The sequence below is a fragment of the Capsicum annuum genome, chromosome 1 (assembly GCF_002878395.1).
Source record: "Capsicum annuum cultivar UCD-10X-F1 chromosome 1, UCD10Xv1.1, whole genome shotgun sequence".
Lineage (NCBI taxonomy): Eukaryota > Viridiplantae > Streptophyta > Magnoliopsida > Solanales > Solanaceae > Capsicum > Capsicum annuum.
Window position 1 is genome coordinate 41,714,495 of NC_061111.1, and position 67,433 is coordinate 41,781,927.

A 67,433-nucleotide genomic window follows, 5' to 3' on the forward strand; every position below is an offset into this window, starting at 1 on the left:
GGAATGTGGAGAATGTTCTGCTGAAACGGTAAGTCACCTGAAGTATCTAATACAATTTAAGACCTAATCTATGTTGGTTCAAGCTAAAAACCACATTAAGCAAATAAGCATCAACAAGAATGGGCAAAAAACTTGTGCTGAATGATAAGCATTTAAACTGTTAAGAGTAGGTTGGGTGCAAACTTTGGACTGTTTCATTACCATTTGTAAATCAGCGCCTAATTAATTCTCCCCATATTGTCTTAGACAACGACAAATGTAATAAGACAAGGGCACCAAAAGAACCCCACTTCAATTAAAGATAAGATTTTCAATCTTATGCCTATCATAAGTTTCTAAAATACATTACGGACAGCTCCTTTTTTTCCTCTTTGAATAGCATTACATAGTCAAAATTATTAACTACTTCCAAAAAGGCATGTCTTTCCTGTTTCAAATTCTACTTTAACTAGTAAAGATCTGACCCGTGGTGACCGAGAAACTGTTGAGAAAATGATAATCTCTCTCTTTGTTTTTTTGTTGGGGGGGGAGGGGGGATGATAATCTTTACAAAGTTGAGTTTCTCAATCCCAAACATAGGCCAAGCAAAAATATTTGCTTTGGGTCAGCCAGGATAAACTATACCAGCAGTAACATCACAATTAACTTCAGCGCAGAAACCACGTATACATATTCAAGTTCCTTCAACTACTAAACCCCCAGAAATATGCCTCACATGTTTGCAAGTTTAACATTCCATAGCAGCTTGTTAACAATCCATGATTGTAACATTTCTCAAGCTGAATTAGAAAAGATTTCCAAGAGAATCTGAATGGAGATCTAAAACCAACTCTCCCATTACCGCCCACTAACTGTATCAAAACTTCGATAACAAAACAACTATGATCTGAGGGTCTATCAAAAACAATCTCTCTACCTCTACGATAGGGGTAATGTCTGCATACGCTCCAACCTCCAGCCCTCTTTGTGGGACTATACTAAGTATGATGTTGTTATTAAGAATATTCAAGTATGCCTCAACCCCAAACTAGTTGAGGTCCGCTATATATATCCTCTAAATCCATTCCCTTCAATCCAAGCCATGTTCATTCCAATAATAAACAATTGTGCATTAATAATCATCATATATTATGAACTAGCTATTCACTAGCCATACACCATCAGTTCCAATCTAGAAACTATCATCCCAGACTAAAGCAGAATCAAGAATAGCTCACTCACACACACACAAAATTGCCACTAACAAAACTATTACCAACATAACTCCATCAAAAACCAAGATACAATTTTTTTTTCCAATAACCATGGTGTCTGGGCCAGCTTCGCCCACCTCGACTAATTACACGGGATACCTGCCACCTCCCACCAACAACTGCTACCTTAACTGTATCAAAAACCAAGATACTTAAAAACAATAAATGTCAAAAAAAAGACTTTAAGAAGAAGAAGCATACACTGGCTAGAGAACTCAGTTGCCGAACATAGTCACGATTCCTTCGAACCCATGTCTTGTAAGCCTCCATAGAAGCAGAAAGTTTGAATCTTTACTCAAAAAACAGTGTCTTTTTTGTATCTTCCTTTTTTTTTTTTTGTAGGAGCACTTAATAGGCACAAAAAAGGAGCTAAAGGTGAATTCAGATCTAACCCATATGAATAAAAAGGTGATGGAATTGCCCCCTTCTGTTGAAATTGATTGCAAGTTGGCAGTATACAAAGGAAACCGTCTCGAACGGATGAACAAAAACTGGGCACAACACAGCGAAGTTGTGATGCTTGTCGTTTTGTTATGACTTTTCTTTTCCTCTTTCATTGAGTATTTTTTTCTAGTTAGATGTATTTTTTTTATTTTTTTCAATCTAAAATTGGGAGGAAATTACAACATTGGAATGAAATTTTCACCAACAAGATTATAGTTTAATAGAGTAATTAATTAATTAAAATTTCTGTAGTTAGTTAAATGCATTGCCGGCTCAAACCATAATATAATTACTAATTAGTATTATATGCGTTTGATATTAGTCTGTCATCTTTCTCCGGCCTATTTTATATATCATCATTTTTTTTAGTCTGTTTACAAAGAATTTTATTTCTTTAACTATGTGCCCAATCAAACCATACCACATAAAATAAAATGGAAGAACTATTTATCAATCTTACTAAATTAAGAAAATATTAATTAACATTTTTTCATATTACCCTTGAAATTAATTTGTTTTGAAAGTGTTTACACTTATTTATAAAGTTTATAAGAAGTATTCTAAGGAGTGAATTAGTAAAAACGTAAAGGACATCCATTGGTCATTTTGAAAATAGATGACCAGCAGTTGATCAATTTGCCACATTATGATCAGCCGATCAAATTAATACCATTTAATAGTTTAGTCATTGGACTATTTTTGCCCTTTCCTGTATATACAGTTTTTATATTAAATTAATACAACACGTATTTCATATTGATACACTTTTTCAAAAGACGAAACCTATACATGCATATACAATTTCTGTACTAAATTAATACAACACTTATACTATATTAATATACTTTTTCAAAAAGAGATAATACATCGAAACATCTCTAAACTTGTAGCCAAAACTTACTTTAGACCCTAAACTTGTATGCCAATTATTTACCCCCCGTAACAACTTTCAAGTGAATTAATTTCCACCCAAATTGCTAACGTGGCAAATTTTTAAAAAAACACCGAGTGAATAGCCAAAAAAAAAATGAAAAAAATGCGGGACCCACATTTTAAATTTTACAATTTCTTTATATATATATATATATATATATAAATAAAACAAATTCATCTTCTTCATCTTCTTCACTTTTTCAACTTCTTCAACCCCTCTCCCCTCGTTTCCTTCACCCCACCCCACCCCCCAACCCCCAACACATTGTTGGTTCATTATTTGTAAATTGTCATCACAAGAAACAAGATAAAGTTGAAAGATCTTGGCTTCTTCTCATCCAATTGCCAAATATGATTGAGACTTGCTAAAAATTTAATAAAATTCTTTAATGTGACATTGGAAGATCGGATACTCCATTTTTTTCTTTTTTCACTCCACAAATCACTATGCACACACAAAGTGAGATCGAGAGTGAACGGAGGAGGCACACACATCACCGAAAAACACCCACCTCACCAAAAAACACCACGATCGAGACTCCATTTTTTTTCTCTTCATAATAGACACACGCATCATAATATATATAATTTTTGTGAATATAAAAAATTGAAATAATTGAAATTGAAGGGAGTCTCATTTATCTTTGTGGATATGAAAAATTGAAATGAAATTGAAATTGAAAAGCATCTATGAATTTGAAGATGAATTTGAAACTTGGGGGTTATTTGGAGTTTGAAAACTTCCTTTCCAGATGAGGAGGAAGGAGACGGAAGAGAAGGGAGGTGGAGGCGGCAGAGGTTGCAGGGGGACGAAGAAGAAATCTCACAAGAGAGGGGGTGCGGAGGTGGATGGATCCCTAACTTTGAGATTAACTGTCGTTTACTCTCATTCGCGAGCTCTTCACTGTACACCATTGTAGTGTTTTCTTGTTGTGAATAAGAGAAAATAGGTTATGAAGAAGAAGAGAAATTGAGGAGGGGGTTCGCATTTTATTTTTTAATATATATAGTACATATATGTGTGGGATTATTTTTTAAAAAAAAATTATAATTTATTACGTGGCAATGACATGGCACTGATTTGGCAATGACATGGCGCGTGTGTAGTGCACTCTCCGTTGTGAGAGTGGGCTTGTAATTTTGAGGTTGAAATTAATTCACTTAAAAGTTGTTAAGGGGGTAAATAATTGTCATACAAGTTTAGGGTCTAAAGTAAGTTTTGGCTATAAGTTTAGGGGTGTTTCGATGTATTATCTCTTTCAAAAAAGAGAAAACCTATGCATTAATGTATAGTACCTATACCAAACAGATACAATACTCATAGAACTTTGATGCATTTTTATTTTTCAAAAGTTGTAATAGTGAGATAAAAGAAATTAGAAAAGTTGAATTATTTTTTCTTAGGAAAAATGGACAACATTTTTATAAAAATGGAATAATAAAAACTTTAAAAAAAATTAATAAAGAAAGAGACAAAGCCTACATCGAAATAGCTAAAAGTAGGAATCAATTTAGTGGCTAATTGCAGGTAATTAGTTTTGAGTGGCTATTACAGTAAAATTATTTTAGGATGAACTGTTATTTTTATTCTTTTTCCGTAGTAAAATTACTTGTTATTTGTGATTTTTTAATATACATATATAAAAAGAAAAATGATCAATTAATATAAAATATGAAATATTTATTTTATATATATATATATGTGGAATTGGCACACTTTTTAATTGACTTGGCATACCTTTGTGATAAGGATAATAATTTACTATGTTATTCATTTAATACTTCCTCTGTCTATTTTTAATTATCTATTTTGTTAATTTACTTAATTTTATTAGAGCAACATGGCTCTTATGCTAATAAGAATAATGTAAAATATGGTGTATTAGTGATACTTGTATTAGTTATGCCTGTGTTAGCTATACTTGCATTAATTATGCTTGCATTTTTCTTATGTTGTATTTGGTTTGATGTATTAAAAATAAAATGAATTAAATAATTTCTATTTTTTTCTTTTTACAAAAATATCCTCCAAATATATGTTGGAAAGAATGCGAAATTTTTTTGAGGGATAATAGTGCTTTTAATTATGTTAATGCATACATTGGATCCATTACATTGCTAATACCATGGATTTTGAGGTAGTAGTAATACACACCTCAATACACAATAGAGTGTATAACTAATGCAAGTATTAATTATATATAATGTGAAAAAATATACCAAACAAGGTATTAATAATACACATTAAACTAATGCATACATTAACTTTTCAATACACTCTACCAAATGATGTATTCCAAGTACTTATCTTTCCTACTAAAAAAAAAGAGGTCGAGTCACATTTAAATTAATGTGAGTTTTTTTTATATAAAAATGATCTTTTATGATCACTTATAAATTAAGTAGAATGGGATGATTTTTTAAATTTTCTTATATGTTAAGTTTATAAAGAGCTATAAATCAAATTTATATTTTGCATTTTTAAAAAATTTAAAATTGCCTTTTTATTTGTCCATTTATACTTAATTAATGGTAACTAAAGTAATTATCACTTATCCTTAAAAGAACTTATGTATCATAATAAATTAAAATTTAATGTCTATTTTATAACTAATTTATTGTGATCGCGAGGGAAAAAATGAAATTTGAATAGAAGAAAATAATTTATTCTGTATAAAAATGAAAAACTTTCAAAAAAATCGCAAATTTTTTGTTTTAAAAAAATCAAGCTAGCGTTAGCCATTAGATTTCAAATATGCTTCGTAAGTTATTTTTTAGGTGAAATTTCTTCATGTGTTTGACAATAATATTTAAGAAATATATTTTACTTTTAAAAATTTATAAAAATAAAATTTAATCCAAACACTAGTATTTTTTTAGTATTTGAAGATTTAAATTATTTATTAAAAATATTATACGGCCAAATATGATTTGCCAAATTTTTTCTTAAGAACTAGAGCTGTCAATATGGGCTTGGCCCGTGAGGTTGGCGCAACTCAACCCAACTCTTTAATTAAGTGGGGTTGGATTAAGTTTTTTCAACCCATTTAAAAATGAGGCTTATAAGCCCAGACTCACTTGGCCCGTCGGCCTTAGAGGCCTGACCCGTCAGCCTCAAATGCCAGTCTACGGGTTGGGATATTAAAATTAATTATTAAATATTTTTAAGTTGGTCATTTATTTATTAGGAATTAAAATTTTGTCAATTTTTTCTATCTAGCTACTTATTTTTTTTTAATCTAATCTTTGGTTGATACTATTAATTTTTTGAAACTTCTTAGTGTGTGTTTAAAATGACTGGTAAACTGTTTTCAGTTGTGAATTTCAAAAAGTTACTTTTACTCGTGATGGTTTAGTAGTTGTTGCCTTTGCTTAATGCAATATCCTGTACTTTAAATTTAGGCTCTCTTCTGTTATAATCTTACTTTTTTTATGTAGATACTCTGTGTATATCTCTATTTATTATCTTAACCATATTAGAAATTTTTCTATAAAATTTGTAGTTAATCATCATTACTTTATTTATCATAGTAAATACCATGAGTTAATTACAACTAAGGGATCATTTCATGTGAGGTATAAAGAATAAATAGTGTGAGATAAAATCAAGGATTATTTTATTTAACGCTTGGTGTGAGGTATTGATTAGTACCGACATTATTTATCGCACCATTTACACCATAGTGATGAGATAAATTATCCATATACATAATGTAATAACTAATTTCAAGATTAATTATCCCAGGATAACTCTTTCTCAACCTAACGATCCTTAAAGGTATTAGTAAAATGCTTATAACATGCTAAAAGTTAGTAGGAGACATATTAAAGTGAAATCATAAAAGTTGGTGATAGTCTTTACTTACAATATTTTTATTTATCATATTTCAAATTACTTTTATTTTTTTTAAGGGCCAATCCGTTCCAACTCGCAACCCACTTGGGGGTTTGGGCTACAGGTGACAAAAGAGTTTTAAAATGAGGTGTAGGTGACGCAAGTCTTAATTATTAGGTGGAGGTGACAATTACTTTATTATGGATTAAGAAAGTTGGGAAAGTTTGAAAATAACCCACAAGTTTTTAAATTTACACTTTGATTCAAATGTTAGTTAATATATAACGGGTAACGAAGAAAAAAAAGGCGTCTTTTTCTCTCTCCTCATCTATTGTTATTTTCTTTCTCTTCGCGATATTTGTTGTTCATTGTTGTTGTTGCTTTATTCATCATTTTCTAATTCATTATCATCATCTTATACTTCATTATCATCTTCATATTCTTCTTGTTGACCATTGTTGTTGTTGTTGTTACCCCAACTGCTGCTCTTTGATCAAATTCTTATGTCAAATTTTGTTTCGTAAATCACTTTCAACTTTAGAATTTACTTGAGATGAGACTTTGGTAAGTCAGATTATGCTTTTTAGTTGAATCTGGGTAACTGCTAGTGTGTTGTTTTTTCAACAATAGCTTGCACGCGAACATGAATGCAATATAAGAGCAATCTGTTTAAATAGATCCATTATCTGCGGCAACAGATAAATGTTCTGTTGTAACAGTAGACTCATGTTGGATGGATTCATGTTTAAGGGTTTTAGATGCCCGTAATATGAATCAAATAGATGGGTATTTTGTTGCACCAGATTAGTAATCTGTTTCAACAGATAAATAATCTGTTTCATCAGATTACTAATATGTTTCGAACAACAAAATTCAGATATAGCTCCTGTCACACACAAAAACTAAACTAACAGATAACCCATATGTTCTTGCTATTGATACTGGATTCAAATTATTTCTTAATTGTAGACATGTCATTCGTTAAGAAATAGAAATAGGCAGCATGAAAATTAAATAAGAAATAAAAGTCGTGCATCAAACATAATTTTATATAAAACAAAAAAAAAATACATAGATAACAAAAAAAAAAAAAGCTTAATTATTATTATCATCATTATTAACATCATTATTATTTGTATGGCTAGCCGGTCAATCTTCAAAGGGCAGCAACAGCGCCCTCCAGAGCATGCGGATCTCCCACAGCATCCTTACTCTGACGGCGGTCAACTCCCAATTTAGGTCATGAACCTCCTTCTGCAGTTTTCTCATGGCGTCTCATAAAATAGCGACATCCCACATAGGATCAGCCATATCTAAAAAACGCATAAGTTGACAAAACACACACGTAAACACAAAAGTAAAGAAAATAAAGAATTTGAATGTAATGTAATATAACGTATATTTACACAAAAATCAAGAAAAAACCTTACCAGAGACAGAGAAAAGCTATCAAGTCCTTGAAGAAAAAGTAGTGAAGGTGTAACAAGGGCGAGGAATAAATAGTGTGTAGTAGAACGAAAGATTGAGTAAGGAGGGACCTATTTATAGAGGATTGAACTTGAATGAGTTAGGCAAAAAATCATAACTGTTCACCTCCATTTATTAATGACATTCTTGATTACTGTAAAATGTTATGACTTAATTAAATTAATCAATATTATGATAAGTCATGATTTTTCAGCTTTATTATTATTAATAATAATTAGTTCTTTTCAAGAACCATTTTTTTACACTGTTTTGGACAACAGATAATATATCCGTTGCATCAGATAAATCATCTGTTACAACAGATATATTATAATTTGCAACAAATAGATAACCTGTTGCATCAGATAATATATCTGTTGCAACATATAATATATATATATATATATATATATATATATATTTAAAAAAACTATCTTCATGACATTCAAATTTTCTGACTTTTTAGTTATATAAATTAATAAAGCAGATTTAAAGGCCCAACTGTCACCTCCATTTATTAATGACATTCTTGATTACTGTGAAAAGTTATGACTTAATTAAATTAATCAATATTATGATAAGTCATGACTTTCCAGCTATTATTAATAATTAGTTCTTTCCATGAATCATTTTTTTTACACTGAGTTGCACAACAGATATATTATCTGTTGCATCAGATAAGTCATCTGTTACAATAGATATATCATGATTTGCAACAAATAGATAACCTATTGCATAAGATAATATATCTGTTGCAACATATAATATATATATATTTTTTAAAAATATATTATCTTCATGACATCCAAATTTTCTGACTTTTTAGTTATATAAATTAATAAAGCAGATTTAAAGGCACAATTGTTCACCTCCATTTATTAATGACATTCTTGATTACTGTAAAAAGTTATGACTTAATTAAATTAATTAATATTATGATAAGTCATGACTTTCCAGGAACCATTTTTTTTTACACTGAGTTGGACAACAGATAATATATCTGTTGCATCAGATAAATCATCTGTTACAACAGATATGTCATGATTTACAACAAATAGATAACTTATTGCATAAGATAATATATCTGTTGCAACATATAATATATATATATATATTAAAAAATATATTATCTTCATGACATTCAAATTTTTTAACTTTTTAATTATATAAATTAATAAAGCAGATTTAAATGCACAACTGGTCACCTTCATTTATTAATGACATTCTTGATTACTGTAAAAAGTCATGACTTAATTAAATTAATCAATATTATGATAAGTCATGACTTTTCAGCTTTATTATTATTAATAATTAGTTCTTTTCAAGAATCATTTTCTTACACTGTTTTGGACAACAGATAATATATCCGTTGCATCAGATAAATCATCTGTTACAACAGATATATTATGATTTGAAATAAATAGATAACCTGTTGCATCAGATAATATATCTGTTGCAACATATAATATATATATATATATATATATATATATATGTATTTAAAAAAAAAACTATCTTCATGACATTCAAATTTTCTAACTTTTTAATTATATAAATTAATAAAGTAGATTTAAAGGCCCAACTGTTCACCTCCATAATTAAATTTGGATGTCATGAAGATAATTTATTTTTTAAAATATATATATATATATATATATATATATATATATATATATATATATGTCTTAATTAAATTAATCCAATGTTGTGACTTTTTTAAAATCAAATAATCTTTCTTTTACGATTATAATATCATTTAGTTCCTTATTATTTATTAACGAACCATTTTTAGGAGAATTTCTCATCATGACCGTATCCCTAACTCCAACCGCCGACATGTTTTGAATAGGGAATAAATAGAATAATAATTAAATATTGAATAAGAATTAAAAATTCAAAATCGACCAAACCAAACCAAACCAAATCAAATCAAACATATACATGAATTTTTTTGAAACCCTTATAGGTAGATCGGATATAAAAAAGGGAAATACATACACTAAAAGAAAGGAAAAACATAACCTAATTATTATTATTATTATTATTATTACTATTATTATTGTCAACCTGACAATTTTCATCTGACAACTGCAGGGCCCTCCTCAGCCTTGCTCGGAAGTCGGCCAAATCCCTCTGGAGTTCATCAAATTGCCTTTGAAGTTCTTGCAAGACTCGATATGAACTTTTTTGTACGAATCTGGATCTGACATATTAGTATTGCAAGTATAGTAGAATGAACGAGAGTGAGTGAGAGTGAGTAAGGAGGCCGGAGGGACCTATTTATAAAATGATTGAGAATTGAAAGGGACTGGACTTAGTCAAACATAAATCCACGACTATTCATATCCCTTAAAAGGAAAAATTACACAAATCCCATATTTAAGACACTATATTACACAATATCCCTTAATATTTTAAAAAATTACATAAAATCTCGGATTCATATTTACTAGTGATACATATGCTATATGTATCACTACTCTATACATATGTATATACTAGTGATACATATACATATGTATCACTAGTCCATATATGTATCACTGCTTAACATATGTATCACAATTAAAAATTCCTGGATAAGATGTAATTAGCAAATTATCCGGGATTTAATGTAATATTGTTGAAACTATCCGAGATTTATGTATTGTGTATGTTAGTGTTACTTAAATAATACTGATGACTTTATTAATAAGTAAATTAAAAAAAAGGGGGATCTAAATACAACATTTTATCTTTTTGTTGTATTTTTGAAAGAGAAAGATTGGTAATCTGTTGCAAAATATATTCCACCTGTCAGATAACTTACAATATATGGACAATCTGTTGCAACAGATGGATATATCAGTTTGCTTTTCCATCAGTTGTGGCGTCTGTTGCAACTTGCTAGTCATCTGTTTATTCAATTTCATTGAGAGCAATCGATTTTTCTAAACACTTCTTGGCCAAATTCAATTTTTGCTCTTGGATTGCTTTTCTTTTTTTCTTTGCATCCTTCAACCAAACTAAATTTTTGCTATTGGATTGAGGGTAAAAATTGAATTTGGAGGCTAGCTTGAAGGATGCAAAGAAAAAAAGAGAAGCAATCCAAGAGCAAAAATTGAGTTTGGCTAAGAAGTGTTTAGAAAAATCTATTGCTCTCGATGAAATTGAATAAATAGATGACTAGCAAGTTCCAACAGACGCCACAGCTGATGGAAAAACAAATTGATATATCCATTTATTGCAACAGATTATCCATATGTTGTAAGTTATCTGACAGGTGAAATATATTTTGCAACAGATTACCAATCTGTCTCTTTCGGAAATACAACAAAAAGATAAAATATTGTATTTAGATTCTTTTTTTAATTTACATATTAATAAAGTCACCAGTTTTATTTAAGTAACATTAACACACACAAAACATAAATCTCGGATAATTTGCGTCAAATGAGGAGTCTGTTGCGTCAGATATGGAGTCTGATGCAATAGATATGAGGTCCGTCAGTTGTTCCATCAGTTGTTCCGTCTGTTGCAACATCAGCATAAACTACAAACAACAAATAAAAAACATCAACAATAAAGAAAACAACAACATTTGTTCCAACAACATCATCAACAATAAAGAAGCATACATCCTATGTTCCAACACCATCAACAACAAGGGACGGACCCACATGGAGTCCTCCGGGTGTGCGAGCACAGACTGAACTCATATCGAACTTTATATATGTATGTGGAAATAAAGAAAAAAACATATATAATCTAATCAGTGAGCACCCATAGTAAGAGTTGTTTGGTTAAGCCAGTTGTTATTTATGGGTGCTTAAGGCTATTTATTCTTTTGGTCTTAAGTTCAATTCCCACTCAGCACATATTTTTTTAATTTTGGTAACCAACTCTTCTCTTCTTATTCACTTTAAACTTTTTATTTTTTTCTCTCTTAATCCTTGTGTTGATTGTTCGAACTTCACTATTTTTAAGCTAATAAGCACCCACTGTCTAAACCACACCACACCATAAGTTCCAATAATGTCAACCCCACCAACAACACCACACCACAAGTTCCAACAATGCCAAACCCACAACAACATCAATAACAACATCAACAACACAGAAACAAATAAAATACATAAAAAAAATGATACTGGCAACAATGCTTTTAAACTTTTCCCAATAGATGACTTTTTTTCGCATCTTATAATAAAAGTTCTCGGTATGTTTATTCAACAATTAAAAGTTCCTTCAAAATTTTTAAATAAATATGATATGGGAAAATGGTAATTAAATAAACAAAAAGATATAAATAAAGTTGCAAGAAGAAAACGAGAATGAAAGAGCAATAGTGAATCATATCATACCTTAATGTCAAAAGGGGGTCAAAACAACAATTTCAGTCGAGGAATCTAATATATGGATATCGATCGGTTTAGATCCAAATTTTTTTTTAGAAAGATGAGAGAAAAAAGGGCTGTGATAACCCAAAAGAGGATAGAAAGAAAAAAGATGAGAGATTTAGGGCTGAAGGAGAGGAGAGGAGAGGAGAGATAAGATAATTCTAATTTCTAGATGTACTACCCTTAATATTAAATGACTAAACAAAGTGTATTTATTCAAATTTATATTTTCAAAGCATAATTAATAAGGCTAATTTGGTAGTAAAATAAATCCCTAATTAATATTTTCTTGATGAGAGTGCCAAGTCAATATGAAACAGAAAAGGTATTAGGGGTTTCAATATTCATTAATTAATATTCACTAATAATTTGAGGGGCACGAGGAAGAAAACGGGTGACATTGAAAAGACAGGATAAGACTACTCAATGAGATTTTTGAGTTATCCAAGAAATATTTTTTACCGCCTTTAGTAGTACTACTACTTTATCTACTCGGACAGTAGCTTGCTTTAAAATTAAAAGAAAACAAAAAGATTTTCAAACAGATATGTCGTCTGTTGCAATAAATTTAGATATCTGTTTGAGAAATCCCAACAGATCAGTTATCTGTGACAACAGATGGAAATTTCATTTGATAACTAAATCAGAAACGTCATCTGTTACAACAGATATCAATATCTGTTTGAAATTTCCAACACCTTAGTCATCCGTGGTAACAGATGCAAATGTCTATTTGATAATTAAATAAGAAATGTCATCTATTACAACAGATATTGTTATCTGTTTGAAATTCTCCAACAACTCAGTTGTTTGTTGCAACAGATTTCATTAAAATTGATTTAGGATGAACTAGGGATGAAAGAATGAGCTCCTCATTAACTTAATGTTAAGATTAATAATAGTACCTACATCGATCTAGGTGGAACGAAGGATGAATGAATGAGCTCACAGAGTCAACTACAAATCCAATTGAGTCGTTGCATTTGCATGGTGTTAGCATTGCGTTCATCCCAACCCGAGTCGTCAACCGATCACTCTGAGTTGAAATGTGTTCTCATTAACTTAATGTTAAGATTAATAATAGTACTTATATTAATCTAGGTGGAATTAGGGATGGATGAATGAGCACAAATGGTCAACTATAACTTCAATTAAGTTTTTCGGCAATTGCATGATGAGACGGTACTGCATTCCTCCCGACAAGAGTCATCGATCGATCACTCTGAGACGAACCAATTCTTACTACCTAGTATGTTCAACTAATACCTTAATTGAATAATCTAGGACTAGAGGTGAGTTCTCATAGGGTCAACTACAACTTCAATTGAGTCTTTTGGCAAATGCATGATGAGACGGGACTGTGTTCCTCCCGACAAGAGTCGTCGATCGATCACTCTGAGCCGAACCAATTCTTACTACCTCATATGTTCAACTAATACCTTAATTGATTAATTTAGGACTAGGGGTGGGTATTCATAATGTCAACTACAATAGATGACAACGCCTATTTGATAATTTACAATAGATGGGTAATCTGTCGCAATAGATAACTTAATCTGTTTGATAGTTTACAATAGATTTATGATCTATCGCAACAAATGACTTAATCTGTTTGATAGTTTACAACAGATGGATACTATATTGCAATAAATTACATAATCTGTTTGATTTGATCCAACAAAAAAGATATCTGTTGCAACAGGTTGAACATTTGTTTATATATAATTCAGTTAAGTTCATATGTTAGACTAATACCTTAATTGAATGTGAGTTCTCATAGGATCAACTACAACTTCAATTTAGTCTTTTGGCAATTGCATGATGAGATGGTACTGCATTTCTCCCGACCAGAGTTGGTAATCGATCACTCTGAGCCTAACCGATTCTTACTACCTCATATGTTAGACTAATACCTTAATTGATTAATATAGGACTAGGGTACTAATACCTTAATTGAATAATCTGGGGACTAGGGGTGAGTTCTCATAGGATCAACTACAACTTTAATTGAGTCTTTTGGCAATTGCATAATGAGACAGTACTGCGTTCCTCCTGACAAAGTCGTCGATTGATCACTTTGAGCCGAACCGATTCTTACTACCTCATATGTTAGACTAATACCTTAATTGATTAATCTAGGACTAGGGTACTAATACCTTAATTGAATAGTCTGGGACTAGGGGTGAGTTCTCAGAGGGTCAACTACAACTTTAATTGAGTCTTTTGTCAATTACATAATGAGACGATACTGCATTTCTCTCGAAAGAGTCGTCGATCTATCACTCTGAGCCGAATCAATTCTTACTACCTCATATGTTAGACTAATACCTTAATTGATTAATTTAGGACTAGGGTACTAATACCTTAATTGAATAGTCTGGGACTAGAGGTGAGTTCTCATAAGGTCAACTACAACTTCAATTGAGTTTTTTGTCAATTACATAATGAGACGGTACTGAGTTTCTCTCGATAGAGTTGTCGATCGATCACTTTGAGCTGAACCGATTCTTACTACCTCATATGTTAGACTAATACCATAATTGATTAATCTAAGACTAGGATACTAATACCTTAATTGAATAATCTAGGACTAGGGGTGAGTTCTCATAGGGTAAACTATCGATTAATCTAGGACTAGGGGTGAGTTCTCATAGGGTCAGCCACAACAGATGGCAGGACTTATTTGATAATTTACAACATATCGGAAATCTGTTGCAACATATGACAATCCATTTGATAATTTACAACAGATGGGTAATCTGTAGCAACAGATGACTTAATCTTTTTGATAATTTACATCAGATTTGTAATCTGTTGTTACCTAATCTGATTGATAATTTACAACAGATAAGAAATCTGACGCAACATGTTGAACATTTGTTTTTTACAATTTCAATTGAGTTCATATGTTAGACTAATAGTACCTAAATTGATTAATCTAGGACTAGGGGTGAGTTTTCTCAGGGTCACCTCCTAGAGTACTCGGTTAACTACAACTTCAATTGTTTTTATACAATTTCAATTGAATTACCCTTTCGGTAATTGCATGATGAGAAGGTTAAAAATTACACATATATTTTATGATTTTAAAAGTAATTAAGATTATTTCGGATCAAATTAACAGTTTCAAAACTACTTGTCATTCTTTTTCAAAATACAAATCAACCCATACAAAATGTTTCATGATTTCAAATCTCGAGGTCTGGCTCTTTCTCTCTCATTCTCACTCAACAATACAGTACAAACAATAACTACTCAATAAATTTGCTCAGCCCTCCACAACAGATCATTTTTCTTCTCATTTCCGACCACATAGGTGTTATTTTCGACTTCATTCTTGCTTGTATCAGTCGTTTTCTTTGTCTTCATAGGCAACAGAGTTTGATAAGAGCTCTATATTTGTTTTTTTTCTAAAAAATAAGGGTTTTTAAGTTAATGATGAAAAATAAAACTTTTAGTTGTATTATCTTCGAGAATGGGTTTATAATTTTGAGTTTTGATGGTAAAATCGTAGGAAGAACTCGAGAAATCCCTAGTTTCCATCGCAGTGTTCCGTTGACTGTCATGGTATAGTTGGATGGTGTTGGTGATGGTGTTTGTGGTCGTCGTGGTGGCACCGATGGTGGCATTGGTTGATGGTGTTTGTGGTAGTGTCGGTATTCGTAGTGTTTGTTTGTTTGTTGGTATTGGTTGGTGGTGTTTATGGTGGTGGCTGTTGGTGTGTCGGTATTCGTGGCCTTTGTAATGTATTTTTCAAAATCTATGCATACATCAACTATAATATAATTTTTGTTTTCTTTGTCTGTAGGTAAAATATGTCTCCCAAAAAAAAGAAAGTGAAAGTGGGTCAACGTCTGACCACTAAAAAAAAAAGGCTACAGTACAGAGGGATTCGGAGGAGCTTTTTGAACAATCTCAGTTAGGGAAAAGTGAAGTTGAGGAGAGATATGAAAACAACGTTGAGGGAGGTAGACAAGGGTCCGTAGATAATGATAAAGAAAATAAAAATAAGAAAGCGGAGGAATTAGAGAGTCAGAAAGAGAAAGAGGATGATCATCAACATGATGATAATGGATCACCAACGGGGCGTGAGTTAATATCGACATCCCAACATGATCCTGTCAAAACTTTTAGTATTGACAGGTTTCAAGTTGTGATGCCGATAAATGACCCAGAAGAAAAACAACTAAATGGTCAAATTGTACTTAAATGTCAGATGGGGAAAATTTTTTAACATTTTATGAAAATTATGAAGAACGAAAACATAGACAGACTTTTTAAGAAGAGCTGCTTTGGACACTTTCTTGAGCTTCCTGAGGACCACTTTGCCCGTATTAATTTCCCTATGATGATGGTATATGGTCTTCTCAAGTGCAGGATCAAGTACGCAGGGATGATAAAGATCCGGAAGAGGGGACAAAAAGAAGATGGATGAAATCTGGATCAACTACTGTGGCATGCTTGTTTGTTTTAGCTTGCAAGAGTTTGCCATAGTGATGGTCCTGAGATGCCATCGTCCAGAAGAACCACCACCCCGCAAAAAATCCAAGGCAAGAAAATGCAAGGAAAAAATAGATGGGTTATTTGACATTGCTCGACGTGGCTACAAAGCATCGAATTTGTTGACAAATCTCGAGGATAAAACCATACCAGAGCAGTACAGGCAGCAATTGTGCTTAGTTTGGTTTGCCTATTCGGTTATATTGGCAAGAGACGTCAACAATGCCATAGAAAATGATTTGTTGGCGCGTGCTGAGAATTTTGATAAATTCAACAATTATCCCTGGGGATATGACAGCTTCTACTTGACTGTCCAATATTTACTGACAAAGCTATCCTCAAGGACGACCACATTATACGGCTTTCCTTGGGCTTTCATGTTAAAATTAATCACTAATTTTACTCATCGATTAATTTATATTGAATATAGTTATTATGATTATTTTTTTTTGCTTGCTTCCTGTTTACATTTTTTAGGCTTAGGCATTTGAAGTCATTCCTTCCCTCCAAAAGCAGTTAATGGATTATCCGGATGAGGTTTCTCATCCAAGGATGTTTAAGTGGTTGGCTACAAAGAGCAATACCAATATTAAGGAGGCTGATCTCTTTAACCCTCCGGATGATGCAGTACGTCTTCTTCAAGTAAAATAATTCTACTCAAAGATAAGAAAGATATTGAACAGATGTTATATCTGGTGCAACAAATATTATATCTGATGTACCAGATGGGACATCTTGTCGACGGGGCATATCTTGCATCAGATTACCCATCTGTTGCTTTGGTTCACTGAACCCGACTCCTAAAAGATTAACCATCTACTGTAAATTATGCAACAGATGTTTAATCTGATAACATATTGTTCATCTGTTGTAATGTACAGATTATTTGTTGCATAATAGATTACCCATCTTGTGCAGCTATTGCAACAGATGATTGATATTTTGCATCAGATTATCCGTGTGTTGCTCTATTTCTCTGAAGCATACTCAAATGGATTTTAACCATATACTACAAACTATGCAACAGATGGGTTTTTTTTTTCAAATGTATCCCAACTGTGAAAATTATTATATTATATGATTTAAATGCATCTGTCTTTTTTTTTCTTTTTTTATAGGTTGTGCATCCATGGATCGTGCCTACTGAGGAAGAGTCGATGATGACTTCTTATATTACTCTAGGTCATGTTGATACTATTGAAGACCCAACGGTGGATTTAATATAGAAGGAATTGGCTGGAGCAACAACCATAAGAAGAGCAGTTAGGCAAGGTCAGCCTAATGTTGACACTCTTCATGACCAACCTTTTACTAAGGCAGATCCGGGTGCTTCTTCTGGTGGAGTTGTTGGTGTTGGTGGCAGGCATGCTGATGCTGCTACCTCTCGTGATGGTGAGCATGTTGATGCTCAAGAAAGAATAAATATGTTTGAATACACGCTTTTTCGCCCTTACACAGGTCCCTCTCACCCCTCTTCACCCTCGTGTTCTCGTTGCAAATGCGATGAGTGCAAGGACAGACAGGATAAGCTCTTTAAAAAAGTAGAGGCTATCTCTAAAGCTATTAAGGAATTCAAATCCAAGAGGTGTGTCATACCATCCAAGAAGGTGAGGGAGTCACACACTCCTACAGCGTTGGTTAGGAGAAAGAAAAGAGCAATTAGAGATGTACTCTCCGCTCGAAAATCAAAAGAAATTGCAATTCCTCCCTCTCCAAAAGCTGTTGAAGTTCAGGGGACAGTCAAGAAGGTGGACATATACACGGAACTTAGCGACGAAGAGAAGAGGGATCTGCGACAGGCTAAGAATGCCAAGTCAGGCACACCAGATTACCCCAGGCCTCCCTTTTCCCCCCAAGACTTCTAGACTGACTAATATGCATATGTCGTACGAGGACAAGGTAAGTTTACTTTTCCTAACCTAGCCCTTCTAATCTACCCCATGAAGAAGAAGCTACGCAATAGATTTCACATCTGTTGTAATAGCTGGGTATACTGGTGCAACTAGTTGTGGTTCTATTGCAACTTATTATCCATCTGTTGCATAAGTTGCGTTGGATTATTGATTCAGAGAACCCTATGCAATAGATGGACCATCTATTGCATCTTTACAATTACTTACCTATTTAAAAATTGACTTCTTATCTCACAGCATGTTGACATAATTCTCTGCCTCATGAAGAAAAGGCAATTAACGTACCGGGAAGCTTATAACGCTGCCGATAAGATAATAGACCTCGACTTCTGCAAGAAGCTCAAGGATAGGTACGGTTAACTCAATGAAGAGGCATCATCCCTTGGCGTGGGACTTGATTTCCTAGTTCCTACGTTGATCTTGGATGAAGAAGAAATGTTAAAAAATGTTAAAGGGGACAGGCCAAATCCACACGGCAAGAGCTGGACCAAGGCAAAAAGGATTCTTGCAGTCATTGCTGTGAACGACATGCATTATCGGGCTATTGAGATACTACTCGAGGAGGAAAAGATCAATTTTTATGACTCCAACATACCTCTCATCAACGATTTCGATCTTTTTCTCCTTGTGGAGCCATTGATGGTGCTGTTGCCCATATTGTTGAGGAAGAGTAAACTGATGAATCATTTACCAAAAGGAAGTGTTAGTGAAAAAATCATGGGATTTTGAAGGTCGAAATAGGGGAATGATCCTTCCAAAAGATGATACCGCTAAAGCCGCACGCTCTTGCACACATCGAATGTTTGCTGTCTGACACAGAAATGGCCGAGCCAATGAATTTTCTGTGCGATAACGCTGTGGCAAACCTACAAGAGGTCTGGGCTTATGGGGTACTAACTGGAGCTTGAAGCCTGTGTATATAGAAGAGCTTGTGTATATAGAAGAGCCTGTGAAATAGAAATTTTTAATTTCAAGTCACCCTTCACTTTATTACATGTACATGTAGTGACAATAATTTTTTTTTATGAAAGTTGAGTTTTTTATAATGCAATAGATTAGATTGTCAATCTGTTGTAAGATATCTTTAATCCGTTAGTTTATCTGTTGCAATAGGTTGGTCATCTATTGCATTACTCCGATGTTATTTCTATGAATAATCTAATAATCTAAGTCTAATCTGTTGCAACAGCGGGAAGGCCTGTTTGATAATTTCCAACAGATGACCTAAATTTTACAACATATGCCTAAATCTTTTTGATATTTTTCAATAGTTACGCTTGAATATCCATGTGCTCGTCGACAACAAACTAGTTGCAAATACACACACCACCATGAAAATTTCAGCAATTAGGCTTCAATATCCATGTGCCCAACAACACCAAACCAGTAGCAATAACGACAACAATGTATATCTTCTTGATCGATTTTATTTCTCTTCAAAAGCCTTGAGTTTGTTCAACAAACCCCAGATTACACGATTTGCCTGTGAAGGGTGTTGTTCTTCATACCAATCAAAGTAATCTCATCCACCTAATTTCTATAAAAAAAGAGAACACAATTATAAAATAATTACAAGTCAATAATTAATCAACTAATTAAATAAAAAAATATTACCTTTGAAATCTTACAAGTAAAAAACCTACGACTCAGATTTTGTTGAGTCCAAGAAGTCTTTAACAGAGCTTCATGACCGCACTTACAATATCAAAAATCTTTATTACAAAAAATAGTGAAAGCTCGGCAATGTCAAGGTCAGTTGGAAAAAATGAAAGTAATAATTTTAAGTATTTGGATAGATAAAATAAGATGACGATGAAGAAGAAAATTTTGGAATTTAGGGTTAAATTTTAGCAGAAAGATGAATATATAAGACAATGGAGGGAAAAAAATGACCGTTGGGGGCCAAGTGACGGAAAGTCAGCAAAATGTGCCAGACTGACACTGACACATTTGATGCCTATTTTATTTTACGTGTTTAAAATGAACATGTCTACTTGATGCCTATTTTATTTTAGGTGTTTGAACTGAACACCGTCGATGAGTTGCGCCTTTTTTATTTCAATTCAATTCACTTTGACCTTTTTACACGTAGTGGCAATTTTTTATGTCTAACGAAAGTTGAATTTTTATAATGCAACAGATTCTCCGTCCGTTGTAACAATTATCCTGCCTGTTTTTCCCAATAGATGTGTCATCTGTTGCATTATCTTGATGTTTTTATCTAAAGTCTATCTGTTGCAACCGTGGGAAGACCTGTTTGATAAATTCTAAGAGATTACCTACCTGTTGCAACATATGTCTAAATTCGTTCGATTTTTCCAATAGATGTGTCGTCTGTTGCAACAGATACATTATCTGTTGCAATATTTGAATCTAGTATTCCTTTTCAATTAATAAGTTTAAATCTAAGGAATAAATAAAATTTATAGACAAAATAAAATAAATCGAAGCCTTCATAAATTAGTTGAAATAAGTCAACGAATAAATGAAATGTAAAAAAATTATTATGGGTACAAATCTCAACAAATACATCAACAACAATTTAAGTATACTGCCAAGGATTGCTTTGACAGGCTCAAGCTATAAAGATCTACTCAGTATGGACAAGTTGTTCTTCATCCGGTGCTATGGAATTCAGATTTGCTCATCGTGGATCTTTATTGTCGCTTGCGTACGGTTTCTGTGCTTTCTGTTCTCCGTATTTCTATAAAAAAAGTAGCATATTGTCAATGTTGTTCAACAGTAGATTCTTCTACATCCACCTGAAAAGCCAGAATTGGTCAATACTAATCACGAAAATAAACAGAATGGAAAAGGATAACTCATCTCTTCTAGCAAATCAAACAGGTCTCCCTCTCCTTTTAAATTGTTCCAAACATATTATATTTCTATTGCAATAATGAATCAACTGTTAGGATAAATTTCTACACGAGGAAGACCCTGTGTGATAATTTTCAATGGATGAACCACCCGTTGTAACATATGAATTATCTGTTGCAGCAGATAGGTCGTCTGTTGGCACAAATAAAAGCGGTACAAAGAGCTTTTTGATTTGCTAAAACAGACGAGACATATGTTGCACCAGATAAAGTGTCTGGTTCAACAGGTTAGTCAACTGTTGCAACAGATGTATATATTTGTTTGATAATTTTCAGCAGATGTGTCATCTGTTGAAACAGATATGTGTCTATTTATTTTATCAGTTGGAAGACATATAATATATTCACCTTCTTCAGCTCTTGCTGTTCTCCTTTGGATATTGTACGTTGCTCAGTGCAGCACACAGACAGAGGAGTTGTAATTTTGCTTTTTTGGATGCCTGATAATGCCCTGAAAATTACTCTCCTTCTCCTCTTTTCCCTAATCTCTAATGGAGAGGATGGAAATAAAATCCTCTTTGATGGAATGAGACCCCTCTTAGATGTCAATTCCTTACAGAAGCAGTTAATGGATTAATAGCATTAATCACTACATTATGTTTTGCCCTGCAGTTTTGACATTTGCATGCAGAACATTCGCTGGGAGAGGCAAAATCTGTATAACCAGTATGATCATACTCATAATGGTTTGCTTTAAATACTGTAAAAGGAGCATCATTAGCACCAACAGCAGCATCACTACCACCATCAACAACTCCATCAATAACAATAAGCCCACCCTTCAAAATTATTTTTCTTGTAATAACTGTTGCTCCAAATAATTTCATTTTTATTCTGTCGATGACCTTAGGGTCCGATAAAGTTTGCAGAGACTGTAAGCTAATAAAAAATGACATCTTCAACTCTCGATTGGTCGGAACTAGCGACGGATGCATATTCTAACATAAATAATTACATATATTAGAATGATGATTAGCTTATTAAAAAAAATATTAATTAAAAAAAATTAATTATAATTATACTTACTTCATCCTTCGGGGGGTTAAAGAGATAAGAAATTTTACATTTTTATCAGTTTTGGCCGACAACCATCTCAAGATTCTTGAACAGAAAACTCCTTCCTGGTAGTTCACTTGTTGTCTCAAATAAGGAATGACTTCAAACGCCCAAGCCTATAAAATAATGCCAATAAATCAAAATCATTATTGAGCAAAAAAAATAAATGATATCATAATAGAAGAAATAAACATTTACCATGAAAGCCCATGAGAAGCCATATAAGTTGACTGTCTTTGGCGCTAACGGAGTCAACAAATATTTGACAGTCATTTTGAAGCTTTCCTACCTCCATGGATAGCGGTTAAATGCCTTAAGATCCTCGGAGAGCTTTATTAAACCGAGGCTTATGTTGTTGTTAAAGTCTCTCGCCCAAAGAATATTATGTACAAACCAAACCAAGCACAATGACTGCTTGTGCTTCTTTGAAAGTCATTTACCTTTCAACGCTTCTATCAAATTTTTATTTTTGAAGCTTGGACCAACAATGGACACCAGATCATCACGATCACACGACTTGCCTTTGCCTTTTTTGGGTGTGCGGGGTATTTTTTTTTAGTTAGAATAGGTATAACTTGAAAAGGAGGATAACATTTTAGTCCAGTAAGTATGACAAACTCCTTCCAACCAAAAACAAACGGGCATGCCACAGTAATTTATCCACACCTCATCCATCTTATCTTTGTTTTCATACATAAACCTACGCTTGAGAAGTTCATATACTATTTTCATTTGGAAACGAGCATTGTTGTCCTCCGAAAAATCAAGATATTTTCCAAAGCAGATGTCCCTGAAATAAGCATCCAATTTTTGTTCTCGAAGTATTTTTCTGAATGCATCGAAAGATTTTCCCATGGCTGACTTAACTACGAAATCACCCGTTAAATCTGCGGCACCATCGCACTGCATTCTTACAGGATAACGATGAAGGCTTTGACCAGCTTTTCGATGGAAGGGCTATTAGCATCTGCATCTTCTCTTTTGAAACATTTCTCCTCCCCGTGTTCATCATATTCTGCTCCCGATTGAGATAACGCTTGTAAAGCAAGCTCATAGAGTGGTGGATGTAGCCTAGCTGCTTCACTTGTTCCTTTACTTGGACTTGATTCGGTTTCTGTTCTTTTGGAAACCATATTATCTAAAATAAACATGAACATAAAATAATATATTATTGTTGATTAATGCATCGTTAAAAAAGGATAACAGTAAATCAAATAAGTAAAATAGTAAAATAACAGTTGCAATAGATCACCGATCTGTTGCACCAGGTAGTATATCTGTTGCAGCATATAACCAAACTATTGCAGCAGATGAGTAATCTGTTGCAATAATACAAAACATATCACTCATCTTTTAAAACAGATGAATGGTCTGTTCAACAGATCACACAACTGTTGTTACATCATCTGTTGCAACATATGAGTGATCTATTAGAATAGTTAAATAATTCGTAGCAACGACTGAGTAATCTGTTGCGATAATACAAAACATATCACTCATCTATTGAGAAAGATCAATGGTCTGTGCAACACGTCACACATCTATTGCAACACATGAGTGATCTGTTGGAACAGTTATCGACGGTTAATATTGATTAGATTTCTTCCAACATAGGACCGTCTATCGCGACAGATGAATGATCAGTTGGAAAAATCAAGTCTTGGACTTTTCCTGTAGGAAAAGTTGGTAGGATTTTATCCAACAAAAGGTTCATCTATTGCATCAGATCATTAATCTGATGGTTCTTCCATTGCACCAGATGGTTAATTAGTTGCATTAGATTTTTTATCCGATGCTTAATCTGTTGCAACATATGGTAAAACTGTTGCATCAGAATTATAATCTGATGGTTCCTCTGGTGCATCAGATGGTTGATCTGTTGCATCATATGATAAATCTGTTGCATCAGATGGTTAATATGCTGCACCAGATAGGTAATCTGTCGGAGGAAACAGTAGCACGATTTTGTTAAACAAAAAACAACAATTTCACCATTTTTACCAAGAACAAGAACAGAACAAATCAAACCAAATTGTCCTTTTATTTTTATAAACACAAACAATAAAAATCAGACTTAAAAAAATTACAACAAACAACAAAATATCATAATTCACTTCGAAAAGAGAAGAGAAAAAATACCAGAAATTAGGGTTTTATTCAGACCGTATTTCAAATTAGTGCAATAAATATTAAAATTGTTAACCAATACTATAAGAGAAGTTGGCTCAAGTTCCTCGTTTTCTTCAAAACTAAAAAGGCCATAAATTTTTACCTGTGAAAGAAGAAAATGACCGATGAAGAATTCGAAACTGTTATGGCCGGAGAGCAAGGATGTCACGTCGATTGAAGCAGAAAAGGAACTCGAAGCCCAACTATTTGTAGTCGGATGTTGAAGTCGCTGAGGATTGAAATGAGAAATTTGCAGAACAGTTGGTTGGGAGAGAGTTGAGAGAAGTTGTCGGGAGAGGGATGAGAGACAGGTTGATTGAATTGAAGAGGGGAACTCGAAGCCTAACTATTTGTCATCGGAGGTAGAAGTCGTCGGGGGTTGAAGGGAAAAATTTTACAAAATTATTGGTTGGGAGAGAGTTGAGAGAAACTGTCTCGAGAGAAAGGAAAGAGTGATTGATTTGAATTGAAGAGGGTATGGGTTGGATTGATTAAAATTTTAAAAATATTAATCAAGTCCACAATTAACTTGATCAAGTTTTCTAATAATGTTTGACCTATCTGTTGATCAATGTCACTAATCATTCATTTCAGATTTAAAAATATCTTTTCTTCAATTTTCTCAACCCACTTAGGGATGAGTTGGATCACTATTGTAAAGGCCTTTGATTAAAAGGATTAATCCATCCTGACCCATTTAGTTCTCTAGCGTTTGTTCAGCCCATTTGGACAACTCAAACTACTCTATTCATGGTCGAGGAGAATATTTTGATAAATTTTGAAGGAAAAAAATGAGGAAAGAAGTGAAAAAGATTTCAGGGGAATAAACAGCTCTAAAAGGCTGCCTGTTTCAACCTCCAACCCTACGCATAAACCCTACAAAATCAATAATCCATTCATCCCTCTAGGGTTTTCTGTTTTTTCATAAACGAGGATGCAATTGACAATCGAGTTCGGGTAATTTTTGTATATTTTCTTTTTCATATTTTATAGCCAATTTCAACTAATCATCATGATGTATTCGATTAGATTTGATCCAATTTTAGGATGTTTTCTCTGAAAGATTGGATTTTTAGCTGTTCAGATTTTTTAATTTTTTTAGCTGAAAGGGAAGTTGTGTAAATGGAATTTTGATGAGTGGTTTATGAATTTTAGAAGCTTAAAGTTGGAAGATTTACATTTGGGACCAAATAAATTCTTGAAGGATTTAATCTTGATTGCAATACGATGCTTCTTTTTTCTATTTCCTGCCACTATCTCTCTCTTTTCTGTCTATGCTTGTATTTACTACTCACTCCGTTTCACTTTGATTGCCTGGTTTTACTTGGCGTGGAATTTTAAGTAAAGAAGAATTTTGAATCTTGTGGTCATGTATAATGTACCGAAATGCTCTTTAATCTTGTGGTCGTAAATATGTCATGTGAAAAGTTGAAATTAAAAAGTTGCTAGAAAAGATATTCTTTATGAAACGGACTAAAAGAGGAAGTTAGATAAACAAATTGAAACGGAGGGAGTACTTTGTTTTCGCCATGCTACTGACAAAGTGGCTCTTTCTCTTTAAGGCTTATTCTGAGGCCATATCAGATTTTGAATGCTAACAAAATCTCCAAGCAAGAGCACTTAGATGTTCATCTTCACTGCTCTAGAAGTTGATCCAATATGATCCTTTTTTTTTTCTTCATGTTGAGTGTCATTGGCAGTCTATTGATTGAGAAAAATTGGAGATACTTATATAGTCGATCTTTGCTCCTGCTGTAGTATCACCCTGTGTTTGTTTGTGCAACACTAAAGAGGACTGTGTTTGAGTATCAGCATAATGTTTGCAAAAGGTCATTTGTTTAAAGATAGTAGGCTCAGCTGTTCATGCATATAATGTGATATTTGAGTCTAATATTTTGCATCCAAGTCTCCACACAGAGATTTTTGTTTTATATTAGAAAGTTATCTCTTTTATGTTATGAAGCTTTAAGGTTATAGGATTTTCTAAATATTATGCTAAATGATAAATCCATTTAGCTTGTCATTTTACTAGATGGATATTACAAACTAGAACACCGGCATTGTCTGACTCCAAAGGTTGTTAACCGCCTGTGACTTTTAAAAAAGCAACTATTGCTTCCCGTGAAAATTGCTAGTAGTGGGTATCGTTTTTCGGATGCCCTATTTCTTATCTCTTATTGCACATTGCACTTGGTTACCTTATCTCATACTGCTTTGATTTATATTTATGTCTTAATCCTTTTTATGTGATGCCATCCATCTTGCTTCATGTTTCATTACGCTTTTGTTTATTATTCCTTATCTTGAGCCCGGGGTCTATCGGAAACAACCTCTCTACTTCTTTAGAGGTAGCGGTATGGACTGCGTACACTTTACCCTCCCTACACTGGGTTTGTTGTTGTTGTTGTTGTTGTTGCTTCCCGTGAAAATTGCTGTTACCTCTTTAGTGTTCTAAAGGTAACTTATTCCTTGCCCCCGAGGGCAAATCAGGATCTTACAATCGAAGTCATTACTCCGTGAAAATCATGAAGAGCGTTAGTAGTGGCATGTGACATGTAAGAGAAGTTTTTCTAACATGTGGCACGTTAGAGAAGTTTTTCTAATAAATAGCCTTTCAAGGTCTTAGACTTCACATTTGAGATATAGCAAGATGCTTTTTGCAGCGTAATGATTTTGTACAACACCTAGGAATGTTTGAGTTTTGACTCCAAACCTGAAAGACATCATTATTTCTAGAATAGGGGCATTTACTATCTTTTGCAAATGCTTGTTATATATGATGTGATGGTGCAATGACTATTGCCTGTGATTCTACCTGATTACTCGTTTGGTGACCTGGCACTGTATCAAGGATAGCGTCTGCTAGCTGCAAATGTGGATTGGATTGTGAAACTCATATATCTAGTGACATTGGTTGTTGATAAAACAGTTTAGTTTTCAAACATCTAGCACCAAACTATCTGGTCTATGGTTCCTCCTACAAATTTGTGGTGCTTATGGATGGAAAGGATCCAAACTTAAAGCCAGACGTTTAGTTCTTCTCTTTAGTTGGGTTTCTCATACACCTGTTTATAACCCTAATCTGTATTTGGAATTTGTCAGTTCCCTTGTCTTATGATAGGTTCTCTTTTTGCCTTTTCCAGGAGCGGACTTTTCCTACTTTTGTAATCTTTGCATGTTCTGGATGCTTTGTTATTTATACAATCACTTATTAAAAAACTGTTATGGTGGCACAGAAGCTCGTGATCTTATATGAAGTACATTATAGTCAGAAATTGTCATTTCTTGTCAGTATTACTTTCATTGATTAGCTTTTGTACATTCCTTATGTGTTGGTCTTTCTTCTTTCCTTTAAAATGATTTGCTGTATTCATCTGATCTCTATTGACATCTATCAATTATGTTTATACTTTCAAAACACAGGGGAGGACTGGAACTTCTTTGTGATTCTGTGAAGATCCACAACATTAATGTTGACCCTCAGGATGGAGAGAAGCAGGTGCAACTTCCTCTCTAGTGATTGTGTTCATACATAGAATGTATAATTTTGTTTCAAGGGGAGTATTGATATTATTTCATCTTTCTTCAACCAGTTGACGTTGAAAAACTTGCTCTCTTGGGTACGCACCAATGTGATCAAGGAGAGGCCTGAAATGTTTATGAAAGGAGACTCCGTGTAAGTTGGAATATCTTTTGTACCACCTTGGCAACACTACAATGCGCATGTTCTTTATGCTGTTGTCATGACAACCTCATACCCTGTTAAAGTCCTCCCTCTCCCTCCTCCACTATGCGCATACCTTACCTTATGATATAGCAGAACAAGTTTAAATAAAATGGTGCCACCATCAATTATAGTGCCAATCATGTTGAGACCTCCTTATCCTCATCTTTGTTGAACAGTGCATACTTGCACAAGCCAAGATGTGACTGAAGAGAGCTTCTTTATAACTTGTATTTGTTGCAGGAGGCCTGGGGTTCTTGTCCTTGTCAATGATGCTGATTGGGAACTAAGCGGACAGCTTGACACAGTGCTGGAAGAGAAGGATAATGTAGTTTTCATCTCAACACTGCATGGCGGTTGACATTGCTATTATGCTTCCCGAGCTGCTGAAAACTCGACTCTAGTAGAACTTTGTTCATTAATTATGTCATGTACTAGTCAAGAATGAAGTGTGTTGAATGTATGATGCCAATATAAGTGCACTTTGATTACTAATCCTCTGTCCTGGCAGAAGGAAAATGATATAAATGCTTTACGTTCGATTCATTAGGAAGAAACATTTTATTTGAGAAAAATGCCCACCCCACCCCAACCAACCAAAAAGAAGGTTTCTAAATGTTGAGAGTGGGATTTGAACCCACGCCCTTTCGGACCAGAACCTTAATCTGGCGCCTTAGACCAACTCGGCCATCTCAACATTTGGTTGTTATGTATAACATACATTTATTTGTCGCAATAAAGTAAAATCCTACAAACAAACAACGGACGAATCTTATTTTCAAGGATTTAGAGCCCGTTTGGATATGATTAAAAAAATAGCTTTTTAGTTTAAGTGATTAAAAGCTTAAAATAAGTGCTTATAGATTGAACAGATAAGTGTTTGGATAGAAGTGCTGAAACTGAAAATAAGTTGTTGATGCGTTTGGTAAACAAGTGATGGTGAACACTTTTTTGGTGTTAAAATGACTTAAATGTCCTTAAAGTTGTTAACACCATAAATAAGGTGAATTATTTATAATTTTTAATTTTAAAATAAATTTTTTTGATCAATCCTCCGATTAACGATGGATTCGATGAAAATAAAGAAAAAAAATGAAGAGGAAATTGAAGGAAAGAGATGAAGCGAAGCGGCAAAGAAAAAAAGAAAAAAAAAACTTTAGGATATTGTTGAAATTGGAGGAAAATTTAAGGGATAAAAAAGTAAATATTTTGATCAAAGCTAAAAAAAAAAATTAATCTAAAAAACAAAAAGCTGAGGATACCCAGCTTCTCACTTTTTGATTCTTTTAATCATTTTTTAAGCACTTTTTAGTTTTACCAAACCCCTTAAAAAGCTAAAAAAGAGATTAAAAGCTAATTTGATCAGATTTTAATCCTATCCAAACGGGCTCTTAATAATTGATTGTGGACATCATAAAACACCTTAATTCTCAAGAGAAGATCTTAATTACAAGGTAACATAAGCCTTCCCACTGTAATTGATGATTGGAATAAAAATTGCTCATCATCTTGAGGAAACTTCAGTTTACTAAATAAATACTTACTGGCTTTATAAATCAGGTTACATCTAAAGAGACCATTGGTCCGCCTTTCCTCTACTAGTGCATTGTAAGACTGAATAATGTGACTTATTAGCTTTGGCATAGGTGCTAAAGAAGTTCCTCAACAATAAATGAAACAATCGTACATGAAAATCCTCTTGAGAAAATACATAGATTATTTGTTCAATGACACTTCCTAAAAAAAAAATACAAAAGCGAAGGCAACCGAACAGCACGCTCCATTGCCCAAGTCATCTGGGATTTGATTATATCTTCTGTTTGCCTTTTTTAACTTTCTCTAATTCTGCCTCAGCGTCTTTCAACTGTTCTTTCAATGCAGCAACTCTATTCTCCAACTCCTCCACTGAGCCTCGAGCAAGAGAAGGCTTATATGGTGTTATAAAATGATGCGAAAATCCTTTCAGGGCTTCAACACCACAAACCTATCAAAAAAGAATGAGCAGACTGACAAGAGGTTCTTACATTGGTGGTATGCTGCAGTATTTTTCATGCTATGGCTACTAGAGAAGATTCATGAATTTATGGTCGGTACTATTTTTCAGTACAACGAAAATATAAACCCGCAAGAAAAGGAAGAAGCAGATATCCAGCTACACACAACAGCATCTACATACCTCTTGTGGCAGCAAAGGCAACTTTGTAATGTTAAAGTCGTCATATAACATGTAGAACTGATCCAAGTATTTCTGTTGCATCCGCATTCTAGCCTTCAGCAACTTGGATTCAACAACTGAAACGGATTACAATTCCTACGAATTAGTTTATCACTTCAAGTGGAAGAAATTAGAATTTCTTTGTGTCCTATTTTATACAAAACCAACTGGAAACTTGAAATATTAGTTTACAATGTATGTTAAGCAGTAGTAGTTGAAACACAAATCAACATACTAATTGAACAGTTTAAAAAGTTGAAATTTGACTAGATACATCAATTTGAGTTGTTGAAACATGTGAAAGTGGTAAAAACAAAGCTACTGATAGAAGGGAGTCGCACTTTTGGAACTTCGCAGAACAGAAGGGATGTCATATAAATTGGTAACGGGACACAGGGAGAATTAACAAGTGAAATCTACAAGCCAACTAGAATTAACTGAAGAAAAGGAAAAAAGGAAAAAAGAGCTGCAGTAGTTAAGAAGAGAAGTCAGAAATGTACCTTCTTCGTCGAAAATCACTTGGTTAATTATAATGTTGTGTGTATCGATCTCAAATTTAGCAAGTTCCTGAACTAGTCTTTCAGTCTCATATAGAGAGAGGAATTCCGGAATGCAAACACAAATAAATGTTGTCAAGTCCTATTGAAAAAGAAAAGAAAGTTGTGTCAACGCATGCATCAGTTGAACTTGAAAATATAAAGGAAGCGCAAGTGAACAAAGAAGAGAAGGATATTGATCATTCCTAATGTAATGAGACATATCTGTAATCCTTCTTTTCTTTTTAATGGGCAAGGCGGTAGACTCCAGCAATCAAAACAGACCTTACTAATGAAGAACTAAATAAATAACTAGATTGAACTATTTACTACTACAACATTCATACAGTAGAAATATATCCAATAACACAAGGCTGCATGAACTCTTTACCTAGAGAATAATTTTGATGACATTTCATATGTGAAATAAATATTCAAACAGTAGTAGCATCCGTCAGACATAATGAATGCAAGGCGTAGAAAAAATAATGAGTTCATTACTCGCATTTCTTCAATCTTTAGGTTTTAGTGACTTCCGATCTCGCCCATGGCACTCTAGATCTAGTTCAAGCATCTTGCTGAGGGATATTCCGCCCACCCTCCCACCCCTTAAAACAAGATCGAAAATAAAGTGAAGCGGGGGGAGAAATACCAAAGAAAAGGTTCAAGTTTAGTTGTACAAATTGCGTTTATCTCTGATCAATCTGTAAAGAGCTGCATTTTCCACTAAACAACAAAAGATATTAGTAGAGCAGATGCTGCTGAGGGATATTCTGCCACCAGTTTCCCTGATTTTGTCGATAGCTATGCCAATCTTAACCAGTTATCCTACGCTCAACAGTAAATGAGTCTCTGACATTAAACTAGTTTGTGCCACTAACGTTCCCATCCAGCAGTAATTACTCCATCCTTCCCAATGGTTTGGCAATATTTAACTGGACAGAAAAGTTTAAGAAAGAAATGCAGACTTCTCATACATAAGCTAAATCTACATAAAGTACTTCTCTAGTGGGGTCCATAGAAAATCATGGCAATTCCTATAAAAGCATATTATTAAAGGCAAAATGGTGACATAAAGGTCATGAAGTTTCTAATACATGAAGGTACCAATCTTTTTCGGGAAAAAAAGAAAGGGAAGAATGCCGAATGAATTGGGACAGAGGGAGCACATAAAAAAATGTCTTCATGAAAATGACAGATTTTGCTCCACGGGCTTGGATCCAATGGTGAGGACACCCAACAAAGGATATGCAGATGGGGTGCACGTCATAAGCTCGAAACCGATCACTGAAATAAAACCTGGAATTATATGGGAGCTGGCAGCTGGGTAGAGGGGTGGGTCAATACTCCCTGAGTTTCAAACTTGCGGACCAACTGGGTCGGGCTAAGCTAAGCAGATCTCTCAGTTACCAACACCAACAAGCTCTACACCCCCCCCCCCCCCCCCCCCCCCCCCCCAAAAAAAAAAAAAAAAAAGAACGACGATTTGAGGAAGAATCTTACTGGATCCTTAAACTGTCTGTTCACTTCTTCAATTACATCTTTCATGCCTTCAAGCTTGCCAAGGATAGCAGCCTCTCCAAATTCTTCATCAACACCAAACAGTCTAGTCATCTGAGATGCACAGAAATCAACATCAGGAAATTTTGTGTTTTCCTTTCTCGCTGACATCATCAACCTTGAATTTCGAATTAGCAGAGCTAAGAGAGAAGCATTTACAAAAAAGAGGAAATAGATTTTTGTGCGTGTCTGCAGTTAGGTGGGTGATTTTACTTGAACGAGATCTATTACCTGACTCAGAACGCCCCCAAATCTACTCTTCAAACTCATCACTTTGGCGAGCCCTTTCTCTAGAGTTGATGGGAATTGTAATAGCCGAAGAGTATGTCCTGTTGGAGCAGTGTCAAAGACGATTACTGAATAGTCCATTGTTTGCACCAATCTGCAAAGAAATAAATGCAAAAATATAGCCCGATTTGATAACAAAACAGAAGTGTTAAGCTACCGATAAACAAATAGGAGGCCTCCAGACAAATGTAAGAAAGTAGTGACATTTAACTTCAGCACTACGAATGTACCATAAGCAAATGCACTTTGAACCAAAATATTAGAAGGATCTTAACGAATTAATGATTCAGATGTTCAGGAAAAACAATAATCACGATGAGCACTTTCAGTTGAAATAACATCCCTTGTCCAATTTCGTTCATAACTAGTGGTGGGTGGATACAGGGGTCATAAACATGTTCAGTTTGGTACCTCCTTAAGCTGATGCTTCATCTAGTGGCACCACTAGTGTCCTTTCAAATTCAAGGTGGGCTCTTTATATACATCACGGAAGACGTATTATGTGGTCCACATACACCCAATCAGGTAGGCTTACTTGGTCACGTGGAGGTTACCCTTAGGTTGTGTGCTTTGAGGTAGTCCCACTATAAGTGGGGTCTAGTACAGTAAAATATGGTCTCTTGGATTATATGAATCACGACAACTAAGTCTGTACACTTTCTTGATAAGTAACTAGGCCTAAATACTAAAAGAAACATTTTTTTTAATTTCATCCCGAGAGGAAGATTTATAGGATCTCCTAAAGTAGATCAGTATTCAGTCTATCTACCACTTAACAGAAGCATATCTTAATCCGTGGATGTATAAACAACCATGAAGGATGGTTTAATATCTTGTTCTCCTGATAAGCAATTGAAGGAATATTTGATTGTGAGGAGCCAAGATTAAATCTTTATCACTTTCATTGGGATATTCATAAAACATTTCCTGTCAAGCAAGTTAACAATCATGGTATTTATTACAAGGGACTACCAATTACTTTAGCATTTCTGCAAAACTCATAGCTTCATCAATCCCGGGAATTGCATTAGACAAATCAGACAAAAAGTCGTCCATCCCATCTGAAGTGACTGATTCTTCTTTCTCCACAGTCGGATCAATTTCCTAAAGAATACAAAGTTCAATTAAAAAAAATCGAGACCAGCAACAAGATATCTAGAATTAAAAGAAATTGAGCCTACAATTCAAACTGCCATAAAGTTGTCAACTTATCCAGTAAATGCCACTATTTGAATACAATGGTACACACCAATATAAGCACAAGACTTCAGAAGGCACCATTACAACAAACTTGAAAAAGCTGAGTATTACTTAATCCAAAAGGACCAAAAATAAATTCCAAAAAAACAATACCTCCTCCACCACCAAAAATTAATTCCAACAAAAAAAAAAATCCCCCCCCCCCCCCCTCTTCCCTCTCCCCAACAACACACCCACCCAACCAATAAAAAGGGAGAATAATTATATACTTGTCAAAAAAAGTGAAGGAGGTCAGAGAATTGTGAGTCTTAACAATTTTTGTTTCAATTCAGGCATTACATCCTCGATTGTACCATAAAGTCATTATCTTTTGTAATTAAGAGCACATTGAACATTCATTAAAAAAAAAAAAACAAGTGTGATTCATCTGCATAATTACTACTAATTCACAGTACCAACAGCAAATTCACAATCCACACAATTAATTCCATAACCAAAACAAGATCCAAGTAATAAAAATTCAACCTTTAAAAGAAAGAAAAGGTGGGGTGTTGAAGAAAAGTACCATGGCATACAAATTGGAGAATCCATTAACAAGGGTCGGTGACTTAGTAAAGCGTTGCTGGAAAGCATCACTGAGATTGTGAGCAGGATCAGTAGATATGATGAGAACAGAAGATCTGACCTGAGAAAGAAGGACACCAAGAATAGAACTACATGTAGTTTTACCAACTCCACCTTTACCACCTACAAATACCCACTTAAGACTATCTTGTTCTAGCACGTTTTGGACACTCGCTTCTGGTAACTCTTCATTATTCGACGCCATTGAATGAATGAATATAGAAAAAAAAAAAACAAAAACAACAACAACAGAAGAAGACTAAGGAGAGAAAATTGAGAGACTACAGAGAGAAGCGGAGTCGTCTTGTTTGTTACGTAGTTCAACTTGTTTGAGAAAGCGGTGAGGGATCTGGTCGACTTGTACAACAGGTTTTAGGGGTAACAATGTCATTATGTCCATATAAAAGATTTTCACAATCCAAATCTAATTATATTTACTTTATCATAATTCAAATAAAAATATAATTAAGTATTACAAAATATAAATTTAATAAGTAAATCTTTATTTGATAAAAAATGAAATATTAATATTTGTTGTTTATGTGGAGATAATTTGTAGTGATAGCAGTGCTAGTGTTAGTGATGGTAATTCTTGATCTTAGTAGTTTGATCGTGCATGTGATCATTCTGATGGTGGCGGTAATTGATGTTATTGTGATGGTGACGAGTAGTGGTTGTTGTGTGATGATGCAGTTGATTAATGTTAGTGGTTAGCAGTGTTGATGGTGACGACTAAAAAATGTATGGTGATTAACAGTGTGTCGATGGTAGCTGGCAATAATACTAGTTGTGACTATGGAATTGGTTGGTAATAGCATTGACGATGGTGTATATGGCTGATAGTGGAGGTGGTGGCGGTAATGAATAGTGGTTGACGATGTTAGCAGTTGGCGATGGTGTAGTGGTTAATTAACTATAATAAATTAAAATAATTTGGTGTATACCAAATTCTCCCCACTCAAAAATATCTTTTGTTTCTTTCTTTTTCTTCTTTGTTATTTTAAAAAGATTTTGATTCTCAATAGATATTATCATTATTTTGATGACATTTTCATCAAATATCGTTAAAAATAATGATATTTTGCAATAAATGCCTTATAGATTCGATATTTATATTAAATGTCAATTATTATGACAACAATTTCACCTAATGTCACTAAAAGTAACGAAATTTTGCAACAAATGGCATAATATATTCAATTTATGCTATTAATATGAGTTGTCGTGCAGTGGTAGGAAAAAAAAAAATATTCGGTTAATGATGCCAAACGTTTTGCACCAAATTGCATTGTTTTTACTATATTTTATTTGTTTATACGAATGCCAATCAATTGTTTATTTCCCATATTTATTTCACATGTCACCAGATAAATGTCTTGGTATACCTCTACTTCTTGTAGTGATAATATAATAGACTAAAGCTAGAGACGCACAAGTTCCTCCCTGAAACAATTTTTGCACAATTGATTTACAACCCGTTTGGATAGAATTAAAAAAAATAATTTTTTTAGTTTAAATAATTAAAAACTTAAAATAAGTACTTATAAATTAAGTAGATAAGTGTTTGGATTGAAGTGTTGAAACTTAAAAAAAGTTATTGATGTGTTTAATTAACAAGTAATGCTAAGCACCTTTTTGTTATCAAAATGACTTAAATATCTTTAAAGTTGTTACCAACATCAGTACGGTGAATTATTTATAATTTTTAATTCTAATAATTCAAAAATATTTCTATTTATATGCACTTTTAGTGTAAAGTGATTATCTGAGGTCAATTTATAAATATAATTTACTTTTTAATTTTTAAATGTTAAAAAATAAAAACTTAGAATATTTTTTTATATAAAAATAGTATTATATTGTTGTCAATTTATAAATATAATTTACTTTTTAATTTTTAAATGTTAAAAAATAAAAACTTAGGATATTTTTTTATATAAAAATAGTATTATATTGTTATATTGCAAGCTCGTAATAATTTGGCTATATTAAAATGTAAACCAAGCTCGTAATAATTTGGCTATATTAAAATGTAAACCTCCGATACAATGATGAATTCTTTGAAAGCAAAGGAGAAAGATGGGGAGGAAATTAAATAAAAGAGACGGAGAAAAGCAACCAAGAGAAAAAGAAAAAAAAAATTTATACATTTAAGGGCTATAAGTTCAGCTAAAAGAATTTTAATCTGAAAAAGTAAAAAGCTGGGGTACCCAGCTTCTCACTTTTTACTTTTTTTTAATCAGTTTTTAACTTTTTTAATCACTTTTTAATTTTATCAAACGCCTAAAAAGCTAAAAAAGAAATTAAAAGCTGGTTTGACCAGATTTTAATCTTATCCAAACGTTGTCTTAGTATTTGATGGTTGGTAAACAATCTTTACTTCCTAACCAATACCCCAACACATGCAAATAAAGGCTAGAAAAAGCACATAAGAATTAAGATCCCATTTGTATCACCTGAAATAGATTGACAACAGCCTCAAAATAAAGATTTTGGAAGTCATATATAATAGTAGTATAACTTCATATTGGTAGTTTTCAAGTTAGATAGTTACTCTATGTACAAGAGCTAGAGAAAGGTTGGATATGATGATTAATACATAGAATTGTAAGTAAAGCAAGTGGCTATGATGGAGAAAATGCAGATGAATAGTGAAGGTAACAATGTGGCATTCAAAAGTCTACTCATTCCCCAGTATCCTGCCAGGGTTATAGTACTATCTGCAAATACTCGAGCTAAAGTTCCCGCTTCTGTTGAAAGTAGTCCGCCATTATAGGTTCCTTTAGAAAGCCTTGAAGACATGACTCGAGATAGGAGGTTAAGGTTAACGCCTGCAAAGATGATATTGTTAACCATGATTAGTTATTTTGCATTTGAAGTCTATATATGCATGAATTACCTTCGAGTACTTCAGCAGCCACAAATGTGATTAGAGCTGAACCGACATATTGTAGCACAGAATATGGGATCACGACATGGAAACTCAGAACTATTCCCAAGCACACCAAGATTTCCGACGCAAGCAAAACCTGTCTGCAGGAAATCATTGAAACCTAGTATCAGCATCAGATAATAGACAAGCTTAAGATGGTCCACAAAGTATAACACTTGCAATCCAAATGTTGTTCTTGGGCTTAGCAAAATTGATTTTGATATTAGTTTTGTTCGGCTATTATGGAAAACTAGCGGCTGCTGATGGATTATATATTCAACTAGTTATGATCTGAATCTAAACGAGCTGTTAGTTATAACCTGCTATCCCTCAATACTATATACGCGTCCAAATTGGATAAAGGAAGAGGGGGAAGGCAACAATTATGACTCCCCTGGATGTGTAGCAGTTGGTTCAACCAATAATACAATGCGTTATTGACGAAAATGACAGGAAGTTACTGATAAGATAGCTTCTGTATTTACCTCTCTTCAAAAATGTTGCTGAGGTAGCTTCCAACGAGAATGTTCACCGGAAGGACAGTCAACCCAAGGCATGCAAGAAAAATGGCCACATTGCTTGTTGACCATATGAAGTAGTACGTGGTGACGACACTTGATTCAGCTAGCAAAATCTCCATCGCATACTTCAACATAAAGTATATGAGCAATTGAACCTGTTCAGAAAGTCATGGGCATATAAACTTTTCTCAGATCCTGTTAAAATCTGCACAACCATAATATATTTAAATTTGTGATAAAATGGTTCATTATCATACCAGAAACTTTCATCATTTATTCAAATTTCTTATGGGAGATTTGGTTAATCCTTTACGCTTTAGCATAAGCTATTATACTTGATGAAATCAACTGAAATTCAAACCTTCACTGATGGGGTAAGCAGCTTATATGCAGAGACGATGGAAGTAACAGGTTTTTGGATCTCCTCTGAAGATTCTTCACTATTATCACAATCCTCGTCTTCATCTTCATCTTGTTTCATCTCCTCTTCACTTACAAGCAGTGGCTGGGTAATAACTTTCTGCAGTGAACCATTTTCAATCAGCCCTGAAACTCAAAAACAGTTCTTTCAGATGGAATTTTGATTACGGCAGATGTTAAATTTCTGGAGCGAAATTCATATAAAACGAGCAAGGGGATTTTATGTAATGTGCCTTAATCCGTCACGGATATTGGGCAAGAGTAAAACTGTTGAATGTATAACCAACTTTAGGAAGGATGTTATTGAAAGTAAAAATACGCATACGCCAAAGACAAAATCAGTTAGCATATAGCTATTAATGTCTCCATATCTGAAGCTCCTATTAGTGGAGTTCGAAATTTCGTTGCTCCGACTCGAATGTCTACCTAATGAGCATCAAAACTCTATATGCTTTGATTATTGAAGAGCAGAGGAAGCTGGGAAAACTCGCAAGCAGTAAAAGGGATGGATCGTCCATTAAACTACGAAGCCAGGTATGAAAACAGATTTGACCCAATTACAAGTCTGTATCATATAATCATGTCCACACTGTCCCCGCTACAATATGGTATTTATCTGTTGTATTTGACCAATGTAAGAATCCTAAAAGAGTCAAGTAGTCTTCCAGATAGAAATATATAAAACTGTAAACAACAGGTTTGAGCAACCTGGTGCAGCAACTTATACAAGGTTCTCAATAAGTGAATAACGAATCGAGTGACTGAATCCCAAAAGAAGATATCCAAGTGTTAGTGTAGATTACATACCACTATTGGCTTTTGGTAGCGGAGCATCCTCTATTTCCTCCTTTGGAGGCTCACTAAAGGTAGTCCACAAGCATAACAGGTAAAGAAACCATGAAAGAGCCATTATCCATCCAGGTAAAGTGTCTTGGTTAAAAGTGATCTTCAGGAACTTAAAGTTAGTTTGAAGCAAGCAGGCAACAGCTGGACCACATGCCATTCCAAGTGCACTTGCACTTACAAAACCAGCCGAAGCCTTCATTCGCAAGTGGAGAGGAACACAATCAGTGATATAGCGCCTATTAACTGCTCTTGCCGAACCAAGCCTGAAATAGTATAAACCATCTAATGATAAAGACTTACTTGTTATGAATATGCAATTGAACTAATTAATTGAAAATTTATTCTGGATGAAGTGGAAACCAATCACATAGTGCATCAATAACTAGATGATTCCAATTGAACGAACAGTATTAAAACCAATTGCTATTCAGATTAATTTTTTAAAACCATGCAAACAAGAATGGAATAGATACTTAGAGCTACTCCATTTTTTTTTCCTGATATAGATAAAAATATTTTGTATTCCTGTATAACTTAAGAACAATAATGGATATATCCTCCTCCGGTAAATGAGGATATTCTTTTAACTAATTACTATTATAAAAAAGCTTAGCCCAAAAGCTAAAAGTAAAATTCTATAATAAGGGATATGGAAATACAGATTACTTAAGCAGCACTATAGTGAGTACCACACTTACCCACAAAATAGACGTCCAACTAGAAGTAAGTATATTGAGTTGAAATCATAAGCCAGCGCATATAAGGTATTCCCAACAAGAAGGACAATGCTGCTGAAAACAAGAGGCTTCATGTAGGATTTATTTGACCATGCACTAAAATACACTGAAGAGAACACCTGGGCAACAGCCATAGACCCAATCACGGCCCCACAAAGAGTTGCTGCAGCTCCAAGACTCAAAGAGTAATCATCTGCTGTTGGGACTATTATGTATGTGTTAACCATATACAAGAACGCATTGGCCAAGTTCAGAACAAGTGACATCAAGTGATATCTCTCATTTGCAGCATGATCCTCAGAAGGAGTTGGTAGTTCTTCTGGTAAAATAAGTGCATGTTTCCCCAAATAGTGAAGGAAATCAGTTGAATTTGTTAGTCTATCCACGGCTTGATTAATAGAACCAATGATCGGGTCCTGCATGGTAGCAATAAGCTTTTTCACAAACAAAATCAGGATGACCGGAACTACAGGTTAGTTATATTTATATTAGCTCATGTCTCCTTTCAATATTTCACTTCTCGTGGAGTCAATTTACAAGAAGGAAATTATCTTTCCGATACCACAAACCTTGACGAATTTCTGTAGTTCTCGCTTCCATGTGAGAAGTGCAACTACACTTGAACCACAGTCCAACACAAGACTGATTCTAACACAAATAGTTGGAAATTTCCACTTATATCACTAGAACTTAAAGAAATTGTCCTAACAAGTCGAGTTATCACAGAATACAAACTATTGGGTGGCATAAATATATTTGAGTAGAGTTATTTCATATATTTTCTTAAAGTAGCGTCTCCCGGGAAATAAACAACAAGAAGTATCTTTTGTGACCTTTTTCAATGGGATTTACTTTTTAGCACCAAATTTAGCGTTAAGTATAGTCAAACTAAAGGTTTAACTAATGTTAGAGCCATTGGTTTAAAATATGAATTTGTGTGTTCGGTGTCAATATTTTGAATGTATTAGATGTAAAGAGTGAATTACCTTTCATCTGCTCATAAGTTACAGAGAAGAATAGATAACTAAAATAGAATAACAAAAGAAATTTACAACTAAGATAATTAAGAGGCAATAAAGTAACATGAATTGGTTTAAAGGACAAGAGAGAACCTGAAGAGCCAGACCCGGGTGATCATATATTGAAGTATAGTTCCCCTTGTCTTCTTGAAGATCCGCAAGATTGCGAGATATGGTTCCAACTACAGCTGAAATGCCCTGCATGTGCCTAGTTATGTATTTGACTCATGCTAAAGATTACAAAAATAAAGTCTCAGCTAATTCTGTTGGAAAGCGTTATTATCCTAAAAGATGCATTTTAGAGTAATTTAGAGAAGACGGAATAAATTATTAAAGAACTCGAGAAAACCAATTATCTGGAAAATTAGAAAACTTAAGTTCAGTTGTCATACCACATGCTTGAATATTTGTCTCAGCTGCGAATAAGGATGATTTGCTCGAGTCTTGACAAAGTAATTGGTGAATTTATAACCACATCTCTTGTCAAATTTTTTCAGTATCTTGCGCACACCGATGGCATTCATTTCCACGAAAAAGAGAAGCCGCAGAAGTTCTCTGCCTACATCTCTGTATGACTCTTGAAGTTCAGATAATTTTGAACCATCTTGTTGCTGCACTAGGACATCATGCTCTTGCCCAAGAATAAATAACCTACTTGCCAGTTCCCCTTGTTGTTCCAACAGGAATAGGACAATCTTTTCAATCTGAAATCATAAAGATACTGATCTAAGTGCAGACAATTATTTTGTCAAAAAGTTAAGGACTGTCCAAATTTATAGTAAAATTTAGATGCTTCCTGTTTATGCTTGTACCTGCTTATCTAGAATCCTTGAAAAGTCCTTTAGAACATACTCGCGACTTTGTTCGGAAACTTCAATCTGCTGCACATAGTTTTTTACTTTCTTCTTCATCAACTTGTAGTTAATGTAATATCTGAAATGAGTCAGTGTAACCATCAACGGTAAGCCACTCTGCGGTATAATACTGTTTGAAGCGAAAACTTACAGATGCTTAGCTGGTTTACTGTTACTTAAGTTGTGATAGCTAGACTGAGGGGATATTTGTTACAAGTGTACATGATCCTGTTTCGGCATAGAAAGTAACGTAAAACAACAAAAGGACAGATAAAAAGAATACAATAATAAATCCTAATTAATATTTATTCGGTGATAGGTACCCGAGTAAAGATATGACACCTAGGCTTAACTCAACTCCAAAAGCTAGCTCATGAGGGGAGGATTGTCCAAGTCCATATACGCAGACCGTCAGTCTATTCCTCAACCAATGTGGGACTTTCACCCACTTCACACAGGGCCCATCCGGCGCGTGGACCGGGAGCGCAAACGGGGATGATTCTGGCTCTAATACCATGTAAGGATATAACACCTAGGCCTAACTCAACCCCCAAAGCTAGCTCATAAAGGGAGGATTGCCCAAGTCCACATAAGCAGACTAGTGTCAATCCATTCCTCAACCAATGTGGGACTTTCATCAACTTCAACAATATTCAAGCCTCTTAGGGGTCACTTGGCATGTATTAGAGGAGTACATGTATTAGCCTTGATACTATTTAATACCTTGTTTGGTAGTGTTTTACAAGGTATGTATAACTCATTCATGCTATCCAATATTACAGGCTGTATAACTAATACATAGCAATCTATGGTATTGGTATTAGCTATACCGGGATTATTAATATTTGAATAAGCATGTCTAAAGACAGAACTGAACTGCCCTCGAATACCCCAGACCAAACAGTTCAACATAACTAATCCTAGCATTACTTATACACATAGTCAGTATTATTCTTATGCATCCTACCAAATGACCCTTAAAGTTCCACATTGTACTTACTAGCAGTAACTAAATTAATTTTCCATGGAAACTTAACCCAAAATACAAATTACACACAGAGTAACCATGGAAACGTACCCTTGCCATTCTTGAATTTGAGTTTCTTTCAACTTTTTCCCGAAATTAACCATCTTTCACTAGCAGGTGATGCTAATCTGACAAAATGAAGAAATAAATTAAAAATAAAAAATAAAAAATAAAGAGCTGATACTTCAAACTACTAGAATTAGTGAAATCAATTCTGAAAATCATATGACACAAACGCCATAAACTCAGACACAAGTGTTGCAAGTAAAATAAACTTATCATTGTTTCTGACTTTGATCCCTTTCGTAATTAACAAATTTAAGATGAAGAGTCAAAATTTTCACTAAAATATATTAAATTATAAAAAAGTAAAACTCACAAAGAAGATAATATACATATGTATATTAAAAAAATTATATTTATCCAACTATAGCATAATTTTTCGACATGCGGCGTTAAGTCCACACCCCTCTACAACATGTGGCTCCCAAAGTCGAGAAGTCGTAAAAAAGAGGAACTCAAAACATGGTACAGATAATTTTTTTTTTTTTTACGTACATGTGGCTAACATGCATGATTACAAATTTCAGAGTACACGTCAAAGTTTCCATCTCTTTCTACAAGTCAAAGCTTGTGTTTTTTTTACTTCTCAATCTATGTATGAGAACCAAAATAAAAGGAAAAAACAAACTCATGCAAAATCTGAAAAAGAAAATCTGTGAAACAATTCCTTGATTACTCCTGCATGTACAGTAATACTACAGAAACATATATTCGCCTACAAGGGCAGAAAGCAATTCCGAAGCAGGAATTTCTCTATCATCAATTCATAAATAAATTAAAGATAATTTGTTATTATATTAAAAATGATTGTTTTTATTTATTTATTTAATTTTTAAAATCAAGATAATTTTAATGTATTTTTGTTTTTTTTTATCTTTATAATTTGTTTGATCAAATTTAGTTTTTCATTTAAAAGTATTTATTTAAAAAAAAAGAGATGTTTGTTCAATTCTTTGACAGACCGCTTTTGAGAAGTAGAAAAAATTATTTTTTCATAAGCTTTAAAAATAGTAGTGTTTTTTCTGAAAACACTTTTTTGAAAAAATATATTTAAAACGACTTTTAAAAAGCTTGGACATCCACCAATTACTGCTCAAAATTATTTTTTAAATTTATTGGTCAAATATAAAACTTTTTAGAAAAATACTTTTAAATAAAGCACTTTTCAAAATAAGTTGATCTTAGAAGTTTGGCCAAGTAGATTATTAGTATTAAAACCTCTATAAGGTAATAATAGATGAATATTTCAGGGCATTATTAATAAAGTTAATTTAATAAAATATACTTCTAGTTAAATTTTTCTTAATGAATGTGCTATGTCAACAAGGAATAAGTAAAATGAAATGAAGATAGTATACAGTGTGATCTACTAAGTGATAATATTATGCATTAGTATTATTTTACCTTTCAATTGGAACACAAAATTGTTGTTTCGTAAAATATTAATAAATCGTGTGATATTTAAATCTTTGATACTACAATCAAAATAATATAGTAAAATTATTACTATATTTATTATTTTTAAAAGAGATGTATCAAATTAATATTGAATAAATAAAAATAAATAGAAAAAATATTAATCTTCATCATCCTTTTTACTCAATAAATATGAAGAGAAGATTAATATAATTGAAAAATAGTATTAAGTTAAGATTATAATACTAAAGATAGTCGTACTCTCGCTAGTAGTAAAATGGACCGAGGGGGAGTGAAAGTAACGTTTTCTTCAATTAATTTTATGTTATTATTATTGTGTGTAGTTTTTTGAAAACAACAACATACCCAATACTTCTCCGTTTCATATTTATTTGCATGTTTATTTTTTGATATAATTCTTTAAGGAAAAAACCACAACATACACAACTCCGTTTCATATTTATTGGCATGTTTATCTTTTTTACATAATTTTTTAAGGAGAAAATAACAGCAACAACATACACGATGCTTCTCCGTCTCATATTTGTTGGCATGTTTATCTTTTTTACATAATTTTTTAAGGAGAAATTAATAAAAAATACAAACTAATTAATACTATGACTTTATAAATTCACATTAAATATTGTCATTACCTATTGAAATTATTACTTTTATTAAATTATTAAAGGTGAAATTTTAAAAAATATAAGTATTTAATTAACTTTTAAGTTTTTAAATATATTACTCCTTCCGTTTAAAAAAAAATGACCTACTTTTTTTTTTTAGTTCGTTTAAAATAGAATGATCTTTTTCCCCTTTTGACAATACTTTAATTTCAAATTTTCAAAAAACATGTTTAGGATCACAAGATTAAAGGATATTTTGATATATTTAAAATTACTTTAATTTAGGATTATAAGATTTAAAATTTATTTTTTTTTTTTACATTTTATGTTAAGTTAAAATAAGTCTTTTTTTTTTAAAACGGAAGAAGTAATTACGGTTGAAAAAAGTCCCTTCCTATGCATAGGGAAGGGAATAATTACCTCTTCATCGATCTGCTTTAGTATGTAGAGCATTAATTTATCATAGTCAGAGGTTAATTACTTTTATGAAAAAGACAGCCACACAAGGCTCCCCTTTTCAGTGTATGGATACACATGGCGCTCACAACTTGCAATCTGGGACATAATCCTCTTTTTGTCTCCCTCCTGGATTCTTGATGTTGACTTCTTTGTTTTTTATACGCTCAACAACTGTTAGCAGTGGAGTTAATCTTTAATAAAATGTCTCGAGTTTAAATTCAATTAAATATAAAGGTATTTGTATTAGAGAACTGTTAATAACTAAACTTAGTTTTTTTTTTTTTTTTCAATCAAACGTTCGGTATTCAGATTGAAGCTAACTAATTTGAATTCGTATTGAATAGAACTTATTCATCAAAGATTTTTTCATATTAAGAATTCGAACTCAAGATCCCACATCTTTTGGTGGTAACTGAGCTTGCCTTTAATAAGATGTTTTTGAGTATAAGTTCAATTAGTTATGGAGTTACTTTTATTAAAGTCTCTTATAGTTATAAGTGTGAGTCAAGCTAAGTTTGAATTTAACTAAGTTTCATTACTTATACTGAACAATAATAAAAAAATAAAAATAATAAAGCAAGTAACTTTACTTGAAATTCAAGATATATTGTATACATCAATTTTACTTGTCATGTTTTTTTTTTTATGAGCTAAACAATATAAACTACGATCAATATTTTAAGTTATATTTCTTGTCATATTAATATTTTTTGTTTAGTTTTTAAAAATAAAAATTTAAAATATTAAATTAATTTAAGTCAATTTAACTTCTTTTTTCCCTATATAGAAAATGTTTCTCTTTTGGGTCCTTAAAGTAAGAGCAACACTGCGCTAAAAGCACATGAAGGTGCCAAGAAAAGAAAATAGCCACGGAATCTTTATACGAATAGTTGGATAGATTTATGTTTCCGTTTAAAGCTAAGATACATAAATTACATATTCATTATACATATATTATACATAAATCATACACTGATCAGTTAAAATTGTGAATAGACAACTATTTAGGTTTATTGTAGAGGTAAATAGGAAATAATAAATGAAGTTCTTGATTTCCAACGGCATTGGATGGAAATTAGATGAGATCTTTTGAATAAAATTACTTCACATTTATTACTAAAATGTCACTACTTTTTCATGAGATTTTCTACTAAAAATATTCAGTGGATATTCATATAGATATTTTAATTGAATAAGTGTAAAAAAAATAATAGTAATAATTTCATACGAAAAAAATTAAGAAGCTTCCCAAGATCATACCTTCGGTATTACGAAACCACGCAAGGGCAAAGTCTGATCATGGTGATTATTTGGTCAAAACGTAGTATTTCAATGAAAATTTTGTTTCTCATCATGTGTTTTACTCATGAACACATTCAAGGTGAAATGGGTGGAGAAATCATACTATGTTATAACACAAACTTTTCATTAATTCGCACTGAAAAAAAATTCTATTTCTAGTAGTGATCAGCACAACAGAGAGAAGAAATGCATGCAGAATTGCAGATGATATGTGAACATAGAAGATAAAACTACTTACATGTTAAAATTAGCTTGAGAGAGCAAATTAAGAACTAGTGATATTGTTGATGCAATATCTCAGTAGTGTCTAATGAGTATGGAAAGTACTTGTGCAGTATAAATGGAGTGTGCAGAACAAGAAATTCAAGAATCTTTGTGGGGGGTTTTGTAAGCAAAATTAAAGAAGAGGAGTTGTGGTTGGGGTGGGGGTGAGTGCGGCGGGTGGGGGGGGGGGGGGGGTGTTCTAAGGCTTTTTGGGATGTCAAGGGCCATGTAAAGTAGAAACAGCTCCCCACCAAGTAACTCATTAGTCTCTAAGAATTTGCCACGTTTTACAATGTAGACAAATTAAATAACAGTACTAGTAGTAAAACAAATTGAAAGTAGTCGTCTCTTTCAATTTGTTTGCTACTAGTTGTTTTTAATATAATTTAATTCATGAAAAATAAATTTCAATCACAAATAAAAATATGAAGATTTGAATATGAATTTCTTCATAATTCAAGAGTCTTTAATGGCATATTTTTCAAACGTTTTCTTCGTAATTCGAGGGCCGTTAGTAGCGTATTTCTCTAACGTAGGAACATTTGGATTTGATCTCTATGAAAGGAGGGTTTGTCTTCATGAAAGGAGGATTTGTCTTCATGATGTATTTGATTATCAAGAATCGAAGCCGTTAGTGGCGTATTTCTCGTTCATGATGTATTTGATTATCAAAAATTGAAGCCGTTAGTTGCATATTTCTCGAACGTAAGAACATTTGGATTTGATCTGCATGAAAGGAGGGTTTGTCTTGATGTATTTGATTATCAAGAAAAGAGGGTTTTGATCTTTATGAGTATCCCATGAATTTACTGAACTTTGAAGATTTTTGATCTCTTTATGAATATCCCGTGAATTTGTGAGATAGTGGAGATGACTCTTTAAACGAAATTTGTGATTTCAATGTCTACACTAGTGTTAGTTTAACTCATGAAAATGAAGTTAAAAAATAGGATTTCCAATGCGTATGATTTGAAATATACCATAATATTTATGTGGTTACAATTATGTTTTTCTTTATAATTTGTGGCTCAAAATATCTCATAATATTTATGTGGTTATGAGATGTTTAAAATTATAATCTTAAATAAATCATGTAGAGATATAAAAATTTCTCACTAAAAATAAAGTGGAAAGTGTTAATTATTTTTAAACTTATAAATATACTATAATCTAATATTCCTTTCATTATATTATTACTTGTTCAATATATTAAAAATAATAAATATTCTTATTTACTGATCCATTTTAACAAACCAAGAGAAAGTTAATTTAAAGATCGGTTAAGGTTAATTATTTTTTAATTATTATTATATTATTATTTTCTTTAAGATTTTCAATTTTAATCTATTTTGGGGCTCAGTTAATTCGATTTTGAATTTGAAAGTCTCACTTTGAATGTAAGTGCTATCTATCAAAAGCATTTCATATTTAGAACTCAAACCGATTGAGATCTATGATTAAGAATGTACAAATCCTTATTAGTTCAATATAATCTCTGATTAAGGATGTATATGTATTTATCGCTCAAGCAAATAAACTTTGGTAGGATATACCAGCTTAAGCATATGTAGTTCTTATTTCGTCATTATGTTGCCAAAATGAAGCACATTGATCATGCCACATTTTACATGAGATTCATTCTAGCTCGTAAGTACTATATATGGCATCATGCAGCCTTGTGTATTTCGTCCTGTCCATTACTCATCATGATGATATATTCAAAACTCGATGAGAACACATTTCTTTTGTATTATTCATCATGTCCAATCTAACTGCAATAATGAAAACATTACAATTTACATGGAAATAAAAGGAAAAATATTATAACTTTGTTCTTTTTGCTAAATAATGAAAAGGAGAGTGCAACAGTACTATGCTATTTATCATACAAATAGAATCGCGGTAGGATCCTTCCACCTTAACCAAAGGTTTTGGTCAAGTCTTGGGTATTATGAAATTTTTTATGAGGGAGCATTTCCTTATAAAATGGCCTTACGCAGTGCAAATTCAGATTAATCCAAACTCCGCGACTCAAAGAAATCAAAGCCAAGTGAAAAACCAATTAAAAGAATCCTTTTAACTACCATTTTGAGGTCGTTATCTTGATCGTACGTACTAATTCTTATGTGTACATTCATACAAGTGGTTTGTGATTGTAAATCTATCTAGTGTACATGGGGATATATTTCTAGTGGAAAGCAACATCATAACTGACATATAAGATAGTACTAATAACAACTGGACGACTCTCATGAACAACAAAATCCATTGGTTCTTATATTTCAAATATTAGAAAGATAATATTACATATGGGTTAATTCACCTTGGATATGTAGTGGAATGGCTCAAATTTCAGATTTTATGACAATGATATATGCATACATTAAAGATGAAAGGAATATGCCTTTCTTTTTACCTGATCCAGTGGTGGCATAATTGCCAATAAAGCATGTGACAAATATTGTGAGATTTGAGTTTTAAATTTCAATTAAAATAATAAGCAATTTATGAGATCTTCCCTCTACTTAAATTTTGATGGGCAAAATTTTTCAGTATATGTATCGATATAAAATATCGATATTTAATGAAATAGTTAAAGTGCGCAAAATGATCTGGACACCGGAGTTATTGAAGAAGGAATATTCTCTTCTTTGTAGTAGCACTTGTCGAAATCAGATCATTTTAATAACCAAAATTAACATGGATATTTTCATCATAAAATAAAGCTCTATATTGTCTCCAATTGTTAGAGACAAATTAAAGATAGCCAACCTATAAAACTAGAGTTTTCAGATTGGATTTTTTAACCTTTTTTGTTGTTAAGAAGGTATTAGTCACGGGTAAATAAAATATTACAACTAGCTACCTAGGACCACTTTTCTCATGTGCAATTAAGATTTTTTAAAAATTTTTGAGCTTCTTGTCCAGGTCATTGGTAAAATAATTAGCTTAAAAAAGGACTAAGTGAGTTAGGTTTGATTTAATATGTATTAAAAAATGGTGTTTAGTTTGCCTTTTAAGTTTTAGGTGCAACACAAGATGTATAAAGATATTCCAACTTTCTTAGTCAAGTATGAATGTGTATATGATATTAATTTAATTTAATAACAAGATATTTACCTACAATTAGCTTAACTTGTCATATTTTTTAGAGTATACTTTTATTATGGTGGAACTTGCTTTGTTTGTTGCCCAAATTAAATGTAGCATGAGTCCAAAAACATAGGTTTCTTTCTCTAATTATAATTTGTATGGACCTGCATCAAAGATTCTCTCCCACCTAGATCGATCTTATCCACTTAAGATCAAGCATCAAATTCATGTTTTTATACTGTTAATGAGGATGGACTATGTAATTATGAGTCATTTTTACTTGCATAGTAATTTTTTTTTGCCTATTTCTCTTTGTTTTCTTTTTGGCCAATACAACATCATTACTAATGATATTGAGATTGTTTAATTTTCTTTCATTGTCAATCTTTTTTTTTATCAAAATGGAAAACGTCAACAAGCACTTCACCTACGAGTTGACACTAAAATATTGAAGCATTTTCTACTTAACATTAAAGCATTATAGGAATAATTACAAAAGAGTCATTACAAAGAAGAAGAAAAAAATAGGCTGGACAAATATCTTAGTTATTTCAGATTTCATCATGAAGCATGGATAAACTACTTAAAGCATGTATGTGTTCACAACATTCCCTTTGTTCCATAGAGAAATTGATTCCATTCCCTTTGTTCCATAGAGAAATTGATTCCATTTTAACACTTAGGAGTTATTACTAATATTATTGTTCCATAGAGAAATTGATTTCATTTTATTAGTAACACTTACTAGGAGTTATTACTAATATTAAAGAATTAGAGGCTCTTAAGTAAAATCACGAAATAAGGATTCATTATTCATTTGAAAAAAATTCAGGTATCATGCTCATTGGTTCAGTATTTCAAACTATAGAATATCGAAATTATTCGTGATAGCCTCAAATTTATAATTAACGCAATTAAAATATTTTTGCTTGGATTTTGAATGATAATCTTAATGGATAATACTTTTTTAAGGTAAAAATGATGGTCAGCATGTTGCCATTCAAGGTTGTCTTAATAAAATTAGTGGTGTAAAGCTAAATTATAATGTGATGTCTTAAATATATACACATAACAAAAATTCTATCAATAATTTAGAGTTAATTTTTTTATTTTTACGTATTACCTTTTTAGTGTAATATTTTTAGAAGACATTATAAAAGTAAGGACTAATTTTAACTAATAAGATGTTAGTCATTTGTTTGCAATGCATTACTTGAATATTATTGTGAAAACTTTATTTATTACTATGATGATTTGATAAAAAGTTTTAAAATATTTTTAATAAAATGTAGACAATTCTTTTTTCTTTTTTATTTAATTTAAATTTTTTATCTTTTATTTTTTACAATCTTTAATATTATTTTAAGTGAAATTACAACAACAACAACAAATCCAGTTTATTTTCACAAAGTGGGGTCTGGGTGGAGTCTGGGGAGGGTAAGATGTACGCAGTCCATACTGCTACCTCCGAAGAAGTAGAGAGACTGTTTCCGATAGACCCCGGCTTAAGATAAAGAATAATAAACAAGGAGATGGATGACATAACAGAAATAAAGAGTAAGAAATAATAAAATAGAAATCAGAGAAGAACGAAATACGAGAAATAAAGGCAACACGAAATAAGAAAAAAGGAACTAAGAAATAGGGAATAGGACACCCACCTAGTAGTAACAACACTCACAAACCAAAAACCCCTATGAGCACAGTCCTAGGATTCCTAACTCGATTACACAAGATCTCTCCTGACTGCTTGCTACAACCCCCATACTCACACTAGCCTACTACCCTTATCCGCGACCTCTACACCTTCCTATCTAGGGTCATGTCCTCAAAAAGCTGCCTCATATCATGTCTAATCACCTCTTTCCATATTTCTTTAGGCTACCTCTACTCCTCCTGAAGCCATCCAATGCTAGCCTCTCACACCTACGAACTAGGGCATCCGCATCCCTCCTCATCACATGCCCAAACCATCTCAGTCTTCTTTTCCGCATCTTGTCCTCCATCGAAACCACTCTCATCTTCTCCCAGATAATATCATTCCTAACTCTGTCCTCTCTAGTAAGCCCACACATCCAACGCAACATCATCATTTTTGCCACTTTCAAATTTTGGATGTGGGCAACACTCCGCTCTATACAACATGACCGAATAGACTGCCACTCTATAGAATTTGTCTTTAAGCTTAAGGGGCACCTTTTTATTGCACAACACTTCCCGAGGTGAGCCTCCATTTCATCCAACCTGCTCCAATATGTTTAGCGACATCCTTATCAATCTCACCATTCCCCTGAATTATAAATCTAAGATACTTAAAACTATCCTTCTTACAAACATCCTGGGAAGGTCTTAAGTGAAATTAAAATCATAAAATTTCTATAAAATTTTTTGGTGCCTCAAAATTTTGAGAGTCTAAAATGCTTTACTAGTCTTACGCTTGAGCAACCTTGAGGTGGACTAATAATATCTTGAACAACTAATGCTAAATAAAACTACAATCATGTCCATTGTATAGTCGGGAACACATTGTGTGTTACTATACTTGGACAGAGCAATTGATAGCAATCTGTCTAGAGAATTGGAAAGAAGGGGAGGTCAATGTTCATTGTTTTTAGAATGCATTTCTTAATTTCAACAGCTTCCCTTCTCTTTGGTTAGATTTACATCCTTCGGGGCCTGTGAAACCTGCAGTTTAATTATGTTCATTGTAATCATATGATATACTCTTCCAAACTTTTCTTTGAAACTCCTATTTCTAGTGCATTCTCTATCCATACTACTGATCGATTAACTAATCTGAATATTAGTCATAAGAGATCCAATTTTTTGTCTGTTGTCTATATTATTTCAAGCTAAACTTTACTCTTACCTCTGTTGGACACTAGTATGATTCTGATGCGGATTTCATTATACTTGTCTACATTACATTTAAGTACAACAAACATTAGGAAAGGGAAAAAACTTGCATGAAATGGCCTTATTGCTTGTTGTTTACCCTACTCCAGTATTCATCCTCCCATGCCTCCACTTGTTGTGTGGCCTTCATCTTTTGCTTATCAAACGCTTTAAGTTGTTAAGGATCATAAGGTGGAGGAAGGGTGTATGGATTTGTATAACTAGGTGACTTCTTATAAGCTTCTTCCATGAACTTTCTCCAAATACCATCTGAAGTGCATGCCAATGATTCTGAGTATATTTCAACTGCATTTGCTGGAATTCTTGGCTCAAACTTCAGCAACTTTGCATATTCGTTCAGCAAATGGAACATGTAATCATACACAATTCCATCTTTAAATCTTCATGAATGAAACGACTTTATTCTTTTCCAATGGCCTGTGCCTGTCAAGACATTCAAAATATCTATTACAAAGAACGAGTAATTCATAAATAAGTTAAAGTCTCTCATTTGACTAAGCTCTGGTGGGAATAGTTATCCGGTACTTGTGTTAGTGGGTGATAGGCAGGTAGCAGGTATCTAATGAAATAGTTGAGGTGCGTGCAAGTTGACCAAACACGACCATTAGTTAAGACATCAAAAAAAAAAGAGCAAGTTATACCTTATCATTGTGATTGTTGCCCCATTGAACTGCAAACTTGAGAGACCTATATTTATCTGTGTCTCTAATAGGTCAATATTGCTGCTGGGGAATCATCCTCGGCTGAAGAAGTCATAGTAAAGAGGTCTTATGTAAAGTGTTGGAGAGTCGCAGGCCAAAATGTATTTTTCACTCACTGACCATGCCGCTCCTTTCACATATATTTTATATCTGCAATCAACCCAATAAGATTTTTAAATTTCAGTATGTAACAAAATGAAACTCTTTATTTTATCTTTAGGGGACCATATATACCTATGGGTGCATTGATCTTCAAGATTCAATTCCTTAAACCCGTTTCTGAATTGCCCAATCCAGTCCAAAGGATTTGTCAATAAGCAGTGAAATGTGTTACCATGTAATCACTTATCACTATTCAATTAATGAAATCTGAATCAGAATACAGTTTATAGGCAAACAATAAGAAGGAATTTAACCATAACATAAAGTTATCATAATGTAAATACGTCGAACATAATGGTGTGCAAACTTGGATGTATAAGAGAGCATCAAAGTTGTGGTTGTCAGTCCAGGAAAAAAAAACCTCTATTTTTCTGTAACATTGCTCTTGAAGAGATCCCTTCTGATGGGAGAAACATAGGGATTTCCTTTCCAATAAGCAAAAAGTACTCTATCCTTCCATTTGGTTCTTTTATTACTTCTTTTATGTCCTTAATCACACTTCTCCGTGGCTTTATATTTGTTTTTGCCCTACAAAATTTAATGACAAAAAAATTTTAGGAAGCCTCAAAAGTTTATGTGAGTTCTGATCAGATGCTATTTGGATTTTCCTTAGAGCACAAAGAGGTTATCAACAGTTCAATGCCAGCCTCTGATTCAGGGGAAAAAACAACAACTTGGACCACGAATCTTGTTTTTTGGATACAAATCTTCTAGTCACATATCTTTGTATTGATTGCGAAGATTATTAAACTGATTGAGCCCACTTATAGAAGGTTTTATGCACGAGAGTTGTAGAGTTGTAAAAGAAAACCCTGATAGCTAATAGCATGACATAGGATCTTCTATCCCATATCGTAACATACGATCTTCTATCCTATATCAGTAGGAGGATTGAATATCCTGAACATATCAACATGGAATAAATTAGAGCTGCTATGAGCAAAGCGTTATGGAACTTATGTAGAAAAAATAGACAAGATGGTGGTGAAATGGGTGCAACTTTACTATGACAAAGGTAGACAAATCTGGGGAATTGCACCAAAACATGCTTCTTGTGTTGTACACAGCAACTTGCGGGTTGTAACAATGTTTCATTAAACAAATGTAATGTCCCACAAAATTCTCTTCCAGTCTGAGTCTAAATGTTTTAGAAATATCTTCCCAAGTATGAAATGCTTTGAATCGTGTGGGAATCTATTTGAGCATAAATTAAGATCTTAGAGGTCCCCTAACTCAAGGACGAGTTGAAAGCTTTCCTATTGTTCAAGTTTTAGTGAGCGTCAAAACTTTGGTCAACTTCAATCGACCATAAATCATTGTATATATCGAATTAGAGGACCTACTATATATCAAATGAAATCTCTTTGAATTATCTTTCCAATGATACTAATTTTATCAAAAACTGACATCGGAGCAAAGAGTTATGCCCATTTTACTCCAGCATATTTGGTTGGGAAACTGGTGACGATAATTGTGAGAAGCCGTCACGCCCGTGACGGCCTATCACCAATGTCGTCAGACCTAGGCAGATTTCTGACCTTGGTGACGACATTTTGTGACAAACTGTCACACCCGCGATGACCTATCACCAATGTCGTCAACCTTAACCAAAAACTCAAATTTTCACCCTTTTGTGACGATAATTCGTGACGGCCTATCACCAACTTGACGGTTTGTCACGGATGTCATCAGCTATTTTTTTTAGCAGTTTAAGGATGTTTTTGCAAGGGTATTTTGGTCATTTCCCACCTTTTGGAAGCCTCTATAAATATGAGAACCCTCATTCAAACCCTAATTTCTCCATTTCTCTTCCAATTCTCTAAAGAGAGAATATCTAGGGTTTCAATTCAAGAACCCTAAACTTTCAAAAATCATCCATAAATCTTCAAAATTTCTTTAAGAATCAAGGTCCTCACAGTGTGGGCTTTAAGAATTATTTATTACAAGTGCGAATAGAGTCTCAAGCATTAGAATTCATCTAATTTCAAAGATTAAGGTATGTAGATGTTGATTCTTGGGTCCCTTTCATCCAAGCTCAAGAACCCTTTTCAAAACTCAAAGATTTTTATGTTTATGAGTTGTTAATGATTTGTATGAGTTGAAATTGATGTTCAATGTGTTGTTGAGTTTTGATTCATGTTTGTTTACAAGATTTATGAGTCTTAACCCTAGTAGGTGGAATCCATGTGATATTTGTGATTAATCTTCCTTATGTTGCTTTCCATGTGATGTGTTCATGTCAAATGGGTATAGAAATTATTGAATAAGTGAAGCATGTTCCCCCTAGGTTTGATAAAGAGCTTAGGTGAAGCATAAGGGTCATTGTAGCATGTTGAAGATGAAACCCTAAATTGTGAGTTAGTTTTTGCATGCCTAGTGTTTGATAAAATGCCCAAGTGAATGAATTATTCCATGATAGTATGAAGTTTCCTCAAGCCATGTGATATCCAAACACATGTCAAGATTGATATAGGTATGAAATAGTTGAGGTAAAACCTTGTTGAATGGAGTACGATCTAGTAGCATGTTTTTCCTACGTTATTATATGATTGTGATTCACAGATGCTTAAAGTGACCCCTTGGCGATTGTGATGATGAATAGATGTTTGTGATCCTTAAATGCTTGAGGTGATGTCTTAATGACTGTGAGATATTTTAACGATTCTGATGATAAACGAATGCTTGTGATGATGAATGAATAATTGTGGTGATGACTAGTCAAGAATGATTATGCTTTACTTTTATGTTATCGAGTCCTGGGGGTATTTATACCTGACAATAGAGCTATTGTCTAGAGCTCGTGTCAGTTTCTCGATAATTTCAGTTGAGCCATGATTTCCAGAACTCAGTGAACTAGAAAACTCTGTATCCTTAGACAAGTACAGAACTTAAGAAAGCTCAATAATCTCAGTTATCTCTGTAATCTCTGTATCGCTAGTAATCTAGCCTCAGCCCTATAATCAGCTCATATCTAATAGTATTCAAGTGATTCAATTCTAATCTCAAAAGTAATTTGAGTAATCTATTCAAGCTCTGTATCGTCAGTCAGATACCATGATTCGATACCTTTTCTGTGAGATACGGAACTAAGAAATCTCAGTGTAACTCAGTCAGATCTTTTAAGAAACATGATCAGTATCAGATTCAGTTCAGTTATGTTCAGTTAAGAATTCAGTTCAGAGTCTTTCAGTTGGGAGTAGAAGATAGCACCGAGCGATGGAAGGGATGACGGCTCTCCCGTCAGAGAGGCCGAGTCACTAGGAGCAATCCCTGAACTCCAGAACTGCGTAGCCAGCGTAGGATGCAGGAGGCCCCGTCAGTAGAGGATGTCACCGTCAGAGAGGTTTGACTATTATATTGCCTCAGGCCAACTCGAGGGTCATCTCGTCAGAGAGGTTTGACCAGAGAGGTCTTTACCCGTAGCACGGTATTGACACCCTTCCAGCTAAGGTTATTAGTTGGACCCCACCTGTGGTAGGTTGCGGCATGTCGGTTAAGTAACTACTTCCCACAGTTGCAGTTTCAGTATCAATCTTTAGAGATCAAGACTGTATGGTACAATCGTCTATCTCAGTGAGGAACTCAGATAGTTCCATTGATTCATGGACCATCCTGTCAGATAGGCTTGGTCTCATATACAGATTTTTATTATCATATCTAGAGATATCCCGTCAGAGAGGCTTGATCTCAGTCTCAAACTATGTTGAGTATTCTTTTTATCATATCTAGAGATCTCCCGTCAGATAGGCTTGATCTCCATCTCAGATTCTGTTGAGTATTTTTGTTGTCAGATTCGGACATGATCATACTTCTTATCATTGATAATCGCTTCTAGAATAATCTGTTAGAAAAGTTGATCTCTAATTCTGTCAGTTGAAAGCAGTAAGCTCAGAATTCAGTCCTTGATGTAAGTACATCCAGACTCTTAGTTATCAGTATCAGATGAGTCAGTGATTCAGTATCTCAGTGTCAGTAGTGAGTTTAGTCTATAGTAAAGTGGTATTCGAGTTTCAGTATCTAGAGTTGCGGTGATTGTGTTCATGGTCTGTGCATTCATGTATGTGTTCTTATACGGCATCTTCATGATTATTTAGTTTAGATATTGTCCATGCATGAGCCCTTGCATTAGCCTACCTCGTCTACATACTTGGTACATTCTTGTACTGGCGCATTTGCGCTATGGTGTTTTATTTGACACCATAGGTTCAGAGGCACAGGATCCAGAGTATCCTCAGCAGTTCAGTCCCAGTCAGCAGCAGTAGCAGTGAGTCCTCTTCTTTCGAGGATGAATCTCAATTTACTATTATTGCTTCAGACTTTGTTTATTTTCAGTTGAGGGAGTTAGTTGGGGACTTGTCCCTTCAACTCCGCAGTTCGGATAGTTTAGAGGCTTTTCAGACGGATGTATTAGTATTCAGTTTTTCTGTATTATGAGTATTCATAGATGTGTTGAACCTTATGGCTAGTTTCTGCATTTATTTCAGATATTATGCAGTGTACAGGTACAGATATCAGTAAAGGGTTAGCTTGTGGTCCTTCGGGGTCATAAGCACCGTGTGACGTCTCGGGATGGGATCTCGGGGCGTTACAACAAATCTATATATTATTAAAAGGAGAGGACAAGGCCTCTCCATTTAGCCAAGTGGAAGCATTTAATAATGACATGTGTTATTTTAGTTAATTAGTTAGGAAATTTTAGTTAGTTAGTTAGGAAATAGTTATTACATTAATTGGTTTTAAAATTTCAAATTTAAATTTTCAGTTACTTTAAAATTTTATATTTTAATTTCATAAAATAATGTTAATTTTCATCTATTTTTTATTTTTGAAACTTATACAACTTTTTACACTATAACCATTACAAAAATCAATATTAGAAAATGTAAGATTTAAATAAATGCTCTTTTTTTTCAACATTGGAATTTTGGTAGCTATTTATTTTTTAAAATATTTCATTTATTGCAAAATAGTTGAATATTATTTACATTAATTTTTAAAATTTAAAATCAGTTTGTTTATTAAGCATTGTTTTTTTGGGGAAGTTATTACATTTTGTATACTAAGAGCCCGTTTGGAATTGCTGTTACAAAACTGCTTATTTGATAAACACTTTTATAAAATGACTTTTCAGAAAAGTGCTTTTAAAAAAAAAACAGATTGTGTTTGGTAAATTCATTTGAAAAGTGCTCTTGATAATCAAATTGTGTTTGGATAATCTTTTTCAAGAAGTACTTTTTTGAGACAAATGACCAAAAAGGACATTTATCAATAGACTTTTATTACTAAACTCAATTTATAGAGAAAAATTATTTTAAATATCTACTATAATATTATATTTTTAATATATTTTTATGGTGTAAAAATTTACTACGAATAAGCAGTCATCATATTCATATATATATATATATATATATATATATATATATATATATATATATACTAGGTGTACGCGCCTTGCGCGTGTATTTCACTTTAATGAGTTCAAACATTATATTAAATAGGATATTTGTTTAATAATAAAGATGAACATAATAATTAAATTTAATATCTTTTGAGAATGTAAAGATGGAGAATTTATTTATTAAACCTAGTCTTTACAAAAAATATTTTTAAAAGTCGATCGACATTCATCTACCATCTGTAAACTGCAACAAAATAATATAATGATAGAGACATCAAAATAATAGAATTAAATCTAATATTTACACACAATTTTTCTCAAAGTCGTCTGACACCCATCTACCACCTGTAAACAATAACATAATAATACGATAATAAAGATATCAAAATAATACAACTAAACCTAACCTTTACATAAAAAAATTCCTTAAAGCCGATCAACATTTATCTATCACCTGTAAACTGCAACAAAATAATATGATAAAAGTGATATCAAAACAATACAATGAAGCTTAAATTTTACATACAAAAATTTCTCAAAGCCGATCGAGATTCATCGACGAACTGTAAATTACTACAAAATAACAAACTAATAGAGATATTACGCTAATACAATTAAACCTAACTTTTACCTAAAGAAAAAATTTCAAAGCTGACCCACATGCATCTAACAACTGTAAATTAAAATAAAACAATAAGATAATAAACGTATCAAAATAATACAATTAAACCTAACCTTTACACAAGAAATTCTTCAAAGCCAACTGACATTCATCCACAACCTATAAAGTATAAGAAAATAAATATAATTGTGATCACAAAACTTCTATTTTGATCTAACTAATTCTTGTCTAAGCGAAAATTTTGATCCTAAAGAATGATTTTGAATGAAAACAAGGAATATATATATATACATACATACATACATATACATATACATATATACACACACACATGTTGAATTTTATTATGCTGATAAAAACTGTGAAGAAGTTGCGGGTTAGAAAATCAAGCATACACCAATCTAGACATGCAATTGAATCAAGTTAGATGAGCATCAATCATATTCTCCCAATAGGCAAACCGGCTTGTTCTCTAGTTTAACGTACATCTCAATATTTATAGAAGTATTTTTTTAATAGAGTCCTATTTTAGGAGTATTTTTCTATTTTAACAGTAGAAAGAAAAATATTAATTAATTCTCCTACCACATATTTTAGGGGGAAGGACAGAAACGACACTTCAAATTAAACTATTTCCATAAAAATGGCCATGGAATTTAAATTCCACTTTCTAGCCATTTCAATTTACTGGCTTGTTCTATACTGTTTCTACACACCTTCTATACAGTTTCTATGCAAATCTTATACATATAAATATTTCATACGAAAATTATACAGTTTTGATATACAATTTATATAATAACTGTACATTTTTTTACATGTTTTATACAATAATTATATCATTTTTATATACTTTCTATATATTTTTATATATATTTTTTACATATACATATTTGATAGGACTATACAATTTCTATACATATATCTTGTATAGATACATATTCTATTTAACAATTATATCATTCTTATATAATTTAATTATTATTTCTAAATAATAAAAAAATAGAATATTTGATCATTTAAAATTTTTATAGCAAAATAAATATTAAAATATTTTGAAAAGGGCCGAATTGTCCAAGTTGTATCAGTATTGTATATAAACTGTATCAGTATTGTATATGGACTGTATATAGACTACGTAGGCCAAAATGATCCAAATTAGAAATGGCTATAAAGCAGAAATAGTATATCCGACTGACCACTTTTTGGAAAGTTTTCAAACTTGGGCTATTTGTTTTAAAAAGTGCTATAGAGTGTCCTTTTTCATATATTTTAGGAGTTCCATATATTTTAGGAAGTATTAGTAGAAAGAAAATATTAATTAATTCTCCTACCATATATTTTAGGAGTTCCATATATTTTGGAAAGTCTAGTTAATATAATAAAAAATAATTAAATAATAAATTAAAAGAAAATAATGAAAAGACGATTTTGTCTAAAGAAGAGTCTTTTAATCAAGGGCAAAAAGTTCAAATCACTTTTCTAAGGGTCTTCACACTTTTAATATTATATATATATATATATATATATATATATATATATATATATATATATATTTGTGTGATAGGGATATTTTTTTCATAAAAAAAATAATTTTCTGGTTCTGCTTCTACTTATTTTTAAAAACAATTTTGCAAGTTTACCAAACACTCTTCTTTTAAAAAAAAATATTTTTTTCTCAAAATAAATGCTTATTTTGAGAAATAAGCAAAACCAAACAGGCTATAAATATTTCAACTAACCTCCTATAACTACTCCTTTTTTATAGCCAAGAAAAAAAAGCAGTTTTTTTTGTACTAAAATAAATTTAACAAACACCTTTAAAAATATTAATTCTAAGATGCAAAAAGCCTCTTAAATGCCAAGTACCATAAAATTCTTATAAAAAACTACAGAATCTAAAAAAAATAAATGTAAAACAGCAAATTTGAAATTAGTTGCAATTATTTTTTGAATTAATATGCTCAATTTAAAATTTGTCAGTTTTAAAATTACCTGCACATATCCTTTAATTTTTTTTCTTTATCTTCTTATTTTGGTCTTTTATTCACATTTTCCTTCCATCAGCAATAAAATATGTTTTTACAGATAAATACTTTCTCTGTTTAAATATTTCCCATCAAATTTTACCTCTCCAAACAACTAATACCATTTTGTTACGTCTATTTTCATAGATCTGTTCTCTCTGTATTCATTAAGAGGGAGTTGCAATCGATGCTGATTTTTTTTCTTTGAAATATGTCTTTATCTCCGATGGCATCATTACAATTAGCTTTCATAAAGAACAACATGAAGAAATATTGAGATATGGAGAAATATTAATTTGGTGAAAGCTTTGGCGGTAATATTGACTAACAAAGAGATATGGAGAGCAATTGAAGTAATTGAGTTTTTAACAAATGAGAGCCTGCATGTTTGATTTGAGTGTTACAAGTTATTCCTTGAAGAGTGCTTATAAAATCGCTGGTTTAATTTGACAGAAAAGTATGTTATGAAAATGATCAAGAAAGGTTTCATAGCCAATGTTGCGATTAACAGAAATTTGCAGAATTAAGTTGTTAGTTTCATGCAAACGAGCAAATCAAAATTTTTTATAAAAATAGATCGAGATTATTATCCAGGTAGGAGCATATAATTATACTAAAAAAGACTGAAATTTAATAGTTTACTCGAAATCCTCAAACAACCCATATACTATATATTCTTCCCACCTTTTTGTTTGTGATTACTTTAGAAAATCCAAAGTTCATTTTTTTTTTTTTTCATTTTCGTATATGTTATATGGCCAATTGTATACTTTCTTCTTCTATGAAAATCCATTTAGTGGCATTAATTTTTGGGTAAACAACATAAATTTTAATACTTTGTTATCTAATTACCCTCTCTCCTAACTTTTATATTAATTACTTAATATACTGCATATGATACATAAGTTTGGTCCGGATACATAACCTACAAGTATATAACTACCAAATTAATTGACTATTAAAAAGGAAAATAACAATAAAAGAGTAAATAATGAAGCAATTAATGCGATTCTAATTGAGCAATTATATCTCTTCCATCACAAGCCTTTCATCTGTCCTTTTATACTGCAAAGCTTCCTCCTTTAATCTTTCAATAGTTGTAACAATAATTAAAAATAATAAATAAATAATTAAATTTCTAAAATAATTTAGAGAATTGCAAAAATAGAAGAAAAAAACTGACCATCCAGAACCATACAAAAGGGCAGTTCACGTTTGAAAGCTTTGGTTTTTCTGAGTTCTTCTAAAGCAATAATAAATTGATTGAGCTTTGTTAATTTGTTGGAGATGTCATCCATGGCAGAAACTTCAGTTAAAACATCTGAAATTATTTTTGGGACATAAATAAAGTTCAAATAAAGTTGAATGTATGGATGAAAAAAACAATACAAATCAACTTCAACATTTACTATGTATCAGAAGTAATGATATATCTCATACTTATGTATCATACTCATAATGTTTAATGTATCAGGTGTAAACAAACTAAAACTCATATACAATTTTCAGAATATATCATATAAATCTAAAATCTCGACAAAATTAGCTTTATGTATCGTAATAAGTATATTACATGTATCAAGTATAAAACTGAACCATAATCACATATATATTGTATTATGTATCATAAAGCATTAGCTTTGAATCTATGTATCAGATGCAGTATATTGAATGTATTATATCTATACAATAACAACAATAACAAACTCAGTGTATTCCCACATAATGAGGTCTGGGGAGGGTAAGATGTACGCAGTCCATAAAGAAACAAAAATCACATGTAAAAATTTATGATGTATCAGAACGCATGCATTGTCACGAAAATTGATTTTTTATAACTTACTTCTTCTCTTTACAGATGCAATAATCGATAACTTCATCACCATAGCCGGATCATTTTGATATTTCAATCGATTTTCACTTAAATTAATGTCTTTCATATCATAATGAAATGATAGAAATTAAAAAAGAAAGTTAATGATTGATATATTTGCATCGTCGAATATTTGGATCGACCATTGCTATCTTGCACGTTGCACTGATGGACTTATTAACATTATTCATGGACTACTGGTGTTACCATTTCCAACAACTACTTCACTCAACATGATAATGAAATTGTGGAAATTAAAAAAGAAAGTTAATGGTAAAAAGATGGAGTTGTTAGATTTAATTTAGTAGATGAGAACATGGTGAAAATTCAAATTAAAGTTAATGGAAATTGTAACTTGAATATTAAAGTAGAAGATGAAGATGAGAATATGGTGGAAATTCAAAATGGGTGAATTGAGAAAATTGTGGGATATATTTTTTTATTTTTGGGCTTGATTTGTGGCACAATAAGGGGTTGTGGGTAGGTTTTTTTAGACGTATCAGAAAAGAGACAACTATTTTGAGTAAAAAAGAATTTTTGTAATTAGTTTAGTTGGATGAGATCTCAAGTAATAATAGAAACTTAAGGTGTGGTTATAAGTAATTTATCCTTAATTTTGTACTTCAGTGGTTTATTCTTCTTCTGTTTTGTTTGGCCTATTTTAGGTTTTTGTAAGCCAAAATAATTTTAAGTAGTTTAACTATATATGCATTTATATTGATTCATCTTTGAGAGTATAAATTAAAATAGTTAATTTATAGGAATATTTCTTTATCTCTTATAAATTTCTTTCATAATTTTCAATTTCCTTATGTTTTCCTTTTGTAATTTTTAATTTCCTTTTCAAATAAATAAAATCTTTCCATATTATTTTAAATATATAATAATTATTATTATTGATACTGTTATATTCAAATTTTTGTATCATAAAATTGACTTGAATGATAAATTCAATTTTTTTTTTGTACATATCTAATAATCTCAAATTTTTAAATTCAAATTATAACAATTGAAAAAAAGAGACAGGAAAATGTGGGACTCTGAGAGACTTTTATCGATCTATATTAATAGGTAATAATCATCGTTATCTATAATTTTAAGAAAATGTTCAGGAAAAATTTTGTAGGAATAATAGTATATGTGGAGATGTTTTTAACGTTGTCGGGTATATCTTCACATTTCACTCCCAATAACATGTTACCTTATGAATTTTAAAATTAATACATTACTTACCAAATACGACGATTATTTTTTAAAATACTTTAGGCGAACTCAATTTTAAAAATTAGTTATGAATTAGACACTGTTTATATTATATATATATATATGATATTATGTAAATTACTAAATGTAAATAAGTTAACAAAATTATTATACTAGAAGAAAAAAGGTAAATGAAAAGGGAGATGCTCAAAATACTCAAGTTCTCATTATACTTTAGGTGGATTCAAAATCACATCTTAAAATAGAATATAGCATTATTTGCATTATATGTGAAATACTGAATGTTACAAATTTAAATATTAAAATGACAAAAATAATGTATCATAAAATAATAAAAATTTTATAACAATCATAAAAAGTAACTTTTGAAAATAAAGAAAAAAAATTATAAGATTATTTGAGAAAGTGTTATAAATGTATTTACATTATAGTGAATGTCTATCAAGATCTACTTTGATATCTATTAGGATTTGAAGCATCCGTCTTTTAGTCAGACTAGGAGTAAATTTTCTCTATAAATAGAGGGATTTTGTTCATTTTATTTACAATCTTATGATCTCTCATCCCTCAAGAGAAATAAGAATTACTCTCTCTATTCTCTCTACTCTTCTTCTTTATTCTTTCTTATTTTATAACACGTTATCAGCACGAAGTCTCTTACCAATTGAGATTTGTACGAAGTCTCTTACCAATTGAGATTTGTTCGTACGTGGCTACACAAGTTTTCGAGTCTCTAACTAATTTAGATTATCAACACGAGTTTCTGCCAAATAACGTGAGATTATAAATCTAAAGGTAATTTCAAGGTTAGTAATTCCTTATATTATCTGTCTTTTGCTACTAATAATATAATTATTGTTGGATTTGAGGAAAAATAATTGGTTTGAAACCATTTATATTTTGAATTTATTTCTCAAGAACAATATTATCAAAAGAGATGATAATATGTTGGGTTCAAGTCCCATCGATTTATGCCTAAGACGCCTTTATATGGATAAGACGTTGAGTTTGAATCTAAATGTACGATATTGATATATTATGATGGCTAAGGCAAAATGATGGGTATTTGATGAAAAGCCATGAAATTCGACCCATTGAATATGCTCCATTCCATGAAGTGAATGTGGTAGCAATATATGATAAGTCTGAAATATTACAACTTACTTCATTCTTGAGGTGTATGTGGTAGCAGTGCATAATATGTCTGAAAGAAGACAAATGATTAAATGCACGAATATACGCGTGGAGGGACAATATGATAATGATCATCAAAAGTGATGATATTTTCACACGCTTATATTGTTATAAGATATGCTAGAGAAAATTTCTCTACATTATATGTATGCATCGATTTGCTTCCGAAGTAGGAAAATCTTGAAAGAGGTTATAAGCTATCATAATTTGATAGACTTAAGGCACGATTATATTTCATTCCTGGGAAATGAGAAACTTATTAATGCAAACGTGCACTTGATCACAACTCACCTCCGAAAGAGGTTGAATAATTTTGAAATCTACTTCTGAAGTAGTGAATATAAAATTTATTCATGTAATAGTAAATCTGAAATTTACTAAAGAAAAAGTACATGTCATGGTAAACTTGGAGTTTACTAGAATAAAAGTTCATAAATTGATATGAATGATTGTGACATCTCGAAGATGTGCATGTATTGAAGAACTAGAAGATTCTTCAAGAGTTGTTTATGTCGTTTGTTCTCATGACAAGTTGGTTGGACCAACTAATATTGGGATTGGATCCCTTCAAATCTGAAAATTATAAAAGGTGAATAAGGACCCGTTCACCTATCATGTGATATGTTGAAAAGATGCATCAATAAGATGATCACATGTACATTCATGGTCAACCTACGTTTGACATTCATAAGGTTACTTGTTCAATATAAATTGAGCATAATTTTCAAATTGTGTAATCAAGATGAATTATCTTGATTA

At 32.4% G+C, this 67,433-nt stretch overlaps 4 protein-coding genes and 1 non-coding gene across 10 annotated transcripts in view; 1 reads left to right on the plus strand and 4 right to left on the minus strand.

The window, feature by feature from the left end:
• LOC107872660 (peroxisome biogenesis protein 16) overlaps positions 1 to 1,967 on the minus strand; it is a 5,769-nt gene extending 3,802 nt beyond the window's left edge. Inside the window, exon 1 of one of the 2 annotated variants that reach the window (XM_016719294.2) lies at positions 1,455 to 1,967. In XM_016719294.2, the coding sequence (XP_016574780.1) occupies positions 1,455 to 1,523 (69 nt within the window). In that variant the 5' untranslated portion in view covers positions 1,524 to 1,967. The remainder of the gene's footprint in view (positions 1 to 1,454) is intronic. The other variant, XM_047395813.1, reaches the window with a different exon arrangement.
• A 23,554-nt stretch (positions 1,968 to 25,521) lies between these two features.
• LOC107872672 (ubiquitin-related modifier 1 homolog 1) lies at positions 25,522 to 29,098 on the plus strand. The gene is made up of 4 exons (XM_016719302.2): positions 25,522 to 25,785; positions 28,252 to 28,327; positions 28,422 to 28,504; positions 28,796 to 29,098. Exons 1-4 carry the CDS (start codon positions 25,763 to 25,765, stop codon positions 28,911 to 28,913), a joined length of 300 nt encoding a protein of 99 aa, XP_016574788.1. The 5' UTR covers positions 25,522 to 25,762; the 3' UTR covers positions 28,914 to 29,098.
• A 70-nt stretch (positions 29,099 to 29,168) lies between these two features.
• On the minus strand, positions 29,169 to 29,249 carry TRNAL-AAG. Its single transcript has one exon. It is a non-coding gene; the product is annotated as a tRNA-Leu (tRNA).
• Positions 29,250 to 30,197: 948 nt separating this feature from the next.
• On the minus strand, positions 30,198 to 35,344 carry LOC107872682 (ATPase GET3A). Its single transcript, XM_016719310.2, has 7 exons — positions 34,917 to 35,344; positions 34,131 to 34,255; positions 33,095 to 33,245; positions 32,807 to 32,917; positions 31,268 to 31,406; positions 30,729 to 30,844; positions 30,198 to 30,536 (listed from the first exon to the last, which is right to left on the minus strand). Exons 1-7 carry the CDS (start codon positions 35,178 to 35,180, stop codon positions 30,360 to 30,362), a joined length of 1,083 nt encoding a protein of 360 aa, XP_016574796.1. The 5' UTR covers positions 35,181 to 35,344; the 3' UTR covers positions 30,198 to 30,359.
• Positions 35,345 to 37,453: 2,109 nt separating this feature from the next.
• Positions 37,454 to 47,631, minus strand: LOC107872695 (SPX domain-containing membrane protein At4g22990). Of its 5 annotated transcripts, XM_016719329.2 has the most exons (12): positions 47,436 to 47,631; positions 45,918 to 46,066; positions 43,383 to 43,459; positions 42,263 to 42,383; positions 41,843 to 42,154; positions 41,544 to 41,648; positions 40,393 to 40,847; positions 39,656 to 39,957; positions 38,790 to 38,974; positions 38,393 to 38,583; positions 37,875 to 38,008; positions 37,454 to 37,806 (listed from the first exon to the last, which is right to left on the minus strand). In XM_016719329.2, exons 3-12 carry the CDS (start codon positions 43,433 to 43,435, stop codon positions 37,568 to 37,570), a joined length of 2,097 nt encoding a protein of 698 aa, XP_016574815.1. In that variant the 5' UTR covers positions 43,436 to 43,459; positions 45,918 to 46,066; positions 47,436 to 47,631; the 3' UTR covers positions 37,454 to 37,567. The 5 variants fall into 5 exon arrangements, with proteins under 5 accessions (XP_016574815.1, XP_016574829.1, XP_016574806.1 ...); XM_016719343.2 differs by lacking the exon at positions 45,918 to 46,066 and having other exon boundaries at positions 43,383 to 43,454; XM_016719320.2 differs by lacking the exon at positions 45,918 to 46,066 and having other exon boundaries at positions 47,436 to 47,630.
• Positions 47,632 to 67,433: the final 19,802 nt, after the last annotated feature.

What these genes read in the sequence shown, in the direction of transcription:
- LOC107872672 (XM_016719302.2), top strand. Translation starts at nt 25,763, where the DNA reads ATGCAATTGACAATCGAGTTCGG. An exon ending in CTCAGGATGGAGAGAAGCAG is followed by an intron (nt 28,328 to 28,421) that starts GTGCAACTTCCT and finishes TTCTTCAACCAG; the next exon opens with TTGACGTTGAAAAACTTGCT. An exon ending in TTTATGAAAGGAGACTCCGT is followed by an intron (nt 28,505 to 28,795) that starts GTAAGTTGGAAT and finishes TATTTGTTGCAG; the next exon opens with GAGGCCTGGGGTTCTTGTCC.
- LOC107872682 (XM_016719310.2), bottom strand. Translation starts at nt 35,180, where the DNA reads ATGGCGTCGAATAATGAAGAGTTACCAGAAGCGAGTGTCCAAAACGTG. An exon ending in TTGGGGGCGTTCTGAGTCAG is followed by an intron (nt 32,918 to 33,094) that starts GTAATAGATCTC and finishes TGTGCATCTCAG; the next exon opens with ATGACTAGACTGTTTGGTGT. An exon ending in AGTGATTTTCGACGAAGAAG is followed by an intron (nt 30,845 to 31,267) that starts GTACATTTCTGA and finishes AATCCGTTTCAG; the next exon opens with TTGTTGAATCCAAGTTGCTG.
- LOC107872695 (XM_016719343.2), bottom strand. Translation starts at nt 43,435, where the DNA reads ATGGTTAATTTCGGGAAAAAGTTGAAAGAAACTCAAATTCAAGAATGG. An exon ending in ACCCGGGTCTGGCTCTTCAG is followed by an intron (nt 40,848 to 41,543) that starts GTTCTCTCTTGT and finishes GCTACCATGCAG; the next exon opens with GACCCGATCATTGGTTCTAT. An exon ending in GGCTGCTGAAGTACTCGAAG is followed by an intron (nt 37,807 to 37,874) that starts GTAATTCATGCA and finishes TCATCTTTGCAG; the next exon opens with GCGTTAACCTTAACCTCCTA.